The 72,089-nt window shown below is 35.6% G+C and overlaps 1 protein-coding gene across 1 annotated transcript; it reads left to right on the forward strand.

Annotated features, from left to right (window-relative positions):
• Positions 1–21,032: 21,032 nt before the first annotated feature.
• On the forward strand, positions 21,033–27,670 carry LOC120074085 (strigolactones hydrolase CXE15). Its single transcript, XM_039027077.2, has 2 exons — positions 21,033–21,741; positions 27,116–27,670. Exons 1-2 carry the CDS (start codon positions 21,107–21,109, stop codon positions 27,420–27,422), a joined length of 942 nt encoding a protein of 313 aa, XP_038883005.1. The 5' UTR covers positions 21,033–21,106; the 3' UTR covers positions 27,423–27,670.
• Positions 27,671–72,089: the final 44,419 nt, after the last annotated feature.

Raw genomic sequence — 72,089 nt, forward strand, 5'->3', positions numbered from 1 at the left:
ACTATAGGGGTAAAACGGTAGTTTGACACAGTGGTACTTATGAATGATTTGTGAAGGATCAACACTCTCTTGATTGGTTTTATATTCAATGGATACAGAAATATATCAATAGTGTAAAGAGTTCAACTGTCGGTCTTTAGTGGAGTGGTAGACAGTTAATGAATGTTGATTAATTTGATTAAAAAAGTTCAATAAATTAATCTCGTATCATTGGGGTTTCATTCTATAGGCCCATAAGGTCCCCTCATTAGCTCAATGAGGACTGGTGAGAATCAAATTAATTTTGGTGTGATTTGAATTGTTCAAATTAATTAAAGTGAATTAATTGTATAAGATACAATTAAATAGCGTATATTGATACATTATATAATATAATGTATGTTGATACATTTTTACGGGAGAAATAAATATTTGAATAAGATTCAAATATTAATTATATGAATATGATTCATATCAAAGCTATATGTTAAAATTTAATGTGAATATGATTCATGTTGGAAATGTTCTAAACTCGTAGTTCGTAAATGATGTTAACATATTTTATTTATCAATAAAAATATTGTTGAGTATTTTATTCAATAAATTATTATTGATATTGCATTCTTTTATAAAAATCCAATAAACAAATCAATTACTATAACATGAATATTTTAACTTTATGTGGCGACATAAAAGAGGATCAAGTTTTAGTGTGTAGCCAAAATAGTCTATAGATATATGGATGAGATTGGGTACCTCATCCCAGTGACACTATTGGATGCGGCCCATTTTGTATATTGATACAAATGAGGTGATCCAAAAATCATTCATGTGGACACATGTGAGTGGAGGCATCCTATGCAATGAGTTTGCATAAGATCGAACCTCGAAATAGTCACTTTTCTTTATAACAACCATTTATTGTTAAAACTGATTACCTCAAACTCAATGACCTAGGGTAACACGATCTTAATCCTGAGCTAACTATGAATTCTTGTTTATTCGGGATTATCCTTTGATCTAATAGGTGAGAGTAGTCCAATAGCACTGCTCAATAAATCTCCCATTTTGGGGATAAGACCGGATAGATAGCTGGGACATAGCTTTGCAATATGGAATTCGCTCCTACCTAATTAAGGGTTAGTAGATAGGTTGTTCTCTTAAGCGCTGATGCTTTGTCTTGAACAACCAGGCCACATCCTCTCATTTTATAGTTTATAAGTTGGACTATAAATCAATTGTTCAATGGAGGACCAATGGGAGCTTAAGGAGTAAGATGTATTTACAGGGGTAAAACGATAATCTTTGACCCAGCTGTAAATATGAACGACCTGTGAATGATTGACTTACCAATTATGGTTAAAATGGATAGAAATATATCTATAGTGAGGAGAGTGCAACTGTCGAGCTATAGTGGAATGTCTTGGTAGTTAACGAATAGTGATTAATTCGATTTAAAGAGTTTAACCATTTAATTGTAAATCGTTGGAGCTCATGATTTGTAGGTTCATAAGGTCCCTCTACTAGCTCGTAATTTGGATTAGTAAATTGAGTAATCTTGATGAGATTTGAAATTAGGGTTTAGAATTTGAAATGTTCAAATTCAGTTAGGGTTTCTATTAATTGTATTTGATACAATTGAAATGTTTAATTTTATCAAAATTAAACAAAATTGGAGAATTGATTAATGTTTAAATTATGATTTAAATATTAATTATATGAAATTAAATTCATTGTAGTGAAATTGATGTTTTATTAATTTAATATGAGATATTAAATTAACAAAATTAATTAAAAGGTTTAATTAATTAATTTTATCTATAATTAATTAATTGAATTAATTTTTATAGAACTAATAAACAAATAAATTGGTTTCATTTTAGAAATCATTTTTTTGAAAATACAATTTCCAAAAGTTGGAAATCTCCATTATGGATGCAAGTACCTTATTCATCCAATTCCACCCAATCCATAAAAAAGGAGCTGGCCTTCATGCAAGCTTTGAGATTACATGATGAAAGCTTTATAAATTATAGTGTTGGACTGAATCATGAGCCAAGCATTCAGAATTTCTACAAGATTTCTACAGAATTCGAAACCCTCTCCAAACCCTCTTCAGTCTTAATCAAAACCAGCTCAATTTAGTATTTCCACCACACAATCCTTGCAAGAGAATAGTAGAGAAGATCTTTGTGGTAGTTTACTTGTAGATTGAAGCATCTTTTCATGGAGCTTAGTTGGTTGTGAAGAAGTTTCATCAAAGGTATTGTGTTCAACAAACCCTCTTATGAAATAGTTTTTCTAAAGTATGTTCTAAACTCAAATTAAGTGTAATTAGAGTGCTTATTGATTCTGTTATTCTCCGCTACATGTTATTTTATTCCATCCATTCATATTAGATTTAAATATAATTTTATGAGAGAAATAAATATTTGAATATGATTCAAATATTAATTATACGAATATAATTCAAATAAAAACCATATGTTAAAATTTAATGTGAATATGATTCATATTAAATTTATATAGTTTATGAGAGAAATATGTATTTGAATATGATTCAAATATTAATTATATGAATATTAAAAACTGTCAGAACGAAATGTGTTTTGTATTACAAATCAGACCTAATACATTCAATCCAAACATCGATTTTGGATTATATTACATTACAATCTCATCACATTACGGGCCACCAAACACTCCTAAGGCTTGATTTTTAACTATTTTTAACTTTTAAAATTATAGGACTAAAATTTTCCAATTTTTTTTAAATTATAGGACCAAATTCACAATTTAACTTTACTAATATTATATTTATCATAGTAGATTGTCTTTTGTTTGAGAATCTCACGTGAAAAAGAGGGAAAAAAATGATGATTCATTGCACCTATTCTTAACTTGTTTTTTTATATGAGAGCCAGAGAGGACGTTTATAAAAATGTCGACGTTTTTGTCATTTCTTCTATTTCCTTCGTCGACCCGGTGCTATAACTTATTTCAATAAAACATGGCATCATTATAGCACTTTGAATAATAAGCCTTATTACTATATCCATATTAATACTATACTTCCAACTATAATCATTAAATTAATAAAATCAACTTTAATTGAAAAGTGTTTCTTTTTCGCATAATCCGCACTAAGAAAAGGGGTTGGTCGCCGACCAAAGCTTTCTAAATAATAGGTAAATCAAGAAGACTGGAAACAGTAAACACCCAAATATCTATCCCAAGAGTCAATACAATAAATTTATACCTTAAATTAAACCAATCCATTCATACTTTGGGTTTTTTCTCTTTCATTTCTTAGGGTTGTTGACTATGGAGAAAAATATTTTTCAAAAGCCACTTTTCGTGTTTGATTACACTTTTCAAAAGTGTATTTATATACGAGGCTAAGTCTCCATGATTTACTATACTATAAATGTTTCTATTAATATTGAATTACTATAAAGAATGATTATTAAATATTATGAACTAATAATTTTAAAATAATTTCATTGATTGAATTTTTTCTTTTAGCATATGATTCATCCAATTGGTCATTAAAGTTAGTTGTTAGGGATTGATTGTTGGAGATAATTAATATAATAGTTGGTCGACGGAGTTGATCGTTGGAGGTGGTTGTCAAAGGAGGTCGTTAGAGTTGGTCACTAGAATTGATCTTTTGGTGGTGGTTGTCAAAGTTGGTTATCGGAAGTGATCGCCATCGAAGTTAGTGGTGGTAGTAGTCGTGGAATCTGACGTCATAGTTGGTTATCGAAGGTGGCCGATAGAAGTTTCCCTAAAGTAGGTTGCCAAAGTGGTTCTAAGGTGAATAACAGAGGGCGATAGTAGCAGATAATAACCATAGTAGAAGTGATGTAGAGATTAGTAAGGATATTTACATAATTTTTGTATTATTCAAATTAGAAAGAGATTAATCATTAAACACTAAAAATTCAATTTTCAAAAAGTTGATTTTAAATGTTTCTTTTTTAAACCAACTTATTTCGTAAACTCATTTTTTCAAAAAGTTTTCTTTTCCTTAAAATGTCACATTAAAAAATAACCAAAAAAAAAAAAAAAAAATCTTCGATCCTCGGTGCACTCTCTCGACAAGCTAGATCATTCTGGTGAATGAGACAAAAAAAACCTAAGCTCCTAATCTAGTGTCTAGGGTGCAATGATTATTTTCTTTGACAATATTATGAGGGGAGGGGAATTGAATTTTTTACTACAAGATTAATAGTGTAAGTAGTAGTACTATGCTAATCTTTGATGATTGATCTTCTATTGACTATTCCTTTTTCGAAATCTCAATGTCATATTTAGGTCTAACAAATTTACTTTCCCTCAACAGCTCCAGTTTATCTTCTTCGTCCCTTTTTTTTTTTTTTAACAAATTTAACTTATTATGATTTTTATTATAAATATCATAGAAATCGATGTGCAATTCTTAGTGTCCTAAAAGTCACGTGTCATTTTTCATATTGTTCGTGTACCTTGTGATAATTCATGTTTGATGTCCATGTAAGTCTACATCCTATTTGCCATTTTCTCTATAAATAGTGACATTTGATGAATCTTAAAATTATGCACATTGGTGAGTATAAAAAAAAATTGTAACGACTTGACCTTTCGAGTACTGATACAAGAGCCGTTACAACATAATGAACATTCTCATTCAAACATTTTGACAATCATAATGTAAATTCAGTGAAAACATAAATAACCGTTCTAAACTGAAATATTAATTTAATAATAAATTCAATAACCAAAACATTTAGTTAGGATCCCAAATAAAAAATTTACGAAGAAAATGATCCAAAGCAAATCAGTGAAAACATGGCATCTGACAACGTACTCAAATGAATGGAACAAAAACCATAAAAAAAAACATGTGCAGATGCATTTTTTAATTTCCCCGTATGGCTCTATCATAGGTCCCGTCTGTCCCTCGCCAGTCCATTCCTGTCATTGTCGGAAAGAAAAACATAAAAGAAGAAATGGTAAGTATGAAATACTCAGTAAGTGACCCACTACTGGGTCCTCTAGGTTACCTGTTAGCTAGTTTAACTAGGCATCGATGTACACCCATCATATCAGTCGTAGAGATACCGAAGGAACTTACATCAGTCATAGTGTGTAACCCGAAGATCCATAAATCAGTTATAAACATCAGCCCGAAGGAACATGAATCAGTCATAGTATGTAACTCGAAGGTCCACAAATCAGTCATAGACATGAACTTGAAGGAACATGAATCAGTCATAGTATGTAACCCGAAGGTCCACAAATCAGTCATAGACATGAACCCGAAAGAACAAGAATCAGTCATAGTGTGTAACCCGAAGGTCCACAAATTAATCATAGATATGAACCCGAATGAACATGAATCAGTCATAGTGTATAACCCGAAGGTCCACAAATAAGTCATAATGTGCACATATACGGTCATATATGTACACCTGCCCATATAAGAGAAACTAACAGGAACCCTATAACTTAGCATGCATCAATTTTCATATAACTCCTGTGTTATATTTTACCATTGTTTATCTTAGGGGTAAATTTTCATATATATCCCCAGTCAACCGCACAATCATCATAGACAAAACAGTCCAGTCAATGCCATTAAGTCATGTAGTTCAATCAGTCATAAATTATCAGTCCTAGCAGTCTAGAATAATCAATCAAATCCGTCTTAGCAGTTTCAAGAAACAGTCCATGTAATCTTAAGTAACTAGTCCATGTATTCTTCAGTAAATAGTTCAAGTAATTTTAAATAAGCAGTCCAAGTGGTAGGGACGACCGGTTTGAAGGCGAACCAGTAGAAGGACACTTACCTCAACTTTTAGTCAATACGAGCTCAAACAACTTTAACTTTTATTTGTCCAAAAGGTCACGAACCAAGTCCTAAGTGATAAACCAAAAATTAGGATTTCCAAAACAAGGCCAAAATTCCTAATCACTCAATTTACATCATTCACCAGGCCAAATATTTACAGTTCCAAAGTCCAATTACATACCAAAATTGTCTCGAAATTGATCTCAAATTTGGTGAACAACACCTCAAAATCCTTCGATTCTTGAATCAAATCCTATACCAAAATCAAAATTAATTCCATTATTTAGGACATAATTCCAATCACAACTTAACCCAAATGTCTCCGAACAACTTATCCAACATGTGGTTTGATCCCAAAACCACTTCGAAGCTTCAAATCAACACAATCCAACAACTATATCACCAAATTCAACCTTTAACTTTAATGGACAACAACTTTAGACCTTTTAATCTAACCTCCAAAAATTACAATTAAAACAAAAGTTAAGCCGACACTTAGTAGGTATCAAAAAATTCTCAACAAAGACCCCAAACCTTATAAAAAAAAGGACGCCTAACTTTTTAATCTTATCGAAAAGTACCTTGAGTGTCTGTAAAACCCAATTTCAACATCAAAACAATATGGGTGAACCAAAATTTAAACTAAAATTTGATGGGCATTCAAGATCTTCCAAGAAAACCCATAAAACACCAAATAACTTACCTAAGATATCAATTCCATTGATAATGACATCAGCGACGGTGGACACTATAGACACGCGACGGGTGTTGCTATCGGATGGCACAAATTGTTTAGGCTAGCGGTTGGTAATGAGGGTCTTGCATGGGGAGGGTTTGCGAGGGTGAGATAGAAGAGGAATTTCTAGTTTTACAGATTCTGTTCAGCAATGATTACACACAAACCAAAGCTTCAAACAATAATCCAACTATTCAAAATGAAACCCTATATGTCTCGAACAAACTAACCAAATTTCAACACGATCCATGGTTCAAACTCTGAAAATTGATAATTTTGTGAAAGTTGTCGCTGAACAATAGAATTGTTGTCTTTCTCTCCGATGTTTTTGTCTCTTTTCACTCTCCTTTAATTTCAAAATATCTCAATTTTTTCATTTTTTTTCAAAATTTAAAAAGATAAATAAAATATTTTATCACAGTATCTCCAAAATCTCCAGAGATTCTATTAAATTAATAAATCACTTAACTTTCTCAAATTACCTTGATTTAGACTTCAAAAACAAAAATTAAAGGGTATAAAATCCATCAATTTGATACAAATTAAATCTTTTCAAATATTTAAATCAATTTAGAACCACATAAAATTAATTATCTCCTTAATTGTTTTAAGTTAGCTCCAAAATCCAAAATCAAAGGGAGACAAAATTCAATATTTCCAAGATAATTAGTTCAAATATCCAATAAATTAAATTCAACTTAACCAATTAAAACTTTTCAATTATTTCAATTTAATCCCAATTTCCAAAAAAAAATGAAAGGGAAATTAAAACTCAATAATTTGAGATAACTAACTTAAATTTTCCTAAAATTCGGGATGTTATATCATATATTTCATATTTTCATAAAATCATATGTCCTATTTCTATTATTCCTATTCCCATAAAATTATAATTTTAGTTATTTTTAATTGAGTTATTTATAAGTTTAGTTATATTTTATTATTTCATTATATATATATATATTATATTATATTATATTCTCTCCATATCCGTTGTGCTCCATTGCGCTCCTCAATTTCACACCATGTTATCAGCATGAGCTCCTGTTGCTTCCATCGCTTAAAGTAGGTCCTAAAGGCAGGTCGATTTTTTTTTTCTTTTTATTATAATTAATAAATTAAATGTTATTTTACATATTTAGTACATATTAAATTTCTAATATAAATATAATATTTTGTGATAGTGTTGCCATGAAAAATCTTACAAAATTAGAATTCGCAGCCCTTGACATTAATGGCAACAATTATTTGTCATGGGTGCTCGATGCCGAAATTCACCTGGATGCTATGAACTTGGGAGAAACAATTAAAGAAGGAAATACAACATCCAACCAGGATAAAGCAAAAGCTATGATTTTCATTTGCCATCATCTCTATGAGGGATTAAAAATGGAGTATCTTACAATAAAAGATCCTCATATCTTGTAAAAAAATTTGAAAGAAAGGTATGATAATCACAAGACAGTTATTCTTCCTAAAGCCTGTTATGAGTGGATGCATTTGAGGCTACAAGATTTTAAATCTGTAAGTGATTACAATTTCACATTATTTGAAATCAGTTCAAAATTGTTGTTATGCAGAGAAAAAATTACTAATAATGATATGTTAGAGAAGACATTTTCTATATTTCATGTCTCGAATATGGTCCTGCAGCAGCAATATCGAGAGAAAGATTTTAAACAGTATTCTGAATTAATTTCATGTTTTCTCATGACCAAACAAAATAACGAGTTATTGATGAAAAATCATGAATCTCGACCAACTGAAATGATATCATTCCATGAAGTGAATGCTGTGAATTTTAATAATAATCGTGGTCGCGGTCGAGGTCGTGACCGTGGCAGGGGAAGAAATAATTATTATTTTCGTGGTGGTATTTTTAATCATTCAAATTTAAAAAGAACCACACAAAATGATGATCACAAAGGAAAAACTCCACAAGATAAGAGTTCAAAAAGTGTTGAAAATAAATGCTTCTGATTCGGAATGACTGGGCATTGGTCACGTACCTGTTGTACATCAAAACACTTAGTTGACCTCTTGAAGGAAAAAAGAAAAAATGTGGAAGCAAATTTTGCATACAAGGATAATGATATATTTGACCCATCCTATATGACAAATTTGGATGTGACAGACTTCTTTGAATCTCCTGAAGAGAAGATTGGCGTAGTTGATGGAACATCAAGTATTTCTTTTGATTTTGAGAATATCTAGACTTAATGTTGTTGTTTTCTTTTATTTATCTTCATGTTTTTTTTAGTAGCTTTTGTATATTTTAATTGTTGTTTTTCTCATTGTAATTATTTTCTTTTTATGAAGAAATGTGGATCATTTTCATATGTTGAGTGTTTAAAAAATGAGCAAAGAAGATCTATGTCTGACAGATATTGCAACTACACACACAATACTTACAAATAAAAAATACTTTTCTAAATTAATAATACTGAAAGAAAAAGTAAATATAATATCAGGTTCTACAAACTTGATTGAAGGTTTTGGAAAAGCAAATATTATTGTGCCTAGAGGAACAAAATCTACAATTGACAATGCATTGTTCTCTAGTCAATCAAAGAGTTTAACATATATGATATGATTAGTTTTAGCTCTCACGTCCCTAAGAGTTCATGATCGAAATTCATGTTTCACTTCTTGTCACCCTGGGAGTGACCTCCATTCGGAAAGTGTTTACATGAATCGAGATTTTGGTGAATAGGGGAAGTTGTTCACCATAAAATCAAATGTGAAGTTTTGATTTTAATTTTCACGTTCTCAAGATGTTCACGCTGTGAGGTTCATGCGACACTTTGTGTCACCCTAGGAGTGACCTCCATTCAGAAAGTGTTTGCGTGAATCAATCAAGGTGAATGAGGGGAAGTTGTTCAATGGAAAATCAAATATACAATATATTGATTTTAATTCTCACGTCCCTAGATAATTCCCATCGTGAGATCCGTGCAACACTTCATGTCACCCTGGGAGTTACCTCCATTCGGAAAGTGTTCGTCATGAGGTCAAGATCAAAATGAATAGGGAAGTAGTTCATCAATCAAGGTGAATGAGGGGAAGTTGTTCAATGGAAAATCAAATATACAATATATTGATTTTAATTCTCACGTCCCTAGATAATTCCCATCGTGAGATCCGTGCAACACTTCATGTCACCCTGGGAGTTACCTCCATTCGGAAAGTGTTCGTCATGAGGTCAAGATCAAAATGAATAGGGAAGTAGTTCATAGTAAGTGGGTGAAGAATATGTGTCAACATATCCTGCAGTCTCTTCTGTTGTGTTTGCATGAATCAATCAAGGTGAATGAGGGGAAGTTGTTCAATGGAAAATCAAATATACAATATATTGATTTTAATTCTCACGTCCCTAGATAATTCCCATCGTGAGATCCGTGCAACACTTCATGTCACCCTGGGAGTTACCTCCATTCGGAAAGTGTTCGTCATGAGGTCAAGATCAAAATGAATAGGGAAGTAGTTCATAGTAAGTGGGTGAAGGATATGTGTCAACATATCCTGCAGTCTCTTCTGTTGGTTTGGACCTTGAGATTTCTATGTTGCGCCTGCTTGTCATCTTTAAGTCGGCCTCGCTAGTCGTTTAACGACGGCTATCTCCTCAGAGGGTTATTATATAGGATTCGGAACAACTCAAACTCCAGAAATGGATAGGATTTCTAAAGTCGTTTTCAACTTTGACTTTTCAATTCGGGAGCATCGTTGAGACCGACTTCTGAGGTCTGAAAATAGAGGGTTACACTTACAGAATTACTAAGAGTTAGTAATTTTCGATAAAAAATGGTAGCTAAATGACTATCGAAATCTGAGTTATCTGGAGATAGTATTTAGTCAAGAATGTCTTACTGTAGTATCGTTGCAAAAATGATCTTGGGTATAGTATTACTTTGCTAAAACTTGATTGGGTTTGAAAAACAATTCATTGATAGAATTTGTTTATATTTTTTAGAGTGATGAGTTCATAGTACAATTGTTGGCGTCTGATAAACTGATTGGTGATAATTATGCCACTTGAAAAACAAACTCGAATACTATATTGGTGATAAATGATCTACGGTCGTTTTAACAGAGGAGTGTCCTCCCATTTCTGGCTCAAATGAAAATCGAACTGTTCGGGATGCATACGATAGATGGATCAGGTCTAATGACAAAGTCCATGCCTACATCTTTGCCAGCATATTTGATGTCTTGGCGAAGAAATACGAGAGTATAGGTACTGCCAAAGAGATTATGGAATCTCTCCGTGGGATGTTTGGACAACCGTCCTTCTCCCTAAGGCATGTTGCTATTAAATACATTTACAACTGTCGTTGAAAGAAGAGGCATCTGTTAGAGAACATGTCCTAGACATGATGGTCCATTTTAATGTGGCAAAAATAAATGGGGTTGTCGTTGATGAAAAGAGCCAAGTTAGTTTTATTCTAGAATCTTTTCTGAAGAGTTTTCTATAGTTTTGCATGAGTGCATTCATGAATAAGATAGAATATAACTTGACTACTCTTCTAAATGAGCTACAGACTTACCAGACTATGATGAGAGCGAAAGGTCTGGAATCGGAAATAAATATTGCTATTGTTGAGAAGAGAGGAACGCCCTCCAAAAAGCCTGATGTTGCTTCTTAGAGTATTCTTGTTAAGAAGAACAAGAGGAAATGGAAGAAGAAATCTCTGGTAAAAGAGGCAAGGCTAACGCTGCAGATAAAGAAAAATGTTTCCACTGCAATGAAAAAGGGCACTGGAAAAGAAACTGCCCTCAGTACCTTGCAGAAAAGATAGCAGAGAAAGCAAAACAAGCAAACTAGTTCTTGAAGATTGCTTGCTGTCCTCAAGATGACCAGTGGGAGATGTTGCTGTCTGAAGATGATCTTATTTACTTTTGTTATTGTAATAAGAGTTAGTTTATATTGTTGTAAAAGAAAAAATTGTATATATTTGTGTAAATGAAATGTTCATTAGCGAAAGTTATGTTTGTTCTATTGCAAAACAACTTCTATTAGAAACAACCTAGTTAAAAGCTATTTGCAAATATTTAGATATTTAAAACGACTAGAAATCAATAAAGGAAAGTAATTATTTAACCTAAGTGATAAGTTTAGATCACTTGAAAAGTTCAAAGTATATAAACTTGTTAGGTAAAATAAAACCAAAATACTTCGATTGGATCAAAGTATAGAATGTTTGAGATTTCTAGGACTATTTGATAGAACATGAAATCTAGTGAACACTTTCTACACCTAGTTGCCTTAATTGTTTTTTTTTTCCAACATCATTCCAATTTTAAGGTATTTCTGAATTCCATATGAGATATGGAGAACTCATAAAAATTGTTTATAATATGTAAAAGTTGTTTACATAGTTCAGAAATTTGAAAAGATCGATATAAGTGTTAATATCGAACCCTTAAGATTTGGAATATTGTTCGAGATCACCATGTATTATTTGTTTCTATAAAAGCTTGCATAGATTAATAAAAATTTATTGATTAAAATTGACACTGTAAACAAAGGTTGTTTAAACAGATCAGATGCATCTTACTCAAAGAGTTGTGGGAGAAATGTATGACTTCCTAGCCATTATTGAGAAACAAGAGTTGTGGAAATAAGATGCATTCCTCATATAGTTTAATAAGAAGTCTATTGTATACTAACATGTTTACAACAATTCTCTCGGCTAAAGTGTATGAGAATCTCCTAGTAAGACTAGGACCACCAGGTATATAACTTAGGGCAAGTAGGAGAAAATCTGGGTATGGAACACCGAATGGTAAAACCATGGGTATGTGATATCCTATTTTATCGTATTTCTCCGTAAAAACTCAAAAACTCAGTATTATATATTCAGATATATATGTTATCATTGGAGTTTTTAGTCCAAGTGCAAGTTTGTTGGGTTTTATGTCCTAAAACTCGTGGTTTGTAAACAATAAAACTTATTCTGAAAATTCAATAAGTTGTTATTGAATATATGAATTGCTTATTTCGTTTTAGAAATAAATCAATAGACCAAAATATCCATGACTATTACATGAGTACTTGAACTTTATGTGGAAACATAAAAGTGGATCAAGTTCGAGTAAATAGTCAAAATGATTTATAGTATATAAATAAGGTTGGGTGCCTTATTCTAGTAACACTATTGGATGCGACCCATTTTGTAGTTGTTACAAGGAGTTGTAAAGTGCTACAAACGATGTGATCCTAATTCGTACATGTTATGACATGAGGAGTGGGGGCGTCCTGTGCAATGGGTTTGTACAAGATCGGACCATGAAATCAGTCACTCTAACTTTATTATGCTATTTACTAATTAAGAGTAACTATTTCAAAGCAATAACCTGGGTAACTTGACCTTAATTCTGAGCTAACTATGAACTCCTGTTTATTTAGGATTATCCTTGGATTTGCATAGGTAAGGATTGACTTAACAGCGCCGACTCAATAAACCTCCATTTCAAGGGGTAAGAATGGGTAGATAGCTGGGGACATAGGGTGCAAGATGGAATTCACTCCTACTCTCTTTCAGGGATAGTAGAGAGGTTGTTCCCTTAAGTGTTGAATCTGGTCTTGAACAAGGGCCCCACCCTCTCATTGACCCGAGAGGGACTTGGTTTGTTGATTGGATCACAAACCAATTGTTCATTAGAGGATCGGTAGGACTTAAGGAAAAAAAGGTAATCTCGAGGGTAAAACAACCATTTGACCCAGTTGTTATTGTTGGGGTTTGTGCCCTAAAGTCTCGTGTCTTGTAGTTTGTAAACAACTTTGTAAGAACGTTTATGATGTATATTATATATGATATTTACTTCACTTCTTGAATTTGCACATTTAGATGTTTTTTATTTTACCATAAACCAATAAACTTAATATCTCTAGTTGTCTTTATGTAACTTAAGCATGTATGTAGTGAGATACAAGTGGATTATGTCTGAAGTGCCAACCAAAATGGTCTGTAGTATATGAATATAGGAGGGAAACCTTATCTTGGTAACACTACGTACGTAGCCCGCTTTGTGGAATAGTTACAAGTGTTGTGACTTGTCACGGATGGTCTGATCCTGATCATTCATATAGGGGACATGCGAACGGGGGCATCCTATACAAAGAGTTTGTATAATACCTGATCTTGAAGTGTTAACGTTTCGTCATATAACTTCGTTCATGACTGAGACTTCACTTCACTAGGATGATCATAGATAACATGACCTTAATCCTGAGTGAGTTGGGAACTCCTGCCATTGAGAGCGGTCCTTTGATTTGCATGGGTGTGAGTGGCCAGAGCGCCGACTCAAACCTACCACTTTGAGGATTCGTTTGATTTGGGAGCTGGGAACTCAGCTTCACAAGATGGAATTTACTTCTTCCCCGAAGTAGAGGTAAGTAGATAGATTGCTCTCTTAAGAGCTGATCCTAGGGCTTGAACGATGTGGCGCCACACACCATCTCATGGCCCAAGAGGTGTTCACACATAGTAGGACTATGTTGTATTGTTCATTAGAGGGATCAGTGGTACTTAAGGAGTAAGATGTAACTACAGGGGCAAAACGGTAAATTGTCTAGTTGTACTTACGATCATCTGTGAAGGGTCATCGTACTGATGATTGGTTATATCCAATGGACATAGAAATATATCTATGGTAAGAAGAGTTCAACTATTAGTTTTTAGTGGGATGTTGGTAGTTAACCGATGGTGGATTCATGGCTAAAGAGTTTAGTCAGCTATTCACGTATCGTTGTAGCTTCGAACCATAGGTTCATAAGGTCCCCTTGGTAGCTTGGATACAAGTTGAGAGTCAGTTTTTGGGTCAGTTTGAAATGTTCAAATTGATAAGAGGGAGTTCAATTATATAATTGAACTAGTTAATTATATATGATATAATTAACTTTATGTATGAGATACAGTAATTTGGAGGAAATTGGATATAAATATGATTTATATCTAGTGAAGGAAAGATACTATGATTAATATATGATATTAATGCATAGGTTATGAATATGATGTGATGATATTCGTTGTCTATTAATTGGATGGTTAAAGGGGTAATAGGACAATGTCTCTTCTATTTTCATAACAGATGAGTAAGTTGAAAAATCACTTCGAGACGCTTAAATAGCTCAAGGTGTGTTAAGCAATGTATGCACGGATATTGTGTTGAAGAGTGTCATCGTTTAGCAAAACCTGTGCCTATACGATAGTGCTTGAATGATCGCTTACCTATATGCTGAGTGATCGCTTAATGATTACACCCGCGCATGCTATTTACTAAACGATCGTTTACCTTTTCCTAAGCGATCGTTTAGCGTCCGATATTTACTAAACGATCGTATAGACGATCACTTAGTTTTTCCTACATGATTGTTTAGACGATCGCTTACCTTTTTCTATACGATCGTATGCTTCACCTAAACGATTAAGCATTTTGTTTATACGATAGACGAGCCTATCTCCCACTTACTTGATCGTTGTATACGATCTTCCTTCCTCCTTCCCTCTACCAAATCTGAACAAAGCCCACCCTTTGGATTCTCACTCCAAAAATACCAAGAACTCTGAGTGGTGGTGTCGTCCTCGTTTCCTTCTGTTCGTGTGGAGATTGTTCGAGGTAGACAATTGGGTTTTGCTGAGCGATAGCTTACCGTTTTAGTGAAAGCGAGATTTGCTGTGAAGAATAAGTCTTCAACTTGTATGATCTCTTAATCTCTTATTTATTGTTCCTTTGAGCATGTCAATAATTTAGCATTATGAATGCATATTAGTATGTTTGAATGTATATGTGGAAATTCTGTCACAATGAATTGGAAAGATCCGCTTCCGCTTGTAGGTACTCTTGAATAAGAGTTTCTTCAGTTATTACGAACAACCTGTGAAGGATTAACTTACTAATCATGATTATATTGAGTTAACATAATATATCTACAGTGAGAGGAGTGCAACTCTGGGGTTTAGTGGAGTGACCCAGCAGTTAACAAATGAGGGTTAATTCGGTGTAAAGAGTTTAGCCAATTAATCTCGGATTGTTGGAGCCCATGATTTGTAGGTCCACGAGGTCCCTCTATTAGCTCATAAATGGATTAGCTTTAGAGTAGCGTGATAAGTTAAATTGAAAATGTTCAAATTAGAATTAAGGGAATTAGTAATTATATGTGATATAATTACGCGTTTAATTTTGAAATTAAACAGAATTGGAGAATCAATTAATATTTAAATATGATTTAAATATTAAATTCATGAATAGGGATTCATGATGGTGGAATCTGTGTTAAATTAATTTAATATTTAGTATTAAATTAATTAGAACTAATTAAATTGTTTAATTAATTATTAATTTTATTAGATAATTAATTATTGAATTAATTTTATAAAATTAATAAAGTTTTCAGTTTTGAAAACAAAAATTGATTTTGGAAATCAATTTGTAAAACAAAATTGAAAAGTTAGAAAATGAAAAAAGTGGGATTTCTCCACTTCCATTCCAACTTGCTCACTCATTTTCCACCATTTTCTTGAGTCAAATTTCCAAGCATGAGTTGCTCTTCATGCAGCAATCTTCTTTGCATGATAGTCTTGTAATAGATAGAGAAGACTGAAGTGGAAATCGGGCATGCAACTAATGCACTTGATAAGTTTTTGCTGAAGAACTTGGGGTTGAAGACGGTCTTCTTCCATGGTGCAGCAATGACCTTTTTCTCCAAATTTCCTTTATTCAAGCTTACTTTGAGTCTCACAACTTAATTTAAGGCACCAAGAGAAAGTAGAGAAGGCATTGAGGTGGTTTACAAGTTGATTTGGAGAAGATTTGCAGGTGAAATTGAGATTAAAGTGGTTCTACAAAGGTATGTCATGAAACCCTCTTATTAGTTTATGAGTATGCTTAATTTAAAGCCAAGATTAATGAATTAAAATGCTTATTGATCCGTTTAACTTCCGCTATTCATTCTCTGGTTCTAACTGAAGGAAATTGACACTCGAGATTTTCGTGAGCAGCGGAAGCAAGATTATTCCAAATTACAACCATGAATCAACAAATCATTTACAGTCGACTTCAATACAAACTGTTATGCAAATATACAGAGAAATTACAGCATGAAACAATAAAATGTATAGAGGGAACTTTACGCACATATACAGAAACGTCTCCACGCTCCGATGCGCGACTCTGATCGAACAACTGTAATCATGAGCACTCGATCTACACGACCGCAACATCGCACGAACACAGCACGAACACTTCGCGCTCGTCCTCAACAATCTCCTTGGTCATGATCTCCTCCGTAACAGCGAACGGCCTCCACAACACCACGAACGGCTTTCGGAAAACCTCGATGGTGTCGAGTTGAGTCTGACACCACCAACAAGGCAACCTTACTATTCTCGGTGTGAGAATCCAGAGGGTGGGCTCTGTTCGGACTTGGTGTGAGGCAGATGAATGGAGGAAAGACAGATCGTGTACAAGACTGGGCAAGTGGGAGAAGTCGGAAACCTATCGTATAGGTCGATGCCCAATCGTTTAGATAAAACTATGCGATCGTCTAGCAAAAGCTATTCGATCATTTAGTTCTATCGTCTAGCTCAGTCGATTTTACACGATTGTTTACCTTGGGTCGGCGATCGTTTAATAAAGCTATGCGATAGTTTAGTACACATTCCACGATCGTTTAGCTAGCACCTACACGATCGTTTACCTAGCCCAGCCGTCGTTTAGTAAATCTGTATTTACTTGACAACTTCCGTGAGTTTCTTTTCGTTGGAGAGAAAACTCAAAACTTTTTAAACTTTTGTAAAAAACCTCTTTTTCAAAATAGGAAACCGATTTTCTTTTAAAACCTCACGATTACCATGATCAATAACCACCCATTACATTTGGTTATTTAAAAGAAAATGTATTAATTGTCTAATAATCAATATTATTATAAATATAAATGATAACCAACTTATCATACTGTATTTATGACCTATAGTTTTAATATTTCATCTCATGAAACATATAAACCATAGTTCTTTTTCTATTCCATGGTACTTAATGTAAATCTCATTTACATCAATCCTCCACTAGATGTATCTCATACATCATACCGATTATATCACATATAATCAAAATATCTCTTTTCAATTTGAACATTTCAAATCAACACCAAGAACTGATCCTACAACATGAATCTAAGCTACCAAGGGGACCTCATGGACTTGTAGATCCGAAGCTCTAATAGTACGTGAATAACTGACTAAACTCTTTAGTCACGGGATCCACCATCCGTTAACTACCAGACACTCCACTAAAGACCGAGAGCTGAACTCTCCTCACTACAGATATATTATGTGTCCATCTTAACCAATGAGCAGTGCGACAACCCTTCACAGATCGCTCGTAAGTACAGCTGGGCCAATAACCGTTATGCCCTTGTAGTTACATCTGTCTTCTTAAGTACCACTGATCCCTCTAATGAACATAAATCATAGTCCTACTATGACTGAGTCCTCTCTTCCAAAGAGAAGCTGTGACCACTATGTTCAAGCCTTAGAATCAGCTCTTAAGGGAGCAATCTCTTTACTTATCCCTGCTTCGGGAAATGAGTGAATTCCATATTGTGGATTGAGCTCCCAGCTCCCAGATTAGACAAGTCCTAAAAAAGGTAGGCATGTTGAGTTGACAATCTGGCCACTCTCACCCATATTAATCAAAGGACTGCCCTCAAAGGCAGGAGTTCACAAAACACTCAGGATTGAGGTCGTGTCACCTATGGTCGTTTAGGTGAGATGCAAGTATCTAGTATCAATGAGGTTATATACAGAGTCTAGTCATCTTGTGGTCCAGATCTTATACAAACTCTTTGTATAGGACACCCCACTCCATGTCTCCACATGAATGGTCAGGATCAACCATCTGTGATAGTTTACAATACTTGCAAACCTCTACAAAGCGGGCCATATTCATAGTGTCACCAGGATCAGGTATCCCACCTTAATTCTTATACTACAGAACGATTTAAGTTATCACTTAAGACATGATCCACTTGTATATCATATATACATGTTTAAGTTCACATAAGATAACCAAGGAGCTTTGTTTATTGGATATGAGTAAATGCCAAAATTAAATAACACTTATTTTATTCATTTAACAATGTGCATCTTTACAAAACAACGAGACTCCAAGAGATTTAAGACACTAATCCCAACACTAACAATGTGGACCTATTAACCCACGAAGTGGACCATTTAGATATTTTATGATATTAATTGATGCATCCAGTAGATGGCCACATGTGTACTTATTATCAGATTACTTGCTCAAATAATTAAGTTAAGAGCATGATTTCCTCATTATACAATCAAGACCATTCGTCTTGATAATGTTGGTGAATTTACATCTTAAGCTTTTGATAATTATTGTATGTCAATTGTGACAAAAATTGAACATTCTATAGCTTATGTTCATACATAAAATGGTTTAGCAGAATCATTTATAAAAAACTTTTGCAATTAATTGTAAGGAGCTAAGTTTCCTTCATCTGTATGGGGACATGCTATTTTGCATGCAGCCTCACTTGTACGTATTAGGCTAGTAGCTTATTATGAGTACTTACCATTACAATTAGCTTATGGTCATGAGCCAAATATTTTCCATTTGAGAATTTTTGGGTATGCAATATATGTTCCACTTGCTCCACCACAACACACTAAGATGAGTTCTCAATGTAAGTTAGGAACATATGTTAGATATGATTCCCTATTAATTATTAAATATCTTGAACCCCCTGATGAGTAATGTATTTACTGCATGATTTGTTGATTGCCATTTTAATGAGACAAAATTTTCAACATTAGGGGGATGAATTAATAATCTGAAAAAATAAATTACATAGAATGCATCGTTATGTAACATTTAGATCCCTATACAGATCAATGAACTTGAAATTTAGAAAATAATTCATTTGCAAAATACAGCAAATCAATGACCAGGTGCATTTATAGATGCAAAGAAAGTAGCTAAACCACATATACTAACTGCAAATGTTACATCAAGAATTGATATCCCAACACAATAAGTTGTCATTAATGCGTTTGGAATATGCCAGAAGTGTGGTAGACCAGTGGGTTCCAAAGATAAAAATCCTCTAAAACGAAAAAATAATTAATAGTGAAAAGGACTTGGTTGAAAATGTAAATATCCATGAAAAAAATCCTCAACATGACAATGAGAAAGGTGAAATACCTAAAAATAATAATGATATTTCAATAAACTATGTCATGACAGGAAAAAGATGGAATCAAACTAATGTAATTATTGACAACATTTTTGCGTATAATGTTGCTCTTGATATTATATCTGAAAATTAGGATCTTGAACCAAAATCTGTTGAAAAATGTTGACATAGAAAAGATTGACTTTAGTGGAAAGAAGCAATCGAGTCAGAATTAAACTCACTTTCAAAATGACAAGTTTTTGTACCAGTAGTTCGAACACTAGAAGACGCTAAACCTATGAGATACAAATGGTTATTTGTGAGAAAAAGAAATGAAAATAATGAAGTTACAAGATACAAAGAAAAACTAGTTGCACAAGGTTTTTTACAAAAACCTGGTATTGATTATGAGGAGACATATTCTCTAGTTGTGAATGCAATTACACTAAGATATTTAATTAACTTGACAAAGTCTAGATATGCATCTTATGGATGTAGTCACAACATATTTATATGAATCTTTTGATAATGATATATGAGAATCCTAGAAGGATTTAATGTATCTGAAATATATATATATCAAATTCTCGGGAATGGTATTCAATAAAGTTACAGAGATCACTATATGGATTGAAACAATCAGGACGGATATGGCACAATCACTTGAGTAGATATTTATTGAAAGAAGAACATCAAAATAATCCAATACGTTTGTGTGTTTTTTCAAATGAATCAAAATCATGATTTGTTATTATAACTGTATATAATTGAATACAATTGGAACTTTTTAAAAGCTTTCAAAGACAATAGAATATCTTAAAAAAAGAATTTGAGATGAAAGATCTCGGAAAAACAAAATTTTGTCTTGATTTACACTTTGCTTATAAATAGTGACATTTGATGGATCTTAAAATTATGTACGTTGGTGAGGAAAACAAATTATATATTTCCTATTTTTATAAAATCATGTTTTCTATTTCTATTATTCTTATTTCCATAAAATTATAATTTTAGTTATTTTTAATTTAATTATTTATAAGTTTATGTATATTTTATTATTTTATTATTATTATAATATATATTATATTTTCTCCATATTTGTGTTCCATTGTGCTCCTCAATTCACAACCATTTTGAAATTTTAGTTTTATAACAAATGGACCAAAACGTCATTATAGTTTACAAATTTACATATCCACCACCAATCCCTCGCTAAATTACCACTCTACCCCTCCCCTTCACTGTATAAAAACCCCTTCCCTCCTTCCCTCCATTTCCACAAAATAACCAAAAAAAACAAAACAAAAACTTAAAAAAAAAAAAAAAAAAAAAAAAAAACGAAAAACGAAAAACGAAAATGGGTTCCCTTCCTCACATCATCGAAGACTGCATGGGCGTCCTCCAACTCTACAGCGACGGCACCGTCTCCCGCTCCGACGACATCAACTTCCCCTTTCCGATCACCGTCGACACCTCCGTCGTCTTCCGCGACGTCCTCTACGACGCCTCTCACAACCTCCACCTCCGCCTCTTCAAACCGGCGGCAACCTCCACTAACAAAAAATTTCCTATTCTGTTCTTCTTCCACGGCGGCGGGTTCTGCGTCGGCTGCCGATCCTGGCCGAACTCGCACAATTGCTGCGTTCAGCTCGCCCTAGGGCTTGATGCTTTAGTAATCGCACCTGACTACCGTCTGGCGCCGGAGCACCGGCTGCCGGCGGCGGTGGAGGACGGAGCGAAGGCGATGGAGTGGGTAAGAAAGCGGGAAGATGCGTGGATTGAGGAGTTAGCGGATTTGGAAAGGGTTTTCGTGATGGGAGATTCGTCGGGAGGTAACATTGCCCATCATTTGGCGGTGAGGATTGGAATGGAGAGTGAGAAATTTGGAGTACGAGGATTTGTTTTAATGGCGCCGTTCTTCGGCGGAGTTATGAGAACCAAATCGGAGGAAGGACCGCCCGAAGAATTTTTCGATTTGGAGGCGCTTGACAGGTAGGTACCATTTATTATTCTCTCTCTTTCCTCCTTATAAGTTATAACTAACTAAGATTCCAATTTTCTCAATTTGGAGGCGCTTGATTGGTATATACCATATAAAAGGGTTTGAACGTAGTGTTGTTGTACGGATGACCCATTCTCAACTACTATATGATTAATGATCCGTCTTAAAAAAAAAAATCTAATCTTAAACTTTATGATTACATTAAAGATTATTACGTCCTTTTAAATCATATCGCGTTAAGGATAATGATAACATCTTTTAAATCATATCGCGTTAAAGATAATGATAACATCTATTATACTCCTAATGCGATAGTCATGTCTATCGCGATCCACAAAAATATCCATAGCGAAAACACAATACAAGTGTGAAAATCACGATAGACATGACTATCGCGTTAGGATTATGATAGATGTAACCATCCCTAATATGATACTGTCTAAAACGCAAAACGCAGTAGTGAGCTTTGATATAAGTTTCAAAGGTTAGATGATGAGTCATTAATCATTAAGGTGCCAAAGGGTTGTTCGCACAAAAATCTCTAGAAACTATCCATTATTTTCATTTATCTCTTTTTTATTTGTTTTTTTAATAGGAAAAGTACTTTTTGGTCCCTAGTTTTTAACATTGGTTTTTTTTTTTTTCGCTTTCATGAGTGACAGAAACATGAACAGAAGTCAGTGGGAGCAGCTAATAAATGCATCGACAAAAATTAATCACCCAACTTTCTACTCATGTTTTTTTTTTTTTCGTTGATAGAAAAGTAGGGATATGTCAGAAATTAGATTGGTCGATGTTTTTGGTTGCATCAACAGAATTAAAGAGCTTGAAATTCTTGTAGTGTATTTTTGGTTTCTATTTGATTTCTAAATTTAAAAAAGTTACACATTTATTTCAAATTTTGAGTTTATTTTCAATTTAATTCTCTAATTTCAAGTTATTAAAACTCTTCTCTTGAAATTTGAGTTTTGTTTCAATTTAGTTCTTAGTCTCAGGATTTAAACTTTTAACCTCAATTTTTACTTTTCGATTTTAATGTTAATGTCTATTAATTAATTTAAAATAATTATGAAATGAAATTTTAAATTTAACTTTACTAGAGTGTTATATTTTTAAAATTTTTTTAATTAATTAATAAACATATTAACATTAAAAGCAAAAGGTGAATATCTAGTGAAAGATTAATATTAAAAATGTAAATATTGAAATTTAGAGACTCAAATTAAAATAAAATTCAAATTTCAAAAGTAACATTAAATAATTCAATACGTAACCATTAAACTGAAATCAAATTCAAAATTTAATGACAAAATGTATAATAATTTAAAATCAGAGAATCAAGTAGAAATTAAACTCAAAATAATAAGAAGTATTTTTCACTTTTCTATATATATCACAATAAACGTAAGCAGGAGGATTTATTTATTTATTTTTAATCTCAAAGAACTAAAAAGATGTCTCAAAAATACGATTGCTTACGTTGGCTTGCCCTCTTTTTTATAAATTTTCCAAGGAAATATGAATAAATGAGAAATAAATAGCTGAAATGATACCAACATAAGAGAGAATAAATAGCCGTTATCATTCATATTTTGTATAAAAATGTTATTAGGTTAAAAACCATTTTTAGTCTCTAATTTTTTTTCAAAATAATAATTTAGTCTTTCAATTTTGATTTCTAATAATTTAGCTCACATACTTTCAATTTTTTTAACAATTTAGTCTCTGAATTTTAATGTGTAACAATTTGGTCCTTATAATTTCAAATTTGTAACAATTTATTACCTACGGTAGAAATTAATGTGAAGATTAAATCAACTTTCTTACCTAAATAAAATAATAAACTAATTAGATATTTAATATTTTTATTAAATATAAAGTCTATATCATAAAATAATAAAAATTGACATCAAATTTTGATGTATTTTTTAACATTAGGGACTAAATTATTATAAATTTGAAAATATAAAGATTAAATTATTACATATTAAAATTTAGATACTAAATTGTTACAAAATTAAAAATATAAAGATTAAATCATTATAAAATAAAGTTTAAAGACTATAGTATTTTGGGACCATAAGTGATTTTTAATCTAATAATAACAAAAAAATAGATAAATAAACAAAAAAAAATAAATAACAGAGACGCACAGCGCCTCTTGTTCATCCGTACGCATGAAAGTTGAGTTTGACTATACCAAATTCTTATCCATATTCTTCTATTAATCAGTATAATCTTTTAATTTTTGGAAAAAAAAAAACAGTAAATGAAAGAAAATAAATAGTAGTATAGAAATAGAAGTGTAAAAATTGAGCATAAGAAGACATGCAGTGGAGAATATTCAAATAAAGAATGATGGGTGGATGCATCTAATTTATATGCTATCCTTTTTTTTACTATACAAACAAGAAATTAAAAAAATAATTAAAAAAAAATAAAACTGTCTGTGACAATATTTTATTAAATTATACTTAAAATGCATCAAAATAGATATGTATCCGAAGGAGTACTCAAGTTTTTTCTCTATTCAAATTACCATCCACCCAAATATTTGACTATTTATTATTCACAATCTAATCTGGTAGGATTTTCCAAAATATAAACACCCATTATTATTTAAAAAAATTAAAAAAAATCTTTTTTCATCCATTTACGTCACCAGAGTCACCACTACCCACTCCACGTGGCTATTATTTCTTTTCATACATCACCATTTCCACAATTTTAAAAATCTGTCATTTTCGATAAACTAAATCTTATCCACCTCTTTAATTTCTTAGGCTAATTTGTTTGTAAATTATATGACCATATCAAATTTCAATTTTGTAAAATATTATGAATAAAAAAAATCATTGAAGAAATAACACTTTGTATAAAATACTAACTATTTACATTATATTAAACTTTTCAATGCTTCTTTTTATACGCTATATCTATATTTTTTTTTTTAAAAAAAAGATAATAATGACAACGTTGATTTACTCTATTTTTTGGTCTTATTTTCTTCTCACCCATAAAAAAAAATTTGAAGGAAAAAAGAACAATTATTTATTTATTTATATATTTAGAAATAAAAAAACACTCCCAACCACTTTCTTTTTCATTTTATTGAAAATAAATTAAGCGAATAATTTCTCCCATATGTCATTTTCAAATCTCCACCATAGAAAAGAGAGATCTAGTCAATGCCTTGGACTTTTATTTTCATTTTTATTTTTTTTTAATTTTTAATTTTAACATCCTGAATTTATTAGTAAATCCAAAACACACAGTAAATGATACACACATATATAACTAGACACAAACAATTGTTACCAAAAAATGAAAAAAGCCCAAAAATATATATATAACATTATAATACTATTAAGTTTGTATAATTTAAGTTTTAAAATAATTAAGCTATGGTATATGATATGTTTTCTATTAAATTCAAGTGATAAATAGCTAAATTTATTAAATTTTCACACATTTTATTCTTATATATACTATTTCATATAAACTTAGAAACCAAACACCAGTTAATACTCAAACTTAGATTTCTTTAAACATACAAAGACAACTTAAATTTACGTTTCTCGAATCTAGTCTTATTAGATCTCTCGATTTTCTCTTTGTGCCCTTACAAAATACAAAATTGAATTTATAATATATAAAGTTACATGACATGTATATTTCTTTTGTATGTCATTGTTTTAAAATCAATATTGTGAACAATTAAAAAAATCTAACTTTTTATATTTGGAACCACCCCTTTTTTCTTTCCATTTTTTTAAAGCAAGCTGCCATTTTGAATATTTATTGTATGACCACTATATTACATTTGGGAAGTGACTTTTTATGGGAAAAGATTAAAAGGGAGCAATTATATATATATTAACTTCATAAAATCTAAGTTAGTAATGGTATTAAAAAGTTTTCATTATTATAACATATGTGCAAGTGTGTGTGGCAAGATTTGATTGAAATCTCTTCCTTTTGGAAAATGGCTCTTTCTTTATATTATAAAATTTGTAATGGATAAGCTCATTGATTTAATAGATTAGTTTAATTTAGTTGACCTATCTTTTAAGTATCTTATATTTTTTTGCGTGAGAATCTCTTATTTTAACATTAATTTTTAGATTGTTATAAAAAAAAAATCAATTTATTTATAAATATAGTAAAATTTCACTATCTATCAATGATAGACCGCGATAGATAACTTTTAGTATCAGTGATTGAAGTCTACCATTGTCTATCGCGATCTATCACTGATAAATAGTGATATTTTGCTATAATTAAAATTATTTTAAATATAATTAAAAATATTTTTAGTAGTTTTATTATTTAAAATAATTACTCTTAATTATTTTTAGATAAAATGGGAATTAGCTACATTAACCTTTCTTTAATATAGTTTATTAATTTTCTAAAAGATGACATAATACAACATGTGAAACTTTTCTTCTCAAATCTCCATTCAAACAAAAATTTCCCAAACAACTTTTAACTTTTCAAATATGACTTTTTTGTTAATAAAAATGTTTTTATTATTGAAAAAAATAAAGACATTATTGTTTTTGTTATTATTATTATTTATATTCATAGTGGAGTTGAAATTACAATGTCAATGAACTGATTTTATTTTAAACTAATTAATCCAAAAGACAATGATTCAACAATGAAATAAAAGAAAATTATTAAAGGAAGTTTTCCTAGCTCTTCATCATTAGAATCTTCTACATAAATCTCTTAGAAAATTTATAGTGCCTCTTATCCAATCAATGTCACACACACAACCTACCCAATATCTTATTTTAAGTCCAAATCTTGTGGAAAAGAGGTAGAAAACGATGGATGGATTCAAAAGAGATCTCTATGGTTCCTTTTGTAGTGACGTCAAAAAGCAATACCAACAACAAAAAAATAGTGAAGTAATTGTGTTGTGGATAGCAATGTTGAGGAAAAAAATTTAAAAATTTGAAACCAAAATTTTCAAAGTGATCTCCCAACTCAAATGTTGACATCTGCTATCGACAAATATTTGACTTAAATAACTCAGGTCTTAGTAGGGATAGAGTTGAGCGGTCAAAATAAAAAAAGTGGGCTAAATTAAAGGTACATCAATGGATTTTTTTAGACACACTGTTTTAAGTTCTTAGAAAGTTAGTCCAAATAAACCTTTAGAAACACCTTTTAAAACACTTTTAGATATTCAATTCAAACATGTCCTTAGTCTATTGCTTTGATATTCTTCTTTGAATCTTTGATCATTGAACTTAGAAATAATTCTATACACAAAATCCATGAGACATATTACTTGAGATTTTCGAAAGCATGAAATTTAGGTAAATTTAACGACGAAGTTTTACGCGGTGACAGGTTTTGGAGGCTATCATTACCCATAGGAGAAGATAGAGACCACCCATTGGCAAACCCATTTGGGGCATCAAGCATTAGGCTTGAAGAAGTGAATTTGGAGCCCATTTTGGTGATAGTTGGTGGAAATGAAATGCTGAAAGATAGAGTGGAAAACTATGCAAAAACACTTTCACAATTGGGAAAGAGAATAGAGTATGTGGAGTTTGAGGGAAAACAACATGGTTTTTTCACTAATTCTCAAGATTCTGAACTGGCTCTTCAAGTCATTGCTATTATCAAAAAATTTATGCTTCAAAACTCTGCCTGAAATTTCAAATCAAATAATCTCATATACTTAAGAGATTACTTTAAATTTTAAGGGTTGTTTTCTTGTTTTGTGTTGGTTTTGGGGTTTGGAGTTAGTTTGCTAGAGTTCTTCCTAATTTTGTATTCACTTGCTTTTGATTTTACAAGGTTTTAAGAACATATGTAATTAATATTGTGAAAAGGAGTTGAGTATTATAATATAGGAAAGAATCGTAGTGCTGAACTCTGATTCTTCATCAGTTGGAATAACCTTTGAGGCTGCACAATTTAGCTAAAAGGGATGAAGTTATTATTATTATTATTATTATTTCTTTGGGTTTTTTTTAGTTTTCTATTATAACTAAAACTAACACATATTTGAAGATTTTTATGGGTCGTTCGTTAACCAATTCACTTTTGATTTTTGGTTTTATTTCTTTAAATGGACATATTTGATTCATGATTTAGTTTTCTTATTCTCTATTTTAAAAACGTATTCAAAATTGTTAAAATAATTTTGAAACTATAAAGAAAACTGTTTTCTAAAAACCTGTTTTCGTTTTATAAAACACACGTTTTAACATAATAATTGATAAATTAATTCAACAATATGTCTCTGATCCAGCGGCCGTGGTGTATGCCTAAAACTCGGAGTACTTGGAATTCGTATTCCAGATACTATTTGAATTGTTATGTATAGTCTATAAAAATATAGAGAATCTTTTTTTATACTTATTCACACATTATAGTGTTCATCGTGAGTCTTGAAATTGAAGCATTCACGGGTTATCAATACATTTAAAATATTGATTTTTTTTTATCAATATGAAATTAAAAAAGTTTTTAAAAAATAAATATATAATTTTATAATTATGAATTCCATATGGAAAAATATTGAAAAAAAACATTTGATTTTATTTTTACAAAAAAAATATAAAACTAAAAAAGTCACCCAAACTTATTTTGGTTTTTTTTTTTTTAAAAAAAAAGCAAAAACACAATTATCAAACATGCTTTTAGTTTTTCAATTTTGAAAAATAGAAAACTAAAAAAAGGTACCAAATATATTTTTTGTTTAAAAGTGTTGCAAAATTAGAGTAGCTTTGATGCTACTCTTGAGAAAATGGAATTGATGGAAAAAATAAATGTTGCGGAAGCAAACCAATATCTCAATGTTTATTAAACAAAAAGAAGAAAAATGAAAATGATGATGAAATTTAAACTTTTTATTGAAGTACGAGAAAATTGGTGATACATAAAATATTGTATAAGAAATGTGATACAACAATTGTGATACTAAAAATTGTGATACATAAAATGTTGTACACAAAATGGTGATACATAAAATGTGGTACTCAAAATGTAGAACACAAAATTGTAGTACTCTCGATACATGGTAGCTCACCTTTATATAGGACAAAGATATGATCCTAATTAATACTACTAACTTACAATTTAAAACAATATTAAAAAGAGAAACTCACATAACTTAAAAGAAAACTTCATAACAAACGACATAAATCATAGATCTAACATTTACTTAGACATTAAACTGAAATTAAATAAAACAATAAATTTAAGAAACTTAAAAATTGAAATTTAATGAAGAAAAATCTCAAATCTCATAATTCCTCCTTGAGGTTTTTCTTGGTCACACCCAACTTTTAGTGTGGAAACATAAATTGTTGTGAGAATGTTGAAAAATTGTTCAATGGTTTCACTCTCTTTCTCTACTTCTTTTGATAAATAAAATCTTGACTTTAATGTGCCTTATTCTTCCATCTTGTACTAACTAGCAACCAAAGTCTTTTTAGATAAGGTAGACCATGGATCTTCCCTTTTTGAAAACTGTTGCAAATTTGTTCAATAGAGATAAATTTGAAAATATGATCATCCATGTTAGAAGAGGGCAAAACTTTCAAAGCTTCGTTGCCTTCGTGTTCAAAGTATTGATACCACCTTTTGCTTTCTTCTACTTTGGCATTAAAAGCATGATGACACAGTGAGTTACCACTTGAAACAAATGCATTTTCGACCATTTTCACCCATGCAATCTCTGCTCCTTGAGAGTCATAAATGACACAAACTTGGTCTTTGAAAATCATAGAAAATTGATTATGCAACAATTGAGCAATACTAAGCAAGTTTTGAGATAACATTAGAATATATAAAAAATTTGGATATTTTATGTTCACTTGCTTAGTCTGCATGACAATAGTATCTTTGCCTTAAGCTAATACTGTCTTGCCATGTCTAAGAACCACCTTAGACTGTATAGATCTATTAATCTGACTAAAAAGATTTACATCTTTAGCCACATGCAAAGTGCATCCGATGTCAATAAGCCATGAGGTTGACACTCTGTCATCAAAGTGAGATGCCATAAACAAAAAATTTGTTTCTTTATTGTCATCTACGCAATTTGCTTGTTGTTGGGAATTTTGGATGTGGTTTTGTTTACTATAACAAAATTTCTCCATATGACCATCCTTGTTGTAATAATCACAATGGTAGATTTGCTTGTTTTTTAACCAACAATTCTTTTTAGCATGGTTAGTCTTTTTACAAAAACAAGGAGAAAATTTATCTTTTCTTGACGCTCTTCCTTTTTCCATACTCACTTGATTTTTAGATGCATGTCTATCATCTTCTCCAACAAGTTTCTTGTCATGCACCCTCAATTTGCTCCTCATACGCATTGTATCCCTTTGTTCATGAGCTTGTAATTTTCTAGTTAATTCAACTATAGAGAGAGTTGCTAGATCATAAGACTCTTCTATGGTTGAGATCTTTGACTCAAATTTATCGGGAACACTAACCATTATTTTTTCTCCGACTCTTTGATTTGAAAAATTTTCATCAGTTAGTCTTACTTGGTTTACAATGGTCATCACTTTTGTTGGGTAGTTATTCACAGAATTTGAATCCTTTATTTTTAACATCTCAAACTCTCTCTTGAGAGTCAACAGTTTGACAGCTTTCACCCTTGCACTTCCTTCAAACTCCTCGTGCAATTTACCCAAGGTTCATTTGCCGTTTTACAATCAATAATCCTAGAGAATATAGGATTTGATTAAGTGACATGAATCACAGATAAAACTTTTGGCTTCTTTAATTTCTCCTCTTCATGTTGTTTGACTTAATTCAACGTTGGATTTTCTTCCAATGGTTGAGAATTAGCATAAGTTGAAACTGATTCCCAAAGGCCAAATGCCTTGAATAGGATTGCATTTTAACAACTCAAAACTGGTAGTTTTCACCATTAAAATGTGGAGGAGAGGAAATACCAAAACTTGAAGACATTTTTCCAATACAAAAATGGATATTTTCACTCTCAAATAAAATCAGAGGCCTTTAAATCTAAGGTTCTGATACCATTGTTGAAAAATTAAAATAACTCTAATTTTACTCTTGATAAAATGAAATTGATGGAAAAAATAAATGTTGCTTAAGCAAACTAATATCTCAATGTTTATTAAACAAATAAAAGCAAAATGAAAAATGAGAGTGAAATTCAAACTTTTTATTGAAGGAAGAAAAAATCGGTGATATACAAAATGTTGTATAATAAATGTGATACAACAAATATGATACTAAAATTGTGATATACAAAATTATGATACACAAAATGGTGATACACAAAATGTGGTACTCAAAATGTAGTACACAAAATTATGATACTATCAATACATGGTAGCTCACCCTTATATAGAACAGGGATATAAACCTAGTTAATACTACTAACTAACAATATTAAAAAAGAAACCCACAAAACATAAATAAAATCTAAAAATAACAAACAACGTAAATCTTAGATCTAGCATTTACTTAGACATCGAACTGAAAATTAAATATAACAATAAATTTAAGAAACTTAAAAATTTAAATTTTATGAAGAAAAACCTCAAATCTCAAAAAAAAAAAAAAAAAAAAAAAAAGTAGAAAATCGACTATGTATGGTTCTTGCTTTTTACAAACTAAAAACCAAATATTTTTTTCCCCAAAAACTAAAAACCAAGTTATCAAATAGTAACTTCAATTGACTTTATTAGTTATCTTTATCATAACCCATTACTTAATTATCCAATCAATTTAGCAAAAACACATGTAATTATAAAATCCTAATTAAACTATTGATTTTAATTTTTGCAATGATACTACAGAGGTTTAGAGTAACAGTTGCTGAAGGGTGATCAGCTACTCTTCCCCTGAATTAAGACAATCTTAGCCAATCACTAATACCAGAATAACTCTTATTCCTATAGTTTTTAGCTACCGTTGTTTTGGTGAAGGATTCATTAACTAACTTAATTCATCCTATAAGTGTGACCCTCCCATTTTCAGATCCCAGAGGTATGCTTCAATAGTCTATCGAAGGGAAAGACAACTGTTAAAGATTAACCTAAGAAACCTTATCCATTGCTGGAGTTTGCGTTGTTCCGATGGCTATGATGAGACCATCGAAGGGATGGTCACTCTAGGACGACACACACGCGGACCATAGAAATCTAACGGTGCTACATAATGGAGGAGACCGTAGGATACGTTGACACGCATCCCTCTCCCGCTTACTATGAACACTTTCTTCATTCATCTTGTTATTGATCCATACAAACACTTTCCAAAGGGAGGCTGCGTCCAAGGCGACACGAAGCTGAGCATGGATCTCATGGTGTGAACTCTTGGGGACGTGAGAGCTAAAATTCAATATATCATATATACCAATTCCTCCCACTAAAGTATTCAATATTTTATTAGGATTTTATTATACTTAGTTAAAGTCCGACTAATGAATTTACTTAAGTCATTGAAATTTGCTCAATATAACATTTATATCGAATAATTTAACAATACATGATTTCATTTATTAAACTCTTTTTATAAAATCAATCATTTATTGCATGCTTATAAAATATTTTCCCAATTCACCTTATAGGTCAGTTCCTAGGTGGAGATGTTCCGTTTCCGTCAGCTTAAATACCCCCTCCTAATAGAACCTTTCTTAGATAAAGTTCCCTTATGGGCAATTATTTTATAAATTTAATCTTTTATTGAAATTCATTTTAATCCTATTAAAAAATTAAAAAGATTAACCTATTCCTAATCTCAATAGAAATAATATAAGTCAATTTTAAATAATTTAAAATAATTTGGACCTATGTTTACATGCAATCTAGATTATATACTTTAATCTATTTCATTACTACTATAACTTTTTATAAATGAATGAATTATTAAATCTATAAAAACTTCAAGCATTTACATATATCATTCAACTATTTATTAGAATAATTTTAATATATAGTATGATACACGGACATGCTTAGGTTAATCAAACATCACTAACATAACACTTATATTATGATGCGTGAGCATGCTAATTTAATTATGCATCTATAAAATATAACCCTTTATATTTAATTATGACGCATGTACATGTTTATGCTAAGGTGGGTATTTTTTAATCTATATGACATATAATATGTAATATAAATTCAAAAAATAATTTAAAACATCCATCTAATGCATAATTAAATTAAACAGCAAAAATTGGACTGATTTTGATACCCTAATGCAAAATTAATATAACTATTATATTAATTTAATTAATTAAAATTCCAAAAGATTAGGTTAAAACAAATCAGAATTAGCCGCATCAAACCCTTGTGCGTGCGCCGCCACTTTTTGTCAAACCTCGGAATGTTGCAACAATGAGGCCAACGTTGCAATGCTGCGACTACTGCGCTTCACCACTACCTTTCAGCGTTGCAATGCTGCGATAGCAGCGTCGCGACGCTGATTGGCAGAGCACTCCCGTTCTGCATGGTTTCATCTCCAAACTTGCCTTGAACACCTCTGTTTCTTCTCGATATCTTCAGTAACCATTTCTCTATGGATTGACACGGACTTATAGACTTGAAGTAAAAATTAAGTCACCCAAAAATACAATAGGCCCTTACAATTTAATCAAATTAAAAAGTAATCTAGTGCCAAATCGAAAACATCCAATTTTGCAAACCAACATTCAAACATTCATAATGCAGAATATGAAAACCCACCTCTAAACGATCTTGTTTCAAAAAATACAAAGAATGAAGATGTAAGGAATTGTCTCTGATACCAATTGAAGGGGCATCGAATCCCATAGCGAAAACATTTTGTTAGAACCCCTTGCATCCCGCAAATCGATTTTACATTAAACAAAATTTTTATACAAAACAAAATATATAAACATGTAAATTAACATGCATTAGGGAAAGAATTAGAACGATTCTTACCTTTGTAAATTCTCAAGTGTCAGGAACAATCCACTCTAAGTTCCAGTGAACGAATCTCCAACGATCTTGATCATGAACAATTTCTTGAACAATCTCGAACACTACCACGAGAGTAACCTCGTTATTCTTTGGGATTCCAATAGAGAGATAGGTGGTATCCAACTATTGGGAGAGGGAGAGGAGAAAAAAGTTTTGGAGAGTAGAAAGGATTCTCTAAGAGAAAATTCTACACAATAACACTAGGGTGTTGTATATTGTCAGTCTTATCTTTGGTGAGAATGTGTTTTAGTATTTTCTCAAATGGTCATAAGGAGGTCTTTATATAGAGAAGGGCAAAACCCTTTTCCTAATATTTTCCTTTTCTATAATAAAATAAATAACACTTATTTAATTAATTAGTCAATTTAATTAAATAATACTTATTTAATCAATTTATTTAATTAATTAGCTCAATTAAATAACACTTATTCAATTTTAATTTGCACCATAATTAAATAACTATTTATACATTAAACCCAATTTAATGTATATATTTAATTATCATATACAACCAATGTATATACGCAAAAACCTCTCTATTAATTAATTCTTTGTGAATCTAATTCACTTGAATTAATTAATTTGAATCTTATTCAAATATTACTTTCCAATTTAATTATAGATCATATCCATAATTAATTATATATTAATCAATTAATATATAGATTCCTCAAATTAATTTGAACAATTCAAATTATCCCTCTTAAAATATCCTTTAGTGGGCTAACGAGCGGACCTGGTGGATTTGTAGATTAGAAGCTCCAATGATATGAGATTAATTGACTAAACTTATTAACCAACTTAATCAATATTCATTAACTATGGATGCACTCTACTAAAGACCCACAACTGTACTCTTCTCACTATAGATATATTTATGTGTCCACGAATGTAGACCAATACCAATAAGTTAGTCCTTCACGAGTGTTCGTAACTCAAATTGGGTTAAATTACTATTTTACCCTTGGGTTACCTCTGACTCCTTAAGTACCAGTGCTTCTCTAATGAACAACCTATTTATAGTCTAACCAATAAACAGAAACCTCTCTCGGGCTAATGAGAGGGTATGACCCTTTGTTCAAGTCCCGAAGACACCATTTAAGAGAACACTCATCTACTTACCCTTAATGCGGGAAGAAGTGAATTCCATCTTGTATTATTATTTTTGGGGATGATGCCCCAAACTCTCATGTCCTGTAGTTTGTAAACACAGTTTTGAACAAACGCTGGTGATGTATAATATATGATATTTTCTTCACTTTTTTTCTATGGATATTGGATGTTTTAATTGCTTTACCACAAACCAGTAAACTAAGATCCTTAGTTGTCGTTTGTAACTTAAGCATGTATGTGGAGACATACAGGTGGATCATGTCTTAAGTGATAACCAAAATGGTCTGTAGTATATGGATATAGGAGGGAAACCTTATCCTAGTAATGCTACGGATGCGACCCACTTTGTAGAATAGTTACAAGTGTCGTGACTTGCTACAGATGGTCTAATTCTGATCATTCATGTGGAGACATGCGAGCGGGGACGTCCTATACAAAGGAGTTTGTATAAGATCGGACCACGAAGTGTTATAGTCTCGTTATATAACGTCGTTCATGATAGAGATTTCACTTCACTAGAACGACCATAGGTAACATGACCTCAATCCTGAGTGAGTTGGGAACTCCTACCTTTAAGTGTGGTCCTTTGATTTGCATGAGTGTGAGTGGCCAGATCACCGACTCAAACCTACCACTTTGAGATTCGTCTGATTTGGGAGCTGGGAACTCAGTTACACAAGATGTAATTCACTCATTCCTCGAAGTAGGGGTAAGCAGATAGATTGCTCCCTTAAGGGCTGATTCTGGGACTTGAACGATGTGGTGCCACACACCTTCTCATGGCCCGAAAGGTATCTACACATAGTAGGACTATGTTGTATTGTTCATTAGAGGGATCAATGGTATTTAAGGAGTTAGATGTAACTACAGGGGCAAAACGGTAAATTGGTCCAACTATACTTATGAGCATCTATGAAGGGCTATCATACTGTTGATCGATTATATCCGATGGACATAGAAATATATCTGTGGTGAGAAGAGTGTAGCTGTCAGTCTTTAGTGGAATGTCTGACAGTTAACAGATGGTGAATCTCGTGGCTAAAGAGTTTAGTCAGTTATTCACATACCATTGGAGCTTCGAGTCATAGGTCCATAAGGTCTCCTTGGTAGCTCAATGGATTCAAGTTGAGAATCCATTTTTGGGTCAGTTTGAAGTATTCAAAATGACAAGAGGGAGTTCAATTATATATGATATGATTAAACTAGTTAAATATATATGATATGATTGACATTATTTATGAGATACATTATTTGGAGGAAAATGATATAAATATGATTTATATTTAGTGGAGGAGAAAAAAAGGACTATGGTTAATGTATTGCACATGATGTGATATTAAACCATAGGTTATAAATATAATATGATTATATTGATTATTTTTTTAATTTGACAATTATAGGATAATTATGCCGGCTTTTTCTCCATAACCGAATGATAGTGGGAGGTTGCATTCAGTTTTAATAACTGAAGAATAAAATGAAAATTGTTTTCATTTTGCAAAAGATCAGACATTCGTTCACGTTTAGTGTATATTGCCTATCGCATAGCAAACTCAAAGCCTACACGATAGCTCAACGTTTCTAAACGATTGTATACATGCGCAGTATACTAAACGATCACATGGGATTTGCTAAACGATCGTCTAGATTTTTTTAAAACGATCGCGCGTCCGAGCGTTTACTAAACGATTGTCTATACGATCACGACCCTTTTACTAAACGAACGTGTACCTCTACCTAAACGATCAAGCATTGTCTATACGGTAGACACCTGCCTTCTCCCACTTGCTTGGTCGTAGTATACGATCTTCTCTTCCTCCTTCCCTCTACCAAATCCAATAAAACCCACACCTCCTGGATTCTCACACCAAGAATACCGAGGGTTCTAAGTGGTGGTATCCTCCCTGCTATTGTGTTTGTGTAGATTTCATTCATGGGTAGACGATTTGGTGGACGATTGCTTGGACGTTCTCAGGGAGAGCGAGAGGAGCAGTCTTTGGCGAGAACGAGATTTTCTGTGAAGAAGGGTTCTTCAACTGATACATATTTCATTCTCTTGTGGTTTAAGTTTCCAAGTATGCCTGTAATTTGTTATAAAATGCATATCTAGTTTGTTTAATTGTGAATGCGGTAATTCTGTCACAATGAGTTTGGAACAATCTCGCTTCCCAACTCCCCATTCAGTCTTGTCCCCAAAATGGTAGGCATATTGGGTCAACGATCTGGTCACCCTCACCCATACAAATCAAAAGACAATCCCTCGTGAATAGAAGTTTGTAATATACTCAAGATTAAGATTAAGTCGCCTACGTTGTCCCATGAAATAGAAATCTAACTAGTCAACGATGTTACATCTAGTGGTTATTATTTCACGATCCAATCTTATGCAAACTCATTGTATAGGATACCTCCACTCGTGTGTCACCTACACAAACATGTTGGATCATTATGTTTGTATCAAATACAAAGTGGGTCGTATCCATAGTTTTATCAGGATAAGGTACCCAGTCTTATCCCTATACTATAGACCATTTCGGCTATATCTTGAACATTGATTCCTGTATGTCTCCACATACAGTTCAAGACTCATAAGATAGTCTTGGATGTTAGTTTATTGGATTTAGGGTTATTAAGACAAAATAGACAACAATACAAACAATAACATTAATTGATTTAATATCTATAACTCTTTATTGATGAAGGTCAAATAACATTTACTATTTATGAGTTTTAAGACATAAAACCCAACAGGGTGTACATCATAAAAGTTATGCTAATATAAAAGTACACAAAACAAGAAACTAGTGCATAATATGGGCCCAGTACAAAATCTCTCACTTGCCGTAGACTAGATGTGGCATATCCTATAGACCCATACTCTGCAGGTGACCCTTAAACACCTTAGCCGAGAGAGCCTTCGTAAATGGATCAAGAATGTTGTGTGCCAAAGCTATTTGCGTGATGATCATGTCCCCTCGATGCACAATCTCTCGAATGAGATGATACTTTCGCTCTATGTGCTTCTCGCGTTTGTGACTCCTAGGCTCCCGAGAATTAGCCATAACACCACTATTATCACAATAAAGAGTGATGGGCTTTGACATGTCTGGAACCACTTCCAGATCAGTCAGAAATTTCCTAAGCCACACAGCTTCCTTGGCAGCTTCACAAGCTGCTACATACTTGACCTCCATAATAGAGTCAGTAATGCACCCCTGCTTGATGCTCCTCCAGACTATAGTCCCTCGATTAAGAATGAACATTGAACTTAAAGTGGATTTCTTAGAATCCTTATCAGTCTAGAAATTAGAGTTCGTGTATCCTGTAAGGATCAAATCCTTAGAACCATACACAAGCATGTAGTCTTTTGTTTTTGAAGATACTTGAGGATGTTCTTAACGGCGATCCAATGATCAAATCTTGGATTAGACCGATACATACTGATTATCCCTACCGCATAGCAAATGTCAGGTCTAGTACATAACATCGCATACATCAGGCTACCAATGGCTGATGCGTAAGGGATTCATCTCATTTCCTAAACCTCTTGAGGTATCTTAGGATACTGTTCCTTAGACAAAATAACACCATACCTGAAAGGGAGCAAGCCTCTCTTGGTGTTCTGTATAAAAAACTTGACAAGTATCTTGTCAATGTACAATGCCTGAGACAGGGCCAACATTTTGTTATTTCGATCTCTAAAGATTTGAATGCCTAGAACAAAATGCGACTCTCTCAAATATTTCATTTGGAATTAGGTCGCTAGCTTATTTTTAATTTCAGTCAGTGGACCTACATCATTTCCAATGAGTAGAATATCGTCTACATATAACATAAGAAAAGCTACTGAACTATTGATGATTCTCTTATAAATACAAGGTTCATTAACATTATGATCAAAGCCATAAGATTTGATCGCAGTATCAAATATTATATTCCAAGATTGAGAAGCTTGCTTCAATCCATAAATGTATCGATTAAGCCTGCAAACCTTTTGCTCTTGACCTTGGGATATGAATCCCTCAGGCTGCTCTATATATATGGTCTTTTCAAGATTGCCATTCAAAAAAGCAATCTTGACATCCATTTGCCAAATCTTATAGTCATAATATGAAGCAATGGACATAAATATCCAAATAGTTTTCAACATGGCAACAGGTGAGAAAGTCTCCTCATAGTCAACTCCCTCAACTTGGGTATAATCCTTTGCCACAAGTCTAGCCTTGAAGGTTTGCACCTTCCCATCAGCACCTCGTTTTCTCTTGTAGATCCATTTGCAACCTAGGTTTAACCCTTTCAGGTTGATCTATAAGATCCCAAACCGAATTGAAGTACATAGACTCCATTTTGAGATTCATAGCTTTGATCCATTCATCTTTGTCAACATCCTCCATCGCCTTCTTGTAAGACAATGGATCCTCAACATCTTTGTCAGCTACGATAGCTAGAGTTTAAACCCATATAACGAACAGAAGGGTTCGCAACCCTCCCATTACGTCGAGGCTCCCTCAACGTTTAAGGTGGATTTGACCTACTAGATAAACCAACCTAAACAACTCTTGTTGAAGGTTTAGTAGTTTCACTTGAATTTTCATTTAACACTATCTTACTGCGAGATTTATGCTCCCTTATGTGGTTCCCTTCTAAAAAGGCAGCGTTTGTCGACAAAAACACTTTATTATCTTTAGGATCTAGAAGTAACCACCTCTCGTTTCTTTAGGGTAACCTAAAAATAGGCACAATTTTGAACGAGATTCTAATTTATTAGGATTTGCCTCAAGCACGTGTACTGGACAACCCCAGATCCTAAAATGGTGTAAGTGAAAGAGTGTATCAGCACCAGCGGAAGCACAAGGATCATCTAAGCACTCTAATTCACTAATTTTGGCAAAATATAAAAGCATGCTCTTGTAGAAAACAAGTTTCAAGACATACCTCTTATAGAACTTCTTCAAAGCTCCTTCTCCAGCTGCTATCTTCTCCGAATCTTGTTGCATACCACCTCAAGATCTTCTCCACTATTCTCTTGGTGCTCTAGATTGAGTTGTGAGACTTAAAACAAGCTTGAATCTAGGGATAAAGAAGAAAAGCTCACAGCAGCAATCTTGGTGAAGAACCCTTTCTTCAACTCGAATTTTCTCTAAAATTCTCTATAGATTGCATCACCGAATTTCACTCCAAACTCTTCATTATATTGCATATCAACATGCAAAGGAGAGAGTTGCATGAGTTGCAGCTCATGCTTGAAGAAGACAAGGCAAAGTTGAATGCATTTTGTGTGAGCAACTTGAAAGATGGATAATGGAAAACAAGGTTTTTCCATTTATGTTGTTTTTCTCTTTTTCAATTCTATCTCAAAAATCAAAACTTGATTTTAAAACTGAAAAATAAAATTAATATCATAACTTAATTTTAAATAAAACTTAATTAATTTAATATCAAATATTAAATTAATTTTTACACATATCCAATATATTTAAATCATATTTAAATATATAAATTCTCCTATTCCATTTAATTCTCAAATTAAATATGTAATTATATCTCATATAATTACTAATTTCTTAATTCTAATTTGAACGTTTCAAATTAACTTATCACGCTATTCTAGAGCTGATCCGTTACGAGCTAGTAGGGGGACTTCATGGTCCTACAGATCATGGGCTCCAACGATTCGAGATTAATTGGTTAAACTCATTAAACTAGATTAATCCCCATTCGTTAACTAATGGGCCACTCCATTAAAGCCTATAGTTGCACTCCCCTCACTATAATCCCCATTCGAGATTAATTGCTTATGTCCACATGATTTAACCATAATCAGCAAGTCGACCCTTCACAGGTTGTTTGTAATAACGACTGGGTTAAATATCTGTTTTACCCCCGAGATTATGTCTTATTCCTTAAGTTCCTACTGATCCTCTAATGAACAACTGGTTTGTGATCCAATCACTAAACCAAACTCTCTCAGCCCAGTGAGAGGGTAGGGCCCCTTGTTCAAGACCTACATTCAGTACTTGAGAGAACAACCTTTCTTCTATCCCTAAATTGGGTGGGCGTGAACTCCGTCTTGCACCCTATGTCCCTAGCTATCTATCCGGTCTTACCCCTGAAATGAGAATCCTATTGAGCTGGCGCTGTTGAGCCAACCCTTACCTATTAAAATCTAAGAGCAATCCCGAATAAACAGAAGTTCATAGTTAGCTCAGGATTAAGATCGAGTTACCTAGGTCATCTAGGTGAAATAGTCAGTCTTGTACAGTAAATAGCGTTATAAAGTAAGAGTGACTTATTTCTTGGTCCTAATCTTATGCAAACTCATTGTATAGGATGCCTCCACTTCTCATGTCATAACATGTACGAATTAGGATCACATTGTATGTAGCACTTTACAACTCTTTGTAACAACCTTATTCATGTACCATAGATCATTTTGACTATTTACTCGAACATGATCCACTCTTATGTCTCTACATAAAGTTCAAGTACTCATACAATAGTCATGGGTCTTAGTTTATTGGATTTAGACTTTCATACAATTTATGAAATCAATAATAAGTTTATTGATTATAGAAAATGTTTATCATTTTACAAACTGCGAGTCTTAGGACATAAAACCCAACAATACTTCCACTTAGACTAAAACTCCAGTGGATCAATATATACACATATATACAACGTTAAGTTTACATAGAGAGAATAAAATGTACAAATACAATAAACTAGGGCACTACAAGACCCATAAATTCTCCCACTTGCCCTAGTGATACAAAACTCATAGACTTAGTCCTACTAGGTGACACTCGAATACTTTAGCCGAAAAGACATTCGTAAATGGATCAGCTAAGTTTTCTTGGGAAGTAATCTGAGTGACGATTACATCTCCTCTGTGTACAATATCCCTGATGAGATGGTACTTTCACTCGATATGCTTTCCTCTTTTATGGCTTCGTGGTTCCTTTGAATTTGCAACTGCTCCACTATTGTCACAATAGAGAGTGACAAGTAGGTGCATATTAGAAACTACTTCCAGATCTGCCAGGAACTTTCTGAGCCATACTGCTTCTTTTACTGCTTCGCTTGCAACTACATACTCAGCTTCCATTGTGGAGTCTGCAATACAACTCAACTTGATGCTCCTCCACACAACTGCTCCTCCGTTTAAAGTGAATACTGACCTTGAAGTTGATTTCCTCAAATCAATATTGGTCTGAAAGTCAGAATCAGTGTATCCAGCAAGGATCAGATCCTTAGGACCATACACGAGCATATAATCTCTTGTTCTTCGTACTTGAGGATGTTTTTAATAGCAGTCCAATGATCATGAGCAGGATTGGACTAAAATCTGTTGGCAATTCCTACGACATAACATATATCGAGACGAGTACATAACATTGCATACATCAAACTCCCAATTGCAGATGCATATGGAATTTGATTCATTTCTTCAACCTCTTGAGGTGTCTTAGGACTCTGTTCCTTAGACAGGTGAATTTCATGCCCGAAAGGTAAAAATCCTTTCTTGGAATTTTGCTTTTATACCTAGACAACATCTTGTCTATATAAGATGCTTGAAATAATGCCAATGTTTTGTTCTTGCGATTCCAAAATATTTAGACTCCAAGAACATACTATGCTTCTCCCAAATCTTTCATTTGGAATTGCGAAGCTAGCCATCTCTTAACATCAGTTAGATATTCTACCTCATTCCCAATGAGTAGAATATCATCAACATACAACACCAGAAAAGTGACAATTTTGTTGACGATTTTCTTATATACACAGGGTTTGTCAACATTTTGTTTAAATCCATAAGATTTGATTGCAGTGTAAAATCTCATATTCTTGGATCTAGAAGCTTGTTTTAATCCATAAATTGATCGATTAAGCTTGTAAACCTTTTACTCTTGACCCTGCTATATAAACCCTTTTGGTTGAGACACATAGATACTCTCATAATCATAAAATGTGGCTATGGACAAGAGTATTCTAATAGACTTTATCATGGCAACTGAAGAGAAGGTTTCTTCAAAATCTATCCCCTTGGGTAAACCCTTTAGCCACAAGTCTAGCTTTGTAGGTCTGTACCTTACCAGCTTGGTCTCATTTTCTCTTGTAAATCCCTTTGCAACCGATGGGTTTTACCCTTTCAGTTTGATTTACAAGATCCCAGACAGAATTGAAATACATAGATTCCATTTCAAGGTCCATGGATTTAATTCATTGGTCTTTATCCACATCGTTCATTGCTTGATTAAAAGACAATGGATCCTCTAAACCATTATTTGGTATGATGAGTTAAGTTTTAGTTAAACCCATGTACCGATCAGGCTGTTGTACAACCCTCCCACTATGACGAGGCATTCTCAACTCTTCAGACGGATGTGAAGTATCAATTTTATCAATAACTCTTGTTGATGGACTTGCTCTATCAACAACTCTTGTTGATGGACCTGCTTGATCAACAACTCTTGTTGATGTATTTGTCGTTTCTCTGAATATTTCTTCTATTACTAGCTTATTGCAAGGTTGATGGTTTTTTATATAATCTTCCTCCAAGAAGGTTGCATTTGTCGATACAAATACTTTATCTTCCTGAGGATCATAAAAGAAACCACCTCTTATTTCTTTTGGATAGCCTACAAACAGGCATACTTTTGAACGATGTTCCAACTTTTTAGGATTTTGCACCAACACATGTGCTGGACAACCCCAAATTCTAAAGTAATATAAATTTCCTCTACGTCCTCTCCAGAGTTACTAAGGTGTTTCAGAAACACTTTTCGAGGGAACCATGTTTAAATTATACACTGCAGTCTCAATTGCGTGTCCCAAAAAAAAAATTGATAACTAAGCGTAACTCATCATGGAACGAACCATGTCCAACAAAGTTCTTTTTCTCCTTTCTGCCACACCGTTCTACTGATGTGTGCCAGGGGTTACGAGTTGAGACTGAATTCCATGTTCTATCAAGTAGTTCTGGAATTCCATTTCTATATACTCACCACCTCGATCCGATCGAAGTGTTTTAATATTTTTATTTAATTGGTTTTCAATCTCAGCTTTATACTCTTTGAACTTTTCAAAAGTTTCAGACTTTTGGTGCATTAGGTAAACATGCCCATACCTAGAATTATCATCTATAAAACTGATGAATTATTCATACTCTCCTCTTGCTCTAACATTCAGAGGCCTACAAAGGTCTGAGTGAATTAGCTCTAGGGGTTCTTTGACTCTAAAACCTTTTCTAGAAAAAGATCTTTTTGTCATTTTACACTCAAGACAAGACTTACATGGTGGTAATGAACTACCTTCCAACTTATTTAGAAGACCTCTCTTAACCAATCTCTCAATCTTGTTGAGATTTATGTGACCCAGTCTCAAGTGCCAAAGATAGGCATTTGGAGAAATCTTCCTCTTCTTATGAGTCCTAGTAGTTTTAAACATCTCTATGTTCAAAACAGCTTTGATCTTAGTTGGTTTTGACATGTACAAGTTATTTTCTAACTTTTTCATTTTCGAAATAAACTTTATAATTTTTTTTCTAACAAATAAGAGACAGATATTAAATTCCTTTACATAGAATGAATATAATATACATTTTTCATATAAATGTACTTATCTCCTATAAATAACTTCATATCTCCCACTGCTTTGGCATAAACAATCTCCTCGGTCCTTACCTTAAAGACTGTTTCACCTTCTGTCAACTGTCTCCAGGAACTTGTTTCCTGTGAGATAGTACATACAAGATTAGCGGTATCTGAATCAATTATCCAGATTTTATCGTTTTCCACTAAACATGCTTCGATAACAAGTAAATCTGATAACTGGTAGAAATACAAGTTATTAAAGCTCAAATTATTAAAACAATGGGAGAAAGCGATGGTAAAATAGGCAATATTATGTTTGAATGCGCCAAATTAAAAGAAATTGCAATCGCTAATGCTCATCGCATAAAATCAGTTAATTTGCCCACTTCTGTGCAGGTACAATGCGATGGTGCATATGAAATTGCGATTCAAGGATACAATGCGATGGCACACTTGAGTTTGCGATCGCAAGAAATACCTCAAAAACGATCGCGACAACATAATAAATCATGACGGGACGTAAAGCTAATAATGGTTAATTTCAAAATACAGTTGACAGCCGTTAAAGACTATACTGTTGCAAGTGCATTGAACTTCCGATGACTTTTAGACGGCGCAATAGAGTATGGAAATTAATGCTGCCCATCTTTGCAATCATTAGTAAGAAGAGCTGTTTCACCTTCAAATCTATAAATACCCAATGCTACCAAACAAAAGAGAGGGGAGAGGGAAAAGAGAGAGAGAGCAAGGAGGCAAGGCGAAGCCTAGGGAAATGAATCCTTGGAAAGAAATCGATTTTTGGAGAGGTCGAGAGACTGCTGGAAAACAATACGAAGGAGAGACGTCGAACCCTTGCAGAGAAAGAGTCCAGAAATTGGAACACAATTGAAGTGATAAAGAGCAGTGTAAACGGCCACGGACAGCAAGACATTGCTTACCTGGCTTGATATTTCTCACTCCATTTATTGTTTTGTACTCAACACTTAATTTGCAAAAATGGAAATTTCATTTCGATTTATGTTCAGTCTCTCTACACCATGCATGAGTAACTAAATTTGTGAATGGGTTGAGAAGTACTTAGAGTCTTAGAAATAAGTTCTATTTGCTACATTCCATACACATCGCATGCATCCTAGAAATAGGAAATGTGGCATTATGCATTGAGAAATGTAGTACTTAATATTTATGTATAGCATGATCGCATGACTTGTACAAAATCTTGAGAAATGTTAGCTAAATCTCTTCCCAACTCCTTCATCACATACTTGTTACAACACTACCCCTTCATCGCGTACTTGTTACACCACTACCCTTTCATCGCTCCACGTTTAACTCCATCGCATTGGAAAGTCTAAATTAAAACACCATCTACTTCTTTATCACCACTGTAATAGAATCAGAGAGTCTGTCGCATATCTATTTAGTAATCCCTGTGTTCGACCCTGGACTTACCAGGACCCTGAGAAGGCTTATACTTGGGCTTTGTTAGGAAAACTTGTATGATCATCGCATCCACATATCATCACATGATAAACCATCACATCAAGTTTTTGGCATCATTGCCGGGGATTACGGTATAGATTGTGCTAACATCAAACCTCTTTGATCTTTGCAGCTTTCGACCTTTGTTGCATTGCCATTCCATCTATAAAGGAAGAAGCAAGCGTCGCATGAGCGAAGGACATACTTCTAAGCTCAAATACGGCCTAGAGATCAAAAAAACCTTTTGCAAAAGACAGAGAAACAGACGTAAACGACAAGGAAAAGTTCACAGAATGGCTGAACAACCTGAGGAACGAGTAGCAAATGAAAACAACATAATGGCAAATCCTATCATACTGGCAAATGATTGCAATAGACCCATCTGGGACTATGCGTCACCAAACTTGTATGATTTCTCCCCAGGAATCATGAGACCAGCATTGGATGGATCAAGGTTCGAGATGAAGCCAGTAATGTTACAAATGATACAAACAGCAGGATAGTTCAGAGGATGACGTGGTGAAGATCCGCACGCCCATCTATGAAGCTTCATTGAAATTTGTAACACTTTTGTGTTCCCTAATATTTCCCCAGAAGAGGTTCGACTCACATTATTTCCATTTTCACTATGCGATAAAGCAAGACAATGGGCTTACTCTCTTGAACCAGGAGAGATAACTTCATGGGAGCAAGTTGCGGAGAAGTTTATGAAAAAGTATTTCCCTCTCACAGAGAATGCCAGAAGAAGGAAATTGATCACCAATTTTGAACAAGAAGAAGATGAATCGCTTAGTGATGCATGAGCGAGATTCAAGAGACTAGTACGTGACTGCCCACACAATGGATTGCCAGATTGTCTCCAAATGGAGATTTTCTATCATGGACTCAATTCTGCATTGCAGACAGCTGCCAATTGGACAGCAGCAGGAGGTCAGCTGGACAAAACATATGATGAAGCAAAGAACATTCTTGATCGCATCTCGAAAAACCACGAAGATTGGCAAGAAAGCGATCAAAAAACAAAATCCAGAGAAGGTAATGCAAGGAATGGTGCCATCGCATCATTGCAAAATAAGATGAATGCAATGATAAATTTGTTGCAAGGCATCGCAATAAACAATTCAGGAACTCAAAGTGGGTAAGTCAATGTGATAGAGGAAACAAGCACCAACTGTGTTGCATGTGAAGAATCGCATTTTGTTGAGGAGTGTCCACGAAATCCTCAATCAATCTACTTCGTCAAAAACAATCCTTTTTCAAACACTAACCCGGGGTGGCGAAATCACCCTAATTTTTCGTGGAAGAACAACCAACAGCAGTGCAGTCAGCTTATGTCCCAGAGAGAGGGATCGCCAGGGTTTTTCCATAGAACTAATGGACAATAGCAACAGCAAGCTAGCAGCTCTCAAACAACACGATCATCATCCCTGGAAAACTTGTTGAAGCAATACATCGAAAAGAATTAAACAGTCCTTCAAAACCAAGCTACATCCATCCGCAATTTAGAAATTCAGGACAAATTGCAGAAGAGCTAAAGAACGGACCTCAAGGGACATTGCCTAGCTTAACTGAGCTTCCACACAATCCGGGGAATACAGGGAAAGAACACTGCCAAGCAATCACCCTAAAAAGTGGAAAGGCGACGGTAGAAATCAGGAAGGAGCCTAGCAAGACCGAGTCAAAGGACCAACCTGCGATTGAATGAAAGAAACCTTTGTTGCAAACTGAGTCAAAGGAGTCCGAGACTCTGGAACCTGAAGATGCGATCACCTCTAAGCGTCCAGACCATGAAACATTAAAAGTACGGCTACCTCCATTTCCTCAAAGACTGAAAAAGAAACAAAACGATGAAGGTCAGTATCATTGCTTCCTAGAAATATTGAAACAACCTGCGATCAATATTCCATTTATAGAAGCGATAGAGAAGATGTTGGTGTATGCCAAGTTTTTGAAGGACATTGTCTTGAAGAAGAGAAGTATGGGAAAATTCGCCACCGTGGCTTTGACACAAGAATCAAATACTATAATCCCACCAAAGGTGTGTGACCAAGGCATTTTCACAATACCCTGCTCATAGGAGGGATCTACATTGATCAAACATTATGCGATCTTGGGGCAAGCATAAACTTAATGCCCCTTTCAATCTTAAAACTATTGAATGTAGGACAGCTAACACCCACAACGGTGACTCTCTAACTCGTAGATAGATCTTTGGTGCACCTTGAAGGAAAATTAAAGGATGTCTTGGTCACAATAGAAAAATTCATTCTACCTATAGACTTCATTATCCTAGATTATGAGGCAGATAAAGATATTCCAATCATATTGGGACGACCATTCTTGTCTACTGATCATGCTCAAATAGATGTGCACAAGGGAGAAATCACAATGAGCCTCAATGGAAAGAAGCTCAATTTTAATATTATCAATGCAATGAAGTTCCCATATGAGAAAGGCTTATCAGATTCCGATGATGAACACACTTGTGTTGAAGATTAAAAGTTCGAGGAAGAAAATGAAGAAAGAGAGGATGCGACAACATCCATAGAGACCTGCCATGCAATAACAGAGACAGTGATTAATGAAGAAATTTTGAATTTGGATGAAGAAAGAAAAGGATAGAAGCCCTCCCTAGGGCAACCACCTACACTGGAACTAAAAACTCTACCAACCCACTTGAAGTACGTTTTCCTTGGCCAGAATGAAACCTTACCAATCATCATATCCTCTGTGTTACCTGAAGAAAAAGAAACTGCGATGCTTAGTGTTCTAAAGAAATATATTAGAGTAATTGGATGGATGCTCACAGACATTAGAGGTATTAGCCCGACATATTGGATGCATCAAATTCGCTTGAAGAAAACCAGAAAGGCTTAATAGAACCTCAATGCAGAATTAACCCTACGATGAAAGAGGTTGTTAAAAAATAAATCATCAAGTGGCTAGATGTCGGTATTATATACCCTACCGCAAATAGCACGCGGGTCAGCCCCGTGCAATGTGTTCCCAAAAAGGGTGGGATGACAATAGTTCCTAACGTAAACAATGAGTTGATCCCCATGAGGACTGTCGTAGGTTGGCTATATACTACATGCAACTGAACGAGGCAACAAAGAAAGATCATTTCCCATTACCTTTCATTGATCAAATGCTCGACCGACTAGCAGGGAATGACTATTTCTACTTCCTTGAAGGGTACACAGGCTATAACCAAATTATGATCGCATAAGAGGATCAAGGAAATACCACGTTCACATGTCCATATGGAACGTTCGCCTTTCGTCGCATGCCTTTTGGACTATGCAATGCGCCCAGTACGTTTCAAAGGTGTATGATGGCAATCTTCTCCGAGTACCTTGAAAAATCAGTTGAAATCTTTATGGATGATTTTTCAGTATATGGGCAAACGTATGAAATCTGTCTGAAAAACTTGGAGAGAATACTGAAAAGATGTGAAGAAACTAATCTGATGCTGAACTGGGAAAAGTGCCATTTCATGGTTAAAGAAGGAATTGTGCTTGGGCACAAGGTTTCAAAGAATGAGCTAGAGGTGGATAAAGCAAAAATTGAGGCTATAGAAAAACTTCCACCTCCAGTAAATGTGAAAGCTTTGAGGAGTTTCTTAGGACACGCGGGGTTTTACAGAAGACTGGTGAAGGACATCTCCAAAATAGCTCAACCGTTGAATGCGTTGTTGGAAGCTGATAGACCTTTTGACTTTGATCCACACTGTCTCACCACACTCAAAACACTAAACGACGCCTTGACTATAGTGCCAATTCTGATCGCACCCGATTGGGCAAAGCCATTCGAGCTGATGTGCGATGCCAGCGGATATGCGATGAGGGCAGTCTTGGCACAAAAAGTAAAGACAATGTTACACCTCATCGCATATGCTAGTAGAACATTAAACACCACGCAGGAGAATTACACCACCACCGAGAAAGAACTTTTAGCGGTAATTTTTGCGATTGAAAAATTGAGACCTTACTTGTTGGGATCAAAAGTTATAGTCCACACAGACCACTCGGCGATAAGATGTTTAATGACCAAAAAAGGTGCGAAGCCTAGACTAATCCGATGTGTTCTCTTACTCCAAGAATTTAATATGGAAATAATCGACCAAAAGGGAACAGAGAACCAGGTCGCTGACCATTTATCACGGTGAGAAAATCCTGAAGTGGATCGCATCCGATCGAAGGTGAACGCCTCATTTCCTGATGAGCAGTTGCTTAAGATTGGAGAACTACCCTGGTATACAAATATTGTCAACTTCTTGGTCTGCAAACAATTTCCTAAAAACTACATATCCCATCAATGAATATTGAGACTCTATGTTCCAGAGACTGCTTTCCAGCACATACTGTTTTAATGTCATGAATCACCCTATGGAGGGCATTTCGGTGGACAGCGCACAACGACAAAAGTTTTGCAATGTGGGTATTACTGGCTCACTCATTTTAAGGACGCACGAGAATACTCCATGAAATGCGATAAGTGCCAACGCATTGGAAGCATTTCAGAAAAAAATGCGATGCCAATGAACATCATTTTGGAGGTGGAGCTTGATAACTTGTAGAAATACAAGTTATTTATACCATTTTATTTAGAATATGCATCAAAGGTAAGGAAAACGTTGCGTCGAACGTATAGAAATTGGCTTAGAAATGCAAAAGTAAAGCACACCTGCTAACCCCATTGCGATGGTAAAAAGAGATGTTCAAGTCTTTATTTTGTAGGAAACAGGTCACCGCATGCGACGATCGCTCAAAGACAAAAAGAGCAATGCATTCGCACCGAATGCGACGGTCGATCGAGAACAAAAAGTTCAATGCATTTGCGCCGCATGTGGTGATCGATCGAGAACAAAAAGATCAACGCATTTGCACCACATGCAACGATCGATCGTAGATGAAAAGAGCGACACATTCGCGGGGATTTCTGAAATTGTACAGCTTTTCTATGTACGATCTGAAAAATTGAATGTGGAGCAGAGCGGATGTTTCCACCAAGCCATGGCAGAAAAGGAAACTTTTAAGAGTGGGACCATTGGCGAAGGAGGTGCCAAGGTCTATAAATAGCTACATCAATTCCAAAGAAAGGAGGCTGGTCTGAAGAGACATTGATAGAGAATTCGCGGTAGGCTGGTCTGAAGAGACATTGATAGAGAATTCGTGGTAGGCTGGTCTCAAGAGACATTGATAGAGAATTCGTGGTAGGCTGGTCTCAAGAGACATTGATAGAGAATTCGTGGTAGGCTGGTCTTAAGAGACATTGATAGAGAATTCGCGGTAGGATGGTCTGAAGAGACATTGATAGAGAATTCGCGGTAGGCGGGTCTGAAGAGACATTGATAGAGAATTCGCGATAGGCGGGTCTGAAGAGATATGTAGAGAAAATCTGGGAGAACGATGAGACAAGTTCGAAAGGGAAGTCTCAAGAGCCAGAAATTCTTTCACAATCCCGAAGAGTAGCTCTGTGCAAAGATCATCTCTACCAGGGAAACTATCCTGAGAAGGAAGTTTTCCACCACACTTCTCCTACACGTCGACAAGAAAATCGTCTCCGATCGGGATCTGTGTCAAGACATTGACATGCTTTCCTTATTTGTTCACACTTTTTATTCATCAACTGTTGTTCATTTCTAATCCTTCATTCATTTATCTATAATAAACGCTTATCCTTATCTTTTAATATCATTATCATATTCATCTTCATCTCCCTGTTCTCAAGCATCCATTCATTGTCCATTTCCTTCATCATGTGTGTAACTAATTTCCCAGGGTAAGGGGGAAGGATTAAGCGAGTAAGTTAATCCTTGTTGAAGAAATCAGCTAAGTTTAGCTAACGCATGCTCAACGACATATTCACCTGTGAGAGCAGAAGTGAAGATGTTAATCCATCTCTCGAAAGAAGGTTGATAGAATGCGTTAATGATGCTTGTATTTATGAAGTGGAAATATGGATGATATGCGTTGATGGAATTGCGTTGTGCACTCAAGTTTCCCCAGCGGAATTCAAGTGTAAATTCCTTTGAGTTTCCTGGTAAGTCCAGGGTCGAATATAGGGACTTGTGAAAATATATTGCGTTGGTAATTTTGATGAAAACTTTGCGGTAACCATGTAAATAAATAAGTGTTGGGTTTGTTGTTTGCATTGATGAAAAGGAAATAAATAAAGGTGGCGGATTTAAGAAAAGATAGTTGCGTTGATAGATGCAATGAGTATGCGATGAATGGGTTGAGAAGATCTGTAGCTAGTGTCACTTGGGAATGTGTCAGACTATGCGATCATGTTACAACCATGCACAGCAAGTAATTTTCCAATGTAAATGCGATGCTCCTAAATCTAGGACGCATGTGTTGAATGCAAAATGTCCATAGAGCTCATCCCTAAGTCTCTACTCTTGTCATATGCGATGATGCAAAATTCATGAAAGCAAGGTGACCGCATACAATCATATCCTATCTCTAGGATGCATGCGATGTGTTGATAACAAATAGTGCTCATTCCTAAGCGTCTATCTCTCGTTTATGCGTTCTAATTTGGCTCTTCCGAGTCTAGATTCTAACCTGACCTTCCCAAGTCTAGATCCTGTCCTTAGACTACCCTCCTGAGTATCTCTAATGGATGAATGAAGCGTACATAAACAAGATAATCGCAAAGAATGAAGATTCCCTAGTTATGCTAGCTAAATACTTCTCGACCCATTCAACTATTTTAGCTACTCATGCGTGAATAACAGAGTGTGAACAAATATAGAGAAATAAATTCCATTCTTATAAATGAGTTGAGTACAAAATGTCAATAGAAGTTAAAGGTAGAGAGCCTAGTAACAATTCCTTGCTGACCGATGCTTTTTACACTGAAATCTCTATTCTGATCTAAAGATGATCTTGCTTCCACAGGCATCAGTCCTCTCTCTGTCCTTGGAGCTTCCGACGCTCTCCCAAACTTACCAGAACGATCTACCGGTATAACTTCTTCCCTCGTGTTCGCTTTAAAATGAAAGAAAACTAAGAACACAGACATGCGACTTGTGGAACAAAAGATTGTAAAAACTGTGAATCCCTTTTCTGAAGAATGCACTTGGTATTTATAGAGCATCCATGGTGAAAGGCGACTTCTCTCTCCTAGTGTTACAGATGGTACAACTTTAATTCCTGACTGATGCGCTGAATAATTGTCACCAATAAGCTGAATGTACTTTGTGACCATTATCGACTATCGACTTAATTTGGATTTGACTGTCATCAGCTTTCTGTCTCATCGTTCTTAATTATCCTTTCACCGGGATGCGCCCACTATGTTGTGCTGACCAAGTTGCGGCAATTCTTCTCGGGCGAATGTTTACGAGCACGATCAATGCAAAGCCTTGCGGTGAAGTTGCGCTTGACCGATGATTTCCTTATCGCAATCTTGCATTGTGTTAACACATATTCTGCACAAAAATACAAAGATCAACTGTTCTAATGTGCTGAACGCATGCGACCGTAATATCATAGAATTTATGCTTAATGGACGCAATTTAACATATTTCATCAACGTAATCCAACATTGTTTAAGAACTTAGCACTATGATAACGTGTATTTCTGCCCGTTATCAGTTAACTAAAGCAAGAAGTATTTCTAGAGATGGAAACAACCTTGCATTTGCAACATTCATCCCTGATTCACCGCAGAGATATGGGAACGTGGTCGATCACTGAGAGGTGTAAGCCAAGGGAAAGAGGAACCTTAGTTGTGTCCTAAACAAGATTGACGAACTTGCGATGTTCTTTCCCCCAACCCATTCTCTTTCTACTACATTTCACAAGACTTGCTATCACATTCCATCAGATAGTTGAACATCTTCACAGTTGTTTGTTTGTTTATTTATTTACTTGTCACCGCATTTTACTTTTCCAATACAATTCATTATTATTTTGTTTTCGGTCACATATATCATGTTAATATCGCATTGATCATCGCAATCCCCGTGTTCGATCTCAGATCTTTCTGAAAAACTTGCGGTGGAATTATACTTGGTTCTAGCACAAGAAAACTTGTGACACGCATGTACTACATGAATGCATCTAAGCAGCATCACACACATTATTTTAGAATGTAGTATCACATTTATTATCGAGAAGCGTGATTTAGCAACGCATATCACCATCATCATCACACACACACCAACATCCATCACCATCATCCATACTAATCTTTGTGGCGGCATTGTATTACATTACGTTCCGTCCGCCGCAATTTTAATTTCATTTCAATAAGTTTTTGGCGCCGTTGCTGGGGATTGGCAATTTTAGTGTTGAATATTTTTGTGATATTTTGTAGGACAGATTTCTGGCGTACAGTCTGTTTAAGCGAAGAGCAGAATGATGATGCATGAGTACTGGAACAGAGCCGGAATTCAATGTCGACCCAGAGATCGAGAGAACCTTTCATAGAAGAGCATGCCAAAACGTACTAGACACAGGAGAAATATGGAAAACAACAATGAGAGGCCCGAGGGGAATCAAGGAATTAATCGGCCATCGCAAGACCCAGTCTTTCTGGCCGCTGACCGCAACATTCCCATGAGAAACTATGCAGCTTCTAATCTATACGACTTCTCTCCGGGTATCGCAAAGCCTACAATAGAGAAGAATGCAAGATTTGAAATTAAGCCTGTCATGCTCCAAATGATTCAGAATGCAGGGTAGTTTGGAGGTTTACAAGGAGAGGACCTGCATGCACATCTGACCAGTTTTGTAGAGATATGCAACACATTCTCCATCCTTGGCATGACTCTAGAAGGCATAAGATTATATCTTTTTCCGTACACACTTAGAGATGAAACAAAGAGGTGGGCTCATTTGTTGGAGCCAAATGAGATAAATTCGTGGGATCAATTGGTTGAAAGGTTCATGAAGAAAATTTTCCCTCCCACTGACAACGCAAGAAGACGACGGGAAATGTTAAATTTTTAGCAAATAGAAAACAAAAATCTAAGCACTGCATGGTGCGATTTCGACGATTGGTGAAAAATTGTCCGCATATCGAGATTCCCGATTGCGTCCTCATGGAGACTTTTTATAATGGCCTAGATAGAGCGACATAAGCAGTTGCAGATGCCTCCGCAACAGGAGGGTTTATGGATAAAACGTACACTGAAGCAAAATTCATCTTAGACCACATCTCACGAAATACAGATGATTGGGTAGATGACGGGTATGGAGGAAGAGGCCCAGAACGAAGGAAAGCAGAAAGCACCATTGTACCAGTGGATATAATGACCACACTGGCATCCCAGATGGCCATAGTCACCTTGCTCCTCTAAATAATGGTTATAAATCAAGGAAATCTCTCTCTCAGAGTGTAGTGCATCCCAGATGGCCCAGAACGAAGGAAAGCAGTAAGCTGTATACAATGCGAAGAGGGTCACTCAGTGGAAATCTGCCCATCAAATCAACAGGCAATATACTCTATCCATAATAACCCATTCAACAACACGTACAACCCAGGTTAGAGGAATCATCCTAACTTCAATTGGGGAGGGAACAACAACCAAGGGGACTAGAGAAACATGCAGACCAATCATTCCGAGAATAGAGGCAATCCTCTAGTTTTTCATCACCAGAGTCAAGGCCAAAGTAACTATCAGAACAGGTAACCATATAACCAACCATCTTCATCTAACACCTCATCCAATACCTCGTCCTTGGAAGTACTACTTAAAAAATAGAAAAGTACAAGGTAATCATGCAATTGCAAGCATCCTCCATTAGGAATTTGGAGGTACAGGTCAGACAGCTTGTGACCGAACTTAAAACAGAACACCTGGTACGCTGCCCAACAGCTCGGAAGCACCTGGATCAAGTGGGAAGGAGCAATGTCAAGCAGTGACATTGAGAAGCGGTAGAAAGGCGATCCCCGTGCCAACAGTACCAGAATCAGTAGAACGAATAAAAGAAGCAATCACCAATAATGACCACTCGATTATGAATAGCAGAACCACCAGTTTGGAAGCAACTACCATTACGCAGAATGAATCTTCACAGAACCCAGAACCAAAGTCAACGTAAACTGCATCCCTAAGAACACAAGAAGTGAGGGACCTCAAAGAATAGTCAAACGATCAAGAAATACGGTGGGATCCTCCACATTCCCATTTAGGTTGAAAAAGAAAGATGATAGTAAACAATTCAAGAGGTTCCTGGATGTTCTCCGGCAGCTACATATCAACATTCCCCTAGTAGAAGCGTTGGAACAGATGCCCAGCTATGTGAAGTTCCTCAAAGATATACTCGCCAATAAGAGAAAGATCGGGGAAAATGAAACCATCGCACTAACGTATGAGTGTAGTGCGCTCTTCCAGAATAATATCCCTAAGAAAATGAAAGATCCAGGGAGTTTCACATTGCCATCTCAATTGGGGGGAAAGAAGTCGGAAATGCGCTCTGTGACTTAGGGGCAAGTATCAACCTGATGCCCTTATTGATCTTCAAGAATTTAAACATTGACAATGCAAGGCCCACCACAATCACGTTGCAGTTGGCTAAAAGGTCAATAACGCATCCAGAGGGCAAGATAAAAGACGTACTTGTGAAAGTGGACAAATTCATCTTCCCAACTGACTTCATGATATTGGACTATGAAGCTGACACTAAGGTGCCGATCATATTGGGTCACCCGTTTCTCGCAACAGGGCACGTGCTGATCAACGTACAAAAAGGAGAACTCACTATAAGAGTTTGCAATTAGCAAGCGAAGTTCAACATTCTCAATGCGTTGAAATACCCAGATGATATGGAAAACTGCTAGTATCTTGGAGAACTGCAGGAAGAACAATGGCATGAGTTTCAGGAAGAAACGGAAGAAGAAGACTTTGAGGTTGGCATAATGTTGGAGGAGAGTTGCGCCGCAATACAGACTGACCAAGATTTTGAATCGATAAAGTTATCTGAATGATCAACACAACGAACTAACCCATCCTTGGAAGAACCACCCGTGTTGGAGTTGAAGGCGCTACCAGTGCACCTCAAATATGTTTATTTAGGAGGCATGACATTCTACCTGTCATAATCTCTGCCTCGCTGAGCAAAGAAAATGAGGAAGCACTTATTCAGATCCTTAAGAAATACGAAAAATCCTTGGGATGGACCTTAGCAGACATTCGAGGGATCAGTCCCTCGTATCACATGCATAAGATTCATCTTGAAGAGGGAAAAACAGGATCCGTAGAGAGGCACGCCATCTAAACCCTGCCATGAGGGAGGTTGTCAAGAAAGAAATTGTGAAGTGGCTTGATGTAGGTGTCATTTACCCCATATCTGATAGAAGCTGGGTAAACCCAGTACAGTGAGTTCCAAAGATAGGGGGTATGACAGTCGTTACCAACAGTAAGAATGAATTAATTCCAACCAGAACAACTACGGGGTGGAGGATATGCAAGGATTATCGTAAGCTAAATTTAGCCACAAAGAAGGACCATTTCCTACTCCCGTTTATTAATCAAATGTTGGATCGACTTGTAAGGAATGAATTATTTTTATTTCTTGACGACTATTCAGGGTACAACCAGATCGCGATTGCGCCGGAAGATCAAGACAAGACAACGTTCACGTGCCCTTTCGGTACATTTGCATTCCGTCGCATGCCATTTGGACTCTGTAATGCACCAGACACCTTTCAAAGGTGTATGATTGCCATCTTCTCAGATTTCTTGGAAGAGTCAGTCGAGGTGTTCATGGATGACTTTTCGATTTTTGGCAAAACCTATGAATCTTTTTTATCAAAATTGGAAAAAGTTTTGAAGAGATGCGTTGAAACAAATTTGGTTTTGAAATGGGAGAAAATCCATTTTATGGTAGAATAAGGAATAGTGCTGGGTCACAAGATATCGAAGGCAGAATTGGAAGTGGATCAAGTAAAAATTGACGCAATATCCAAGTTACCACCACCAATCAATGTGAAAACACTCAGGAGTTTTCTGGGACATGTGGGGTTTTATCGAAGATTCATTCGCAACTTTTCTCAAATCGCAAGACCCTTAAGTGCGCTCCTCGAGATTGATCGTGAATATGATTTTAATGACGTATTCACTGAAGCGTTCCACATGCTGAGAAATGCGCTCATCATTGCACCTATTCTGGTTGCTCCTGACTGACGTAACTATTTACACTGATGTGCGATGCAAGTGGATATGCAGTGGGGGCAGTCTTGAGCCAGCGGAAAGACATAGTTTTGCATCCTATCTATTATGCTAGTAAGACGCTGAATGATTCGCAAGAAAATTATACAACCACAGAAAAAAAATGTTCGCAGTGGTGTTTGCCCCAGAGAAATTTTGACAGTACTTGATTGGATCGAACGTGGTGGTGTATACGGATCACTCTGTGATCAAATACCTCATGACGAAAAAGGTTGCAAAACCAAGACTGATTAGATGGGTACTACTCCTACAAGAATTTGACCTAGAAATCAACGATCGGAAGGACATTGATAACCAAGTCGCAGATCATTTATCACGTTTAGAAAATTGCGAGGTTCAGAAGAGAGAGAAAAAGATTGAAGAGAGATTCTTCGACGAGCACTTTATGATGGTATGCTTTAACGTCCCATGGTATACGGATATTGTAAACTTCATAGTTTGTGGCCAAGTACCTGAAGACTGTTCATACCAACAGAAGAAGAGGTTGAGACATGAGGTTAAGTTTTACTTCTAGGATCATCCATTACTGTATCGACTCAGACCTTATCATATTCTGCGTCGATGCATTCCTGAGCATGAAACCAAGAAAATTTTAGAACTTTTTCATGAGTCCCATTATGGAGGACATTTTGGGGGGCATCGAACCACCGCAAAAGTTCTGCAGAGCGGCTATTTTTGGACAACGCTATTCAAGGATGCCCACACCCATGTTGTGCAATGCGACAAGTGCCAGAGAACAGAGAACATGTCCAGACGGGACGAAATGCCTTAGACTTCGATCTTAGAAATTGAACTATTTGACATATGGGGAATCGACTTCATGGGCCCATTTTCGCCTTCAGAGGTCATCAATATATTTTGGTTATGGTTGATTATGTTTCAAAGTGGGTTGGGGCCATTGCATGTGCTAGAAATGATGTGGCCACAGTGGCAAAATTTCTCAAGAAAAACATCTTTGCGCGATATGGAACGCCCCGTGCATTAATTAGCGATGAAGGCATGCATTTCATCAACCGCATCATCATCAACCTATTGATCAAATTTAATGTCAGCTATAGGGTCGCAACTACTTATCACCCACAAACTAATGGGCAGGCAGAAATCTCCAATCGAGAAATCAAGACCATCTTGGAAAAGGTAGTCAGTACCTCCAGGAAAGATTGGTTGCCTAAGCTTGATGAAGCACTGTGGACATATAGAACTGCCTTTAAAACTCCAATCGATATGTCCCCATATGCCCTGTTCTTCGGAAAAGCTTGCCATCTGCCTCTCGAGCTGAAACACAAGGCAATGTGGGCAATCAAAAAGCTAAATTTTGATCTGACAAGTGCGGGAGAAGTCCAGAAGTTGCAGTTGAACAAGTTGGTCAAATGACACATGAACGCCTATGAAAATGCCAAACTCTACAAAAAACGAACTAAGAAATGGCATGACGACTGCATAAGCAAGAGGACATTCTTCGTGGGTCAACAAGTACTCTTATTTAATGCACGTTTACAATTGTTTCCAAGAAAGTTGAAGTCCCGCTGGTCTGGGCCATTCCGAATCAAGACTATCTTCCCCCATGGCGCAATGGAGTTAACAAACGAGGATGGAAACAACGCATTCAAAGTCAATGGTCAACGAATTAAACCCTACTATGGGGGTAACGAGGAATGAAGCAAGGAGATCATCGACTTAGGCAAGCAAGACTGATCGCTTGAGGGGATGCATTTGCGGTAACATTGAAAACCCTTTTTCAAACAACATCCATATCAACTATCTTTACTACTTTATTTACCGTTTTATTATTGCTTTAGTGAATTAGTTTCCCTGCCTATTTGAGTTAATTTCCATTTCAGTCTTTGATTGCGTTGACTTTAATTTACTATTGAATGAATGATTTAAGTGAACATCGCAATGTCTTATCATTATGGTTTTGGGATAAGCGTTGCGATGTTGGTGATACAATGCAATGTCAGGTATGTATTGCATCGACGGGTGTATTTTGCGTTATTAGATATATATTGCGCCTGTCCTCCAAATATGCATTGCGTTGACGAATATGTTGTGTTGGTAGAAATACATTGCACCCGTCCTTCGAAAATGCATTGCATTGATGGATGTGTTGCATAAATAGACATACATTGCGCCTGTCCTTCGAAAATAATAAAAAAAATGATAAAAATTTTTTGGAGAAGGTAATCGAACAATCGTTTCAACTCCTGAGGTGAATTATTACATAGCAGACAAAAGGATGTCCTTTCCTGCTATGTCATAATGGGAGGGGCACAATAGGCTTTTTGGATTACCAAAGCCTGCCAGATACCGATTGCGTTGAGCCCATCAAGGCCCAACCTATAAACCCCCTTGCCCGTTTGGAGTTCATTTGATTCTTTTCGCGAAAACCCTACCAAAAACTCTTTGCATACCTTGATCGTTGTCCGCTCTTTCTTCCGAGAAAAGAAAAATTACCATCTTCTTTCCCTTCACCAAACTCATGGCCGGACAGTCGTCACATTCCTCTTCCCAACCATCATCCCTTTCTTAAGCCCCTGTCATCGCACGGGAGGCAGCTTTCCTCGCCGCCAGCCGCTGCCTCGCTGCCTAGCCCAAGCCAACACCTAAAATCGCCAGAAAACCCAGGCGAAAGCCCTTTGTGTCCGCAACACCGTCTATCCACCGAGAGGGGCTGAGCACGGAGAGTGCCCCTGCCACCAGACCTGAGGTGGCGCTCCCATTACCTTTAACCGAGAGTGAACAGAAAAGAAAAGATGATAAGGAGGTGTTTGGAAGCATTCTGATTCATTTAGAGAAGGACGGGGGGTTGCGGCAGGCAGGAGTAGTAAACTAACCCCTGCTGTCGGAGGATGAGTTAGCTTTACCTTTGTAGAGGATGGCCCTCACCATCTCGGATCCTAAGAAGACTACCCCAACAGACTCCAATGAGGGACCCATAAGGACTATTCTGGAGTTTATGGAGGCAAGGAGGCGGACGGAAAAGTCTGAAGGAGAGAAGAGTCGAAGAGAAATAGGCAGAGGAAGATGAAGTTGCCTGGTTGGAGAAAGAAAAAAAATGAAAAGCAGAGAAGTGAGAGAAAGCAATGCAGGCGAGAAGAAAAACGCCTGAGAAAAGAGGAAGAGTAGAGGAAAAGGACGGAAAGCATGGATTTTGACAGAGAATTAACCACCACAAGGGTGAAAGTGGGAGTGTCAGCGCAATTTGAACCAGCAATGCAACAACAAGCTTCATGGCTGCATCCTAGACTAGTTACGTCAGAGGCTCAACTCCGTGGTTCGGACGACAAGGAAGATCCTGACATCTCCCCACTAATGTGGCATCGCAAGAAGAATGCACTACAAGGGTCCACGAGAGACCCAACAATCCATGAACGCATAGAGAAGGAGAAGGAAGAAAGAAGAAGAAAGTTAAAGAAGAAGGAAGAAAAATGGCAAGGGCACGCCAAATCATCGCCCTGGCTGATTTGGCCAGACAGCTTCATCATGAGAAGGTTCGCCATGCCAACGCAAGGGCAGAAGAAGAAGAGAAGAGAAGGCTCGAGGATGAGCAGCGCATTACGCTCACCTCTGAGAAGTTTGAAAAAGAAATGAGAGAAGAAGAGGAGGCGGAGAAGAAAGCAAAGGAGGAAAAAGAGTTGCGTCGCAAAGCCAACATTCAGCGCACCGGAGAGATAGAAAGAAAAGAAAAGGAAGAGTGAGAATTGGAAAAGTAAGAGCAACTCAAGGAACGGGAACACATTCAAAGACAAAAATCCCACCTTGCGTCTACTCAAGAAAAAGGTAAAGTGAAAGTGGAAAGCAGCAAGCTTGCGTCGGCAAGAAGGCACCCAAAAACCAAGAAGGAAAACGATGATTTATTGATGGAAATGGGATTCTTTCCTATGCCAGTGCCACTACCATATCTTATCATCAGCATTATGGTGGAGCATGGGTGGGAGACTTTCTGCCAATGCCCATCCATAGTTATTCCAATGGTAGTAAAGGCCTTTTACCACGGTCAGCTCCACGACACTGAAGATGCATTGATCGTTGACGGGAGGGTAGTGCCATTCAGCGCGGAGGATATTAATCAGCTTTACCAGTTGAAGAATTTCCCAAAAGCATCGGGTAACAAATTGATTGATGATTCTACCAAAGAGGATATAGAGGATGCGCTAAAAGCACTGACGCAACCAGGCACCAAGTGGACGGTGTCTTTAACCGGCATCAAAACCCTCACCTCCAACCGTCTGCTGGCTAAAGCACGCCTTTGGGTCTACTTGCTGAAGAGATGGCTCATTCTGATGTCGCATGATAAAACCATTTCAAGGGATAGAGTCATGGTCGCATACTGCATTGCGCGCGGCATTCCAATTGATGTGGGCCAGCTCCTTGCGAAGCGAATCAGAGATTATGTAGGCCGCGTCAGGGGCTAGTACTTCTTTCCATGGACGGTCTCTAGCCTATGCCTATCTGTGGGCGCGAGCATTGAAGAAGAACCCATGTCAGAAGTCCACGACCTCATCAGCATGAAAATCCTAAGAGTCCTTCTCAAGGATTCGCCGTATTGCCTCAGCCTCCACCGAAGCGGCCCCTCATCGAATTGAATGCGCTGCAACCACCTAGACCCAAGAAACGGCACCATAATGACAAAGGAAAGAAAACAATCTAAGGAACTGCATCGCATCAGCAAGTCAATTTACCCTTAGATCCCTTACCCTTAGTCATCCGTCCACCCAGTCCAACAACTGAGCTCCTTTCCCCTCTTCCCAAGCAATTTACAAACCTCCTCCTTGCGCCCGACTCCAACCCTGCATCCCCAACAGCATCCATCAACCATCCATCTCCACCCGACTTTTCCCCTCAAACATTGTCGTATGTTGATGAACCACGCGGTTTGGGAGCAGGCCCTTTCGCTCAGCCCCAAATCGATGCAGGTGAGATATCAACGGCGCCACCCCCCACTGCATTCATAGCTGCTACCCTCGAAGACATGCGGGGCTTCTTGTCATAAGAACTATTTTTTTTCTGCCATACTTTGATGGAGTTGCGAGAGAGCAACGCAGAGCTACGTCAGGCGATGATAAACATTCAACGCAACATCTTTAGCCTTCGCCTGAATCAGAGACAGATGTCCAAATGCAACCACGAGTACTTTAATTTCTTGACCGCATATTTGCATGGTCCCTTGGTGCCTCAACATCTACAGCAGCATCTGTTCTTTTAAGAAGTGCCGCAAGGAGCTCCTCTGCAACGCCCTCCTCACCACGGGCCCTTGCCGCAAAGTTAAATTTGGGGGTGTACCACCTTCTCCTTCACATTTTTGAATTCTTTTTGCGGTCATTCCAATTTTTTGTATATAGCTATACCTTTGTATTCTCCTGTACATGCTTACAATTTTTGTGTTTGCGATCATTATAATCCTTTGTTTACTTAGACAATTTTTATATACATTGAGTGATCATTCTTTCCTTATGTCTTTGCCTTTTTATTTATATCATCATTTGTCAATTTATTGCGGTAATTCCTTTCTTTTATTTTGCGTTGTTTATTTGCGCTGCCATGACGAGTATTATGCGTAACCTTAGTGCAATTTCTTTGTATATTGCATTTTCTGCCTAACACTTAGACAATTCATCACAATAGTTTCCACTTTACCTTCCCTATCACAAGACTCTGCTCAAAACTTCTTTTCAAATTTAGACTAAGTGTTTGTTTTCTGTCCAAAACAACACAATAAGGACCTTGCGACTCTCTAAATTTGGGGGTGGAAAAGGTCTGAGAAGATGCGATCAAGCGGATGCGTTCATATCAAGCAAATGTGTTCTTCAGAAAAAAAAAAAAAAAATCTCTGCTGTCAGCGCAAGGGAAAATCCTAACCTGATAAGAGTTAAGTTGTGAAAGGAACCTGCTCGTAGTTGGATGTTAAAATGACACCCGTGGGAGCAAGCCAAAACGAAGGTAGGTTACTAGGATTAACGCAATACAAAAGAAAAAAAAAAAAGACAACTCCACTGACCAGCTAAAGTGAAAACTTGGCTATGGATCAAGAGTTGAAGTTGAGCTTAGCACACAACCGAAGTTGGATGCTCGCACGACACCGGTAGGAGCAAGCCAAAACGAAGGGTGCAACCATGATCAACGCTCTCTATCGAAAGAAGCAAACCAGACCACCACATAAAAGGCGCACTTCGTTGTTTTTACAAAAATAGGAAAAACATTATTTTCAAAACAAGAAGAGAACTTTGAGCAGAGGTTTGTCTTAGGTAAGATTAAAGTAGAGCAAGCTGAAGAAATGTTCAAAGAATAGAAGGAATTAGTAATGTTGAGAAATTATGTAGAGGTGAAGCATTTGGTGTAGCTGATCGACGCAAAGTTAGGATAGGACTTGAGCTAAATTGCCTTAATAGAGGATATGCTTGAGGACAAGCATATATCTAAATTTGGGGGTGTGATAACTTGTAGAAATACAAGTTATTTATACCATCTTATTTAGAATATGCGGCAGAAGGAAGGAAAAAGTTGCGTCGAACATATAGAAATTGGCTTAGAAACGCAAAAGTTGTAAAATGTCGAAAGCACACCCGCTAACCCCATTGCGACGGCAAAAAGGGATGTCCAAGTCTTTATTGTAGGAAACAGGTCACCGCATGCGATGATCGCTCGAAGACAAAAAGAGCAACGCATTCGCACCGAATGCGACGGTCGATCGAGAACAAAAATATCAACGTATTTGCACCGCATGCGGCGATCGATCAAGAACAAAAAGATCAACGCATTTGCACCACATGTGGCAATCAATCGTAGATGAAAAGAGTGACATATTTGCGAGGATTTCTGAAATTGTATAACTTTTCCGTTGTACGATCTGACAAATTGAATATGGAGCAGAACGGATGTTTCCACCAAGCAACAACAGAAAAATCAACTTTTTAGAATGGGACCACTGACAAAGGAGGTGCCAAGGTCTATAAATAGCTACATCAATTCCAAAGAAAGGAGGCTGGTCTGAAGAGACAGATAGAGAATTCACGATAGGCTGGTCTGAAGAGACATTGATAGAGAATTCGCGGTAGGCTTGTCTAAAGAGACATTGATAGAGAATTCGTGGTAGGCTGGTCTTAAGAGACATTGATAGAAAATTTGCGGTAGGCTGGTCTGAAGAGACATTTAGAGAAAATTCGAGAGAACGACGAGACAAGTCCAAAAGGGAAGTCTCAAGAGCCAGAAATTCTTTCACAATCCTGAAGAAAAGCTCTATGCAAAGATCATCTCTATCAGGGAAACTATCCTGAGAAGGAAGTTTTCCACCACACTCCTCCTACACGCTGGTAAACAAATCGTCTATGATCGGGATCCGTGTCAAGATATTGACACGCTTTCCTTATTTGTTCTCATTTTCTATTCATCAACTGTTGTTCATTTCTAATCCTTCATTCATTTATCTGTAACAAACATTTATCCTTATCTTTTAATATCATTATCATATTCATCTTTATCTCTCTGTTCGCGACCATACATTCATCGTCCATTTCCTTCATCATGTGTAGCTAATTCCCCAGTGTAAGGGGGAAGGATTAAGCGAGTAAGTTAATCCTTGTTGAAGAAATCAGCTAAGTTTAGCTAATGCATGCTCAACGACATTTTCACCTGTGAGAGCAGAAGTGAAGAAGTTAATCCATCTCTTGAAAGAAGGTTGATAGAATGCGTTAACTAAAGCAAGAAGTATTTCCAGAGATGGAAACAACCTTGCGTTCGCAACGTTCATCCCTGATTCACCATAGATATATGGGAACACAGTCGATCACTGAGAGGTGTAAGCCAAGGGAAAGCGGAACCTTAGGTGCGTCCTCAACAGGATTGACGAACTTGCGATGTCCTTTCCCCCAACCCATTCTCTTTCTGCTACATTTCACAAGACTTGCCATCGCATTTCATCAGATACTTGCACAACTTTACAGTTGTTTGTTTGTTTATTTATTTACTTGTCACTGCATTTTACTTTTTCAATACAATTCATTATTATTTTGTTTTCGGTCACATATATCACATTAATATCGCTTGATCATCGCAATGCCCATGTTTGACCTCAGATCACTCTGAGAAACTTGCGGTGGAATTATACTTGGTTCCAGCGCAAGAAAACTTGTGACACGCACGTACTACATGAACGCATACTATAAACGCATCTAAGCAGCATCACACACATTATTTTAGAACATAGTGTCGCATTTATTATCGAGAAGCGTGATTTAGCAACACACATCACCATCATCATCAGACACACATTATCATGCATCACCATCATCCATACTAATCTTTACGACGACATTGTATTGCATTATGTTCCGTCCACCGCAAATTCAATTTCATTTCAACAGAGCTATTTGACGTCTAGGGAATAGATTTCATGGGACCATTTCCATCGTCAAATGGTCATAAATACATTCTATTAGCTGTCGAGTATGTTTCCAAATGGATTGAAGTTGCTTCATGCGTTGAAAATGATGCGACAACAGTCTCTAGGTTCTTACAGAGAAATATCTTCACTCGTTTTGGCACTCCACGTGCCATAATGAGTGACGAAGGGACCCACTTTATGAATCGCATTGTTAGCAAACTGTTGATCAAATATAATGTCCACCATAAGATCGCCACTGCATATCACCCCCAAACAAATGGACAAGCAGAGGTTTCTAACAGAGAAATCAAGTCAATTTTAGAGAAGATGGTGAATCCATCGTGGAAGGATTAGGCCATGAAACTTGACGATGCCTTGTGGGACATTATATTTGATAGGTGTCAAATAGAATTTATATATTCAATATTGGGCTTACAACACTATAAGTCTATAGTATACATTATAAACATACATATAAATAAGTTATTTTATATTATAAATATATATTTATAAAATATTAAAAATATAACTATATAAAATCGGGGTCGGGGATTAATCAGGGTCGGTGTTCGGGCGGAGATACCATCCCCGTCCCCGCCTCATCCCCGGACGGGGCCTCGAAAAAATTCCCCAGTTTGACCCCATTCCTGGTCAAACCGGGGATTCCCTGCCCCGATCGGGGCGGGGCCCTGAGGGGAATTTTGCCAACCTTACTTTGCATGGTTACTACTCTTTATGATTACCAACTCTTTCTTTCATACTTTTAATCTTCTTGATATTCATCACACTGATCGTAGTAAACCATTGCGATGGAGCAATGCGATGAGCTCAAAACATACGACCAGTTCAATCAGCCCATCGCAATCAAAGAATCAGCCCATCACAGGAAAGTATGCGATCAAAATGATGCGGGGCAAAAAATTAAATTTAGGGGTTGTGTCCTTCCTTGCCTCATCTTATTTCAATTTTTGTACTTCTCAATTTCAATTTAATATTGCTAAATTCTACTATCGCATCCTCTTTCGTTTGACTTAATCCTGAATTTTTTATTTTTTTATTTGGTCGCCGCATTAACCCCTTGCCCATTATGACTTCAATGATGAAATTTATGCTTCTTTTCTTACTGCATGCACTAGCGTCAGATTAATTCAGGATAATCAATTCACTAAACATTTCTAAAATTTAGTGGTCTACCAGCTTTCTTTCAAAACTAATTTTACGAAATTTTCTGAGTCCATCGCATGAATTATTCCGTCTTTCAGCAATGAGGAGATTGCTGCGTGTTAAATTTGGGGGTAGTAATGTTATTTTTAGCCTTGTTATTTTTAGAAACTTCATTTCGATTTTTTTAAAAAAAAATATAATGTTTTGTTGGATGTCCACATGACACCCGTGGGGGCAAGCCAAAACGAAGGTGGGAATCATGATCAATGTAGAAACTAATTGATCACAACTCTGCTGCCAAATAAAGAGATGGCCATGAGTTTTGACTGAAAAAGAGTGCCTTGCTCGTAGTTGGATGTCTGCATGACACCTGTAGGGGGAAGCCAAAACGAAGGCTGGGCACTCGGACTAGCGCAAGATCACAAAACGAATATCTAAATCATGCGAGGGTCAAAATCACTTGAATACCCCGGTTTGATAAAGTTTAAAATAAATCATGCGATGTCCTGGAAATGAGTAAAGATTTTTTTTGAAGATTAAGCTCGCGGTCCCCTAAAGATTAGAAATATTTTAGGAAGAGATAGGATAGAAATTAAGAAGGCATTGGTTCAACAATTTGAATAAGGCATCTTGAGAAACCTAGGCAGGGTGAAAGAGATTGAAATTTTGAAGAAATCTTTAGTTTACGCTTGAGGACAAGCATTGTTTTAAATTTGGGGGTGTGATAATTGGTAGAAATACAAGTTATTAAAGCTCAAATTATTAAAACAATGGGAGAAAGCGATGGTAAAATAGGCAATATTATGTTTGAATGTGCCAAACTAAAAGAAATTGCGATCGCTAATGCCCTTCGCATAAAAGCAGTTAATTTGCCTATTTCTGTGCAGGTACAATGCGATCGCAAGAAATACCTCAAAAGCGATCGTGACAACATAATAAATCATGATGGGACATAAAGCTGAAAACAATCAATTTCGAAATACAGTTGACAGCCGTTAAAGACCATACCGTTGCAAGTACATTGAACTTCCGGTGACTTTCAGACGGTGCAACAGAGTATAGAAATTAATGTTGCCCATCTTTGCAATCATTAGTAAGAAGAGTAGCTTCACCTTGAAATCTATAAATACCCAATGCTACCAAACAAAAGAAAGGGGAGAGGGAAAAGCGAGAGAGAGAGAAAGGAGGCGAGGCGAAGCCGAGGGAAAGGAATCCTTGGAAAGAAATCGATTTTTGGAGAGGTCGAGAGACTATCGGAAAATAATACGAAGGAGAGACGTCCAACCTTTGCGAGAGCAAGAGTCCACAAATTGGAACAGAGTTGAAGTGATAAAGAGCAATGTAAAAGGCCACGGAAAGATAGACATTGCTTACCTGACTTGATGTTTCTCACTCCATTCGTTGTTTTGTACTCGACACTTAATTTGCAAAAATGAAAACTTCATTTCGATTTATGTTCAGTCTCTCCATACAACGCATGAGTAACTAAATTTGTGAATGGGTTAAGAAGTACTTAGAGACTTAGAAATAAGTTCTATTTGCTACATTCCATACATATCGCATGCGTCCTAGAAATAGGAAATGTGGCATTATGCATTGAAAAATATAGTACTTAATATTTGTGTATAGCATGATCGTATGACTTGTACAAAATGTTGAGAAATGTTAGCTAAATCTCTTCTCAACCCCTTCATCTCATACTTGTTATAACACTACCCCTTCATCACGTACTTGTTACAACACTACCCTTTCGTCGCTCCGTGTTTAACTCCATCGCATTGGAAAGTCTAAACTAAAACACCATCTACTTCTTTATCACCACCGCAATAGAATCAGAGAGTCTATCGCATATCTATTTAGTAATCCCTGTGTTCGACCCTAGACTTACCAGGACCCTAAGAAGGCTTATACTTGGGCTTTGTTAGGAAAACTTGTATGATCATCACATCCACATATCATCAAATGATAAACCATCGCATCAAAATCATAGTTATCTTATTGTTCGAATTCAACACTCTCATCTACATAATTCATAATTTCTAATGAGTTGGGAGATAGAGGACAATCCTCTGTTAAAACTCTTTTGGTGTAATCAAACGTTAGTAATTTGTTTGGTTTTTTTATTTTACTGTAATATAAATCGAAAGTGAGTATTCTAGAATTCGACATGCTAATAAAAGTCAAACAAATTCAAATTAGCAAATCGTAACTAAATCCAAGATTAAATTTTAGTAAAAATTAATAATGTACCCATAACCATTATTTATTTGCAACAATATTTTAGTGAGTCAGAATATGTGCTATCGTGGGGCAGTCAGATACTCCTTCACTAAAACAAACAATTTTGACCAAACACTATCCCCAGAATAACTCTTATTCCTATTGTCTCCGGAATAACTCTTATTCCTATAGTCGTTTAATTATCGTTTTCGGTCAAGATCTTTACTAACAACTTAGTAATTCTTGTAAGTGTGACCCGCCATTTTCAGATCCTATAGAACGGTATGAATTTTCCTCCCAAATAGAAGACAATATTCAAGACGGAACTATAAGACCATATTCATTTTACTGAAGCCTGGGTTGTTCCGAATCCTATGTTACAACCCTCCGTAGGGATAGTCGTTGCTAAACGACTAGCAAAGGGCCGCTTAAAGCTAACCAGTGGAAGAGACTGTAGGATATATTGACACATATCCTTCACCCACTTACTATGAACTACTTCCTCCGTTTAACTTGATATTGACTCATACAAAACACTCTCTGTAGGGAGGCCACTTCCAGGGTGACACGAAGCGCCATATGAATCTCACGGTGTAAACTATGTGGAGATGTGGTAGTTAAAATCTATTTATCATATAATAGACTTATATTTGAACAACTTCCTGTTACTCACCGAAATCGAGATTTAAGCAAAAAAATACTTCGTAGGGAGGTCACTTCTAGGGTGACATGAAGTACCGCTTAAATCTGGATTGTGAATCTTAGAGATGTGAGAGCTAAAATAATATATTGTATATGTTATTAATCTCCCACTAAAGTTTTCTAATAACTCTATCATATAGAACTAAACTGCCAGTGAAGTGTTCTATTTCAGGTAGATTTATACTTAGGTTCTTTTCGGCTAATAAAACAACCCTAAGTCTATGTGGTTTATCCAAGTATAACTCTTATAATTGGATTTTAACCTACGATGTCTAGGTGATAAACCATTTTATTACCTCACATCACTCACATATGCTCATAAAATCTGTTACCAACGCTCAATAATTAGGCCATAATCCCCAGGTAGGAGGTTTTTCGTAAACTGTCAACTTAAGTACCCCCAGCGTTAGACAGGATTATATACCGGTTGAGTTTGTAACCTAGGTTTTATAAGTTTTAACAATTAAAACAAGTGGTCAACCTATGTGAGCATGCAGCTGTTGTTTATGGATTTTAAATGTCTAACCCAATTTTATAACAACTTATAAAACTTTAGACATGCTAAACATCCATAACATAAACAAGGCATTCAATATTTAATATAATACTTATATTAAATACAAGAAACCCTAACATGCATACTATATATTATAACAATTATAACATACTTTCAATGCATGTAACATGCTTTCTATGGTGGGATTTTAAATCTAAATTGCATACTATAAGAACATACAAGATTTATTTAATTATAACATACATCAAATGCATAAATAATTAAACACAGACTAATATGGTTTTAGTTTTGGCAAAAACAAGCAAACAGAAGCCTAACTATTACAATCAACTTCAAAACCGTCTTTGACCCACTCAAATCGCTCCAAACCGAACCCAAGCGTCTTGAATCGGACTGATGAGTTTGAACTGGACTAGCCAAAAACACTTTGAGGCTAAATCGGATTGGACCTTGAGAAAACCGATCGAACTGGCTCCACTTGGTCCAACCTCAAAGTCTTGCTAAGGCCGATTGTGTAGCGATGAAGGCAATCGTTTAGCTCCATCGCCTTGTATTGTGAAACGGGTACACAATTGCTTAGTGTTTGCCTTAATAAAACGATCGCTTAGCTTTATGTATAGAACTATACGATTGCTTAGTACTTGTCGAAGCTAAACGATCACTTAGCTCTATCGTATAAAATTACACGATCGCTCATTATGACATAATCATGATGCATGATTAATGTATGACCTATGGTGGGATTTTACTATATTATATACATTATGACATATAAAACAATAAAATTAATTCATACATCAAATGCATAATCTAAAGAGCAATAATTAGATTGGGATTGGACTCCTAAATAATTAATTAAATTAATTAAATTAATATAACATTTATATTAATTTAATTAATTTAAAAATAACTATTACAACAAGAGAGCTGCTTGAACTAGACCAAAAAACTTGAACCAATTCGCAAACCGCTCGAACCAAGCGAATCGAATGTGAACAAGCCGAACCACGA

This window comes from Benincasa hispida, chromosome 3 (genome assembly GCF_027475165.1).
Source record: "Benincasa hispida cultivar pf3 chromosome 3, pf3_genome.v1.1, whole genome shotgun sequence".
Classification (NCBI taxonomy): Eukaryota; Viridiplantae; Streptophyta; class Magnoliopsida; order Cucurbitales; family Cucurbitaceae; genus Benincasa; species Benincasa hispida.

Coding starts and splice junctions, on each gene's coding strand:
- LOC120074085 (XM_039027077.2), top strand. CDS start 21,107: ATGGGTTCCCTTCCTCACATCATCGAAGACTGCATGGGCGTCCTCCAA. Junction 21,742..27,115: donor GATTTGGAGGCGCTTGACAG/GTAGGTACCATT, acceptor ACGCGGTGACAG/GTTTTGGAGGCTATCATTAC.